We start from the raw sequence: 60,948 nt of genomic DNA, 5'->3' as shown, positions 1-60,948 counted from the left end.
GAGTTAACGTCCCAAAGTGACTCAGGCTATGAGGACGCCGTAATGGAGGGCTCCGGATAATTTCGACCAACCACCTGGGGTTCTTTAACGTTCACTGACATCGCACAGTGCACGGGTCTCTAGCATTTCGCCTCCATCGAAATGCAACCGCTGCGTCTGGAATCGCACACGCGTACCATGGCGGATCTATTTATACCTCCCTAACCCTACCCTACCCTACCTATACCCTACCTTACCTACCTAGTACCTACGATTCATTTGTCCTTCTGTTGCGCATACTCAGGGTGCTTTGAGGATCATGTTGCGGCAGTTTTCAGTGCAACTTCAGGATTTGTATAAAGAGCTTTTTTTTTCACAGGGGTGCCGTATTCAAAGCTAACGTAAGAGAAGCAAACTAGAATAAGCAAAAAGAAGAGACAGAGCACGCATGCCGCAGAAAGCTACAACCAGAAAGCATGCGCTACATAAGACAAGGTTTAAAAGCAAGAATGTCTTGTCAGATCTCCTCAAGGCATATAATTATAATTTTGGATCACAATGGTTTTCTTCGTATCACTATTACATGTGCACACATATTTTTAATAAACCTGCAGTTTTTATATAATGGGAGCCGAGTGCAGGAGAAATATAAGCTGGTTCGATCTCAGGTCAATTCCATATATATATATATATATATATATATATATATATATATATATATATATATATATATATATATATATATATATATATATATATATATATTGTCATGCGACGGGATGATTGTTGGACATATAGGAAATTTTCATCGTCAAGTCGTCCAAAAAAGTACAAACTGAGGTCATCCTCATGATGACATTTAGCACACGTACTCAAAATTTACTCAGAACGTCCTCTTCGGGATGAGGACGTTTCGACCATTTGAGGACGTCCTCAGGATATTTGGTGTCGTCTGCGTAAACGATGGGTAAACAAGGAAGATGTGTGGACTTTTCTGCTCCAAAGCCAGCTGCAAGCTGTCTCTCCGAAGGATGTTGTCAAGAAGATGTATACCTACGTCGTGTATGGCTACAACAACGTGCACAAACAGCTGTTCAAAACTGCAGCCTCTGTCAGCGGCCTTCAGCGGATCCTGATGAAAGCAGCTAGGTGGCTTAAATAACTGTGCAGATGTAAAGACATCTTGGCGAACGGGCGGCCAAGTCGCAGGCTATGTTCATCACTGACGACTGCCGCGTAGGAGATAAAAGAGCAAAGTCCTGGCACTGAAGGCAGCCCTCTCAGAAATTACAAAGTAATTCAAAGGGCACTGGTCGACCTCCTACAATTTTCAGGACATGCCGCTCATGTCATCAACATGTGGCATGACAGTGCACAGCTCAATGCTTGTGCATTGAAGCATTTTTGTCATAACATATCCGATTGACGTTAAGCGCTATAACCGCCAGAAAGAACATAGTGAAAAACTAAAATGTTTGGAAGGCACGAAACACACGTACGTAAGAAGGCGAAGCGCGCCTGGTCTAGTATCATGTTGTTTAACTGTCCCAGCCTCAGTGTGAGCAGCCTAGTGCTCTCAAAGCAGCTCGCTTTTTCACCATGTACCAACACCAGCCAGGCCACATTCTTGTTTCCCGCCCATGAAAATGGCGCATACCCGTAAGGGACGTAGGAAGGGTGAGGCGCCGCCTGTTCTTCCGGATCGTGGCAGACGACGCACGAGGCATGTAGAAAAGCGCGACTGCAGCGCCGGTAACTCCAGCGACGCCCACGGTAGCAGTGGTAGTAGCAGCGCCAGCTAGCGGGCAAGAATGGGAAGCTGCGCATTTCGGGTGTCCACCGCGATATGTGAGACAGTTATGCGTCATTTCCGTTCCTCAAAAACGCAATTTTATAATTTTTTTATTTTTAAACTTGATCTGAGAAAGTTGTCTAAAACTGTCTCTAAAACTCTCTGTGGAAATAAGCTGCTTCTAGCGAACGTGTTTAGATAACGACATCTGGAAAACCTGCTCCGGAGATGCGGCCCCAGTTCCGTCGCCGCATTAATATCAAAGGGACGCGAGCGCCATCTATATAATTGTGTCAGTGCTAAGTCCATTGTACCACGGCCGGTATCGAGGGGGGCGTGCACCACCCTCGAGAGAGAGAGAGAGAGAGAGAAACAACTTTATTGCCATATATAGAATGTCTGGATTTAGAACAGGTGGGCTTGGTGTGGCCCCGAGGTGGGGGCCACTTCTTGAGCGTACGAAACGAGTGCCAGTTGGATGGTCTCCATCCCTCCTCAGAGGAACTTGGCAGTAAGGTTCATGGGCGCGAGTAACCCGCGCAATCCCAACCGACCCCTCAAGCTCCGTCTCGTTCGCCTCGAGTGGGAGATCGAAGCTTACTCCGTCAAAATGAGTCACGAACAATGACATCAATCCTGTGACCGTCTTACCGACCAGCTAGAATGCAAAAAAAATGGCTGTGGTTTAGCTCTGGTGAAACATGGAGTGACGCGACAGCTACAGCTGGCCGAGTGGAACTCGCTCAGTCGAATTGCTGTCTTTCGCTGCTCCGTTCCGTTGGGCGTTCCTTCTTCATCTTCGTCCCTGGACGTGGATTCACTCTCTCCCCTCTCCACTGCCCCACTCGGTTTCGACGGCGCGCCGCGCCGCCGGCCGTTGCTCCGCACCACGTGACCAGCCACCCCGTGGCCACCATGGCGGCGCCGCCACGCTGAACGCTCGAAATGCTAGCGTAATGTAACTATCGCTACAAAACTCGTGGTTCTTGCTAAGACATCTACTGACCCAACTCACACCAAATCCACATCTCACAAGAACCTCACCCACGTCCTACACGCCTTTCAAGGCACAAATGAGGAACTCCTCGCCACCCTGAAAGACAAATGCATCAATACTTCCACCGAAATCCCCATCCCATCAGGATACACGGGCGTTCAGAACCCCAACGGATGAACGCCGACATCACGGCAGCAGAAGTCCGCGCCGCCCCTCTCGATACCGGCCATGATTATACCACGACCTTTGGCTGCGCTTAGACAAGTGGTCAGTTGCTGCATAACTGGTCCACGCTGGCTCGCGCCTCGCATCGTCTGCGCCGGGTGCGGCTGCTAGCTTCTAGCCGCACGTCACTATTGATGTCCACTGCTTGGATTTCGTCTACGTATTGATAAGTTCGCGTGCGCTCTACACTTGGGGTGCGAGAAGGCAGGATGCTCGGGGTTGAGCCTTTGGGAGTAGATCTCGGCCAAAACTGAAAGCCCTTCTTTCCGTGGTTCCAGATGGTGAAATCTAAGAAACACGACGTGCCGCTTGCCCCCTTGTAGTTAGGCTTGATAAAATCCTTCACGTGGGTAATATGCGGCTGCGCAAAGTAGTCTGCAGGTCCGCTTTGTCATGGCTGAAGTCGCTGCAAAAACACTAAATTTCGCGAAGTGTGGGCCCCCCAGCGCTCACCTTGCAGCACTGACAGCAGAAGAAAAACACCTTAATAGATTTTCCCTTCGCTTCATTCAACAGCTGTGTAAAGGAATAAAATATTTAGTGATTGACATTCTCAGAAGTAATTCAAACGCCTATTGAACTTCGCAGCCTCGGCCTGGGTTCAAATCCCCATTTATTTCGTAAAATCACGTACGAACTCTGACGTTTACAAGCTGCCAAAACCGGCTTTTAGGAAGCTAACGAAGCTAACTTGCCCCGACATGCATGCAGATACGGTTAAAGAAGCCCGAACAACGAGCTTTTAAGCTTTCATGACGGAACACAGCATCCCTCACTAAGTCGGCTCCCAGAAAGTTCGCACAGCTAGAAGCCACAACGAGATGAGCAGCTGTGTTCCAACGCGTCTTTAGTGTGCCCGGCTAAAGTTATTGTTTTGTATGCTACTAAATTGTCTTGTTTTTATAATACAAAAGATATCAAGGCTAAAACTATGTTTGTATTCCTTAAACACATTTGTGTACGCACGCGAGCCACCGTCCGCTGTGCTCCTCAGAATAGCAGACGACGCGCCCATTCTAAAGCGACCGCAGCGTCACCTTCTAGGCGACAATTGCATAGCTGTTTCCCAACATCCTTTATCTGAAAACGTTGACTTTAACGTATTCGATAAACTACATCGATGTTTTATTTTATTTTTGATAATGGCACAAGGTGCAACGTTCTTGAACTACCACAGGCCCTACGCACTGCGTTGGTTTCGGACAGCACCGGTGCAGAATATCGAAGACGCTCTTTGTAACTTGTGGTCTCGGAGGCCGCAAAGTGCTACGCGGCAACTCTAGCAATGCGGCACTGCGCCATGCACCAACGCACATTCGTCGAGCACCACACTGTTTGCGCCCGGGCATGCGCGTCTCCACAGGCAATATAGGTGTTAAAACCAACAAAAGGTTTAAAAAAAATTATTGAAAGCTCGCTCAAAGAAACGCTGAATAGCCGGAATGTAGCGGCGCTGATGGTGCTCACGTGCACAACTGCGCCGGCGACTAGGCGGAAACCACGTGGGCCGAAGCCTTGCCTGGCTTTGCTTATAAATAAGCGGCGTAGGTGCTGCCGGCGAATGTGTAAAAATGACTGCGGCGCTGAGGGTTATTGTTTCGTGGAGCGGTGAAGAAGAAGACACCGAGCACGGTGAGTTCTAACCTTTCATGGCGACAACGTGTCAAATGCGTGAACTGCTGCATGTTAGAACGCTTGCGTGTTCGCTGCGCTGGCTGCGCATCGTCACTGGTTCGCTTTCGTGTCCTCTCAGACCACAGATTTGAAATCCAGAACTATGAATTCAAAGAAGGGCAGAGCTGTACGTTCGTCTTCGTTTGTGAGCGGCGGTCGAGCTGATACGCAGGTGTTGTTGATATGTCTGGGTGGTAGCGGGCGTGGAGACCAAAAGCATTCGAAGGGAGGCTTACTGTTTGCTGATCTAGTTTGTACACTCTTGTCGGAGAGGAGTCTGTTCTCATCTCACAACACTTGGTTTACCCATGGTTAGGTTTCACATCCCAGCCTAATTAACCGCACTGCAGAGTGTCGCAATATCTGCGCTGTCTTTATTTTGTCAGTTGTATGCACTGCTTTAAGAACTTTGTTTGTGATCAGTCATATTGTTTATATACCTGCGATGTCAGCCGAGGAAGGCTGTAGGTAGTACACTTCCGTGTTGGTACTGGCATGCGTGCACGCTTGAGTGCGCGCCATTAGTAGTTCCGTATTGTAGTAGTACGAAATATTAACGAAAAGCGGGTTCTAGCAGCCCAGTGGCGCATTTGGAGGTGGGGGCGGACTTAATCGCACAATGCACATCACGAACGTTTTTGTACTAAAAACGGGAAGTATGGGAGAAAACTGGTTACAGCTGAAATCAAAATTTCCTGCTGTAGTGCACTGCAGAGCCAGGCCTTCGAGATTAGATTATCCATGTGAAAATCGTATCTGCGTAATGTATAATGAAACTTTTTTTCTGTTTCCAAGCAAGTTTCAAAAGTTTAAAACAAATATATTTCTTTCGCTGTTTATTTGCCAGTTGTGTGTGGCATCTAAGCAAGTAATATGCAGTAGCATCTGCAACCATTTTCCTGCTTAGTAGGAATTGCCTATTGTTTGTATAGTGCTTTTTTTACAGCAATCTTTTTATCTTTGATGTTTGTTGCAATTTGGTAGCAGCGCATCTTGCTCATATTAGCATGGTAGTTGAAGTATAACAGTCTTCTAAAAATTTCGCCAACTAAGGGCCTAATCGAGAGCAAATATTCCCCACGAGATAGCATTGAATTGTCTACATTCCGTGATATGTAATTAAACATTTGTACTTGCCTGGTTTTTTTTAATTACTTGAATACTGGGTTTTTTTTAATTACTTGAATACTGGTGCAGCCCTGGGTACAGATTTCTGAAGGGCTGGCTGAGCTGCTGAATCAAGGGGCTGCACCCCCTGCCAGTTGGAGGAAGCAGCCAATGGCTTTTCTCCGTTATCTGCTGATTTCACTGCCTGTATTTTAAACATTCCGCGTATTCCACTGTATGCCTTGTAAGGGGCACGGACCTCGTCAAGCCACCTTTGGCTTTTTGTCCGTGCCCCTAAGCATCTCAGGATGTTTGATTAAATTGATTTGATGCTTGTGGGCAAGTTGTTCGGCTCCTTGAGGGTGAATTTAGTCAAAAGGAAGAGCCATTGTTCCTCTAACTAAAACGCTACTAAAATGTAACAGTAAGCTTGAAAACAAACGTGCAACACGCCCATACACTGACCTGGGCTTTCGGTTGCTTCTTTGTCCTGCAGGCGAAGCAGCCTGTCGGATCTTGGCTCGCATCTGCTAAAACCGCAGTCGTAGCCGACAACAGTTTCTCTTTAGTTCTAGAATATGCAGGAAAGTACCGGTGTTTAATTATATTTCAAAGAGCGTAGTCCTTAATGCACTACCTTGTTAGCAATGTGTGCCCTCAATTAGTCCATTACCTTGTGCACAGGAATTAGTTCTAGTGTGGCATTAGCATGATAGCGGACATAATAGCATGCAGCGAGCAACTTATCTCCACAGAAACATTTAGTATGGCCTTCTGAAAAACGTGATGAGTCACGTGGAGGTGAAAGGTCCTTCCTGAATGGTTGCCACTGCCACTAATTTTCCAAAATGTTATATTTCAGCCATTTACAGTAATAAAGTAACGCTTATATCCACGAGCAAAATGTCCCAGCAATACCTTTGCAATTAAAATTGTATGAAATAAGAAACTCAGAGTGGCACCATCTAGTCAAGGTGTTGCTAAGTGCAAACCGCTTGGTCTAGAATACGTTCCACCACATGATGTGTTAAGCTCAGAACACTTTTGTAATATTAATATAAATTGCCTAAGTTATTTTAGTATTTAAAACACTGTGACAAAGCTCGAAGCCTATTTTTATTGCATTTCAAGCAGCGGCAGACGGTTGCAGTGCAGCTTGAGGCCCCGCTAGTGCGAGGAGCGCCAGAATCAAGAGTGCGTCTTAACAACTGGGCTGAATTACAGCTTGCGCTTTGTTGTCGAAGCAAGGTCAGTCGTAGAGAAAGGCAACAACACCAACAGTTACTGGCAAGCGTGCTGACCTGAACTGCAGTGACTGCTTATTCAGCTGAAGAGAGCGGCTCACACTTAGAAGGATGCCGCCATGTTTTCACGCTAAGTGTGCAAAGCCACAACACTTACTTCTCAAAATTGTATGCATATCTTAATGCTACTTCGCTGTTAGTGTTCTGCACATGTGAACTCTGGACTTGTTATTGGCTAAGCACGCAATCGTGCAAAGCCTGCATTGCTAAAACTCTCTTTTGTTTTATACTACAGAAGTCTCTGGGTGTAAGAGTAGTCCTTAATATTATGTAGGTGCTGTGCTAGGTACTTCAATGGATTTCTGTTTGTGAATAGAAGTCCTATTAATTTTTTTTTACCAAAATAACAAACTTTCACAAGGAATTCAACAAAATGCAGTGTAAAGTCTGCAGGCCAAAACCAGAGCCTTTTGATATTGGCAGTTGTGAAACTTCCCATAGCGTCGATGTATCAAAATACGGCAGACTGAGGTGCCCAAAATTTGAGTGTTTACAAATTTTCGTGCCACTCTCAGTCAATGATGTCAACTGTGTTCAAGTTGAAAATTTTGAGATTGTTGATAAACACACAGCCGCCTGGCTACAAAATCAGTGAACCCGATACAATAATGAAAATCAATAGATATTTCTAGTAAAAGAGATAAATTAAGAGGTAAAAAGACTTTTTTTTTTTTTTCAGGAGACAATGGTGCCGCCATTTATACTGTAATTAATGGCTGCTGTAATTAACTTCTAAGAGCTCTAGGCCAAAAAAACATTGGGGAAGCCCATTAATGCATAAAAAAAAAGATTTGCACAATGCTGCATTCTTTTAGATCCAGGTCATTTGGCAAAGTGGATGCATGTATGCACAATTTTCATGGTGTTTGCTTTCCTGTATTACAAGCAGTGTTATGATTTGTCCCTATGCAGGTGCTCTCTCCTGTGCTCCTGCTTACTGCCAGCCCGTGGTAAAGTGGTCTCACTCCCAAGTATCCATTCGAGTATTAACCATCACTATCATGCATTTTTGGCAATAAGGGCAGGGAGAAGTATCATGGACCTTTTCCTCTGTAATGTGCTCTGAATTTACCTAGCCTTCTCATCCGCCATTCTTGCTGCGGGGTGTAGCTGCCATCCCCATTGTTCAGTGAATGATGCAGTTTTTCTGTTTTTTAGAATCCTTGAGTTTGGAGTTCACCAGATTAGGTGCAGCTCTGACAGCATTGCACTCACAAATACCACGAGCACGTTTTCTTTATCTCTGCTCCTAACTTTTTCTTCGAAGTAAGCTCTTGCCACAATGGTAAAGAAACCTTGGCTGCACAAGGAGGTCGGTTTCCAGTCTTTGCAAGCTTTCCGCACTAACTTCAAGCATGGGAATCGCATAGGCGTTGCAAAAATGTCTCATGCTATGGGCAGCCACTTTACTGACCACAGTACAAACTTCCACTGCCTCATACCAGCAGAGAAGGCACAGAGGCCTTGAAGTCGCCTTGGGGCTGTTCACGGTAACCATTACTGCCATTGCAGGCCAAGAGGATTCGAAGGGCCACAGCAAGCCCAAGCCCTGCAGGCATACTGTAACTGGTGGTTGCTAGAGGGGCACGCTACTGGGAAGAAGGTCTATTTTTGGGGAACAATTTTTGTTTTCTGGAAGTAACTGTGCGACAATAACTTGAGCAATTTACAGTTTTAGCAGATTGGTTTATCCTTCTTTTCAGTGATTCTGACCAGGAAAACTAATCAGTAGCTCAGTGGTTGTGGCTCTTGCCAGAGGGCCAGTGTTCGGGTCCTGGCAGAAGTGGCTACATTTCAATAGAGGCAAAGCACAAAAGGCGCCCATAAAGCTGTGCAATGTCTGCACATGTTAACCATGGATGGTATAAATTATTCCCGAGCTATATACTGTGGCACACCTTTCTTCTTTCACTCCCACCTTCCTCCCTTTCCCCACAGCATAGTTGAGGTATCCACCAAGGAGTGAGCCAGTTACTGCGCCATGTCTTTTAATCAAACACCTGTGAGACGCCCATCCCAAAATCTAGGCGCCTTAATAATGGGAGAACTCTGCAAGAAAAGTGCAATTTCTTAATAAAAGCAACGATGAAAGAGAAGAACTGTCTCCTTCATCACAGGACCCCCCAAAAAATGAAACTTGGTTTTGGGGGAAGGAAAATGGTGCTGTATTTGTCTCTCATCTCAGTGGACACCTGCTGTGCTCATAAGTGAAGGAATAAAGGAGGGACTGAGAGAAGGAAGGGAGAGGTGCCATAGTGGAGGGCTCCGGAATAATTTCGACCACTTGGGGATCTTTAGCATGCATTGACATCGCATAGCACACAGGCACCGTTGCATTTCGCCTCCATCGAAACACAGCCGCCGAGGTCGGGTTCGAACCCGGGTACTCCGGATCAGTAGCCGAGAGCCCTAACCACTGAGCCATTGTGGCGGGTAACAGGACCCTAGCAAAAGAAAGATACTTAAGACCTGGTCAACTTAGTAGCCAAATACATTGAAAAATCAAGCTGTAGCAGTTTAATGAACAGAGGTTTATTCTATTTTGGCGCATGAAAATAAATTGTACATCAGTGTCTCCAGCTTTTTGTTTGTTTGCTGCCAGCGGCAACACACTTCTCTAAAATTGTTGAGGCTTTCTGGCTCCCGCAATTATCAGTCATGATGATTCTGTATGCGCAAAACTTCCCAAACGTCGTGTGATCACTCTCAGCGCGAAGCAGCTGTTCATAGAAAGGCAGTGGCTAGGATGAACCAAAGCTCTCTGCTCACATGTGAGCTCCCGTGCCGTTGTCGGGACAACTGCTTTAATCCAACACGGTTCTCATCAGTTGGAAACTTGGAATCGGCAAACTCACCTAAGCCACAAGGGTCTGGAAAAAATTACGTGGTGCACGCAAGTCTCCTTACGTGCGGAAATGTGAAAGCTGCGAGCTGTCTGCCACCTGCACCATCTGTTGTGCCAACGCCGTATATTGCTAGGGGGTTTTCAGTGGGGTCTGCGTGGTGGCGCTACGACTGCACGCCAAGCATGGAGGAAATTTACCGGAAACAGAGGAAATTTGGTATTCGCTTCATTGCGACATGTGTAATTAACATTCTCATGATTACTTATGTAGGCCTCAGTACATATTTCGAAGGTGCATTTTTAGAATTGTGCATTCTCTAGCCACTCCTTAACTTCAAACGTTGAAGCGTCATGGCAGAGTGTCAGCGCCAGCAGCCCTGGTTCGATTCCCACCTAGACCCCAGTTTTCCTTTTATTCTAATGTCTCGGGACTTGCATGACTCATGGCGTCATATAACCGATAACGTCGCATACCTAGTGACATCACAACGACCAACTTCCGGCGACGCATTTTGCAGACACTTCCGGCGTCAACATACCCATCTAATGCTTTCGCATTAATAAAGTGGATGAAAGAAACTAAAGCTTCGGAGCCAACCCACTTGCGCCACAACATCTCTTACAGTGCTACCTGCGCCGTGGTTTCATTTTTGCAGTGATGTGCATAAGAAGCATGAGCAGCATAATAAAAAAAAAAAAACCTCTGCTCTTGCGAACATCGCAGGCGGAGGTACGGCATTGGCATGAACGATAACGTGGCCACGCTTAAACGCTTCCCTGCATGCACCACTGCTGGCAAGGGGGCGAGTCTGCCAAGCAGGACAATTCTGTGCTTCGCATTTTCAAGTTGCGGGCTCTCTTGTGCAGCCATGACCTAATAGAGTTGTAGGCAGACGATGGGCGATTGTTGTAGACGTAAGGAGATCCCAGACTTTGGGATCGCGTTAAACATATGTCGGGTGATTGACACAAGTCAGTTGCAATTACATGCAGATATGATGGGAACAAGCCAAATCCTTAGTGTGTTATGCAGCTAAACCCATGCAGTACAGCAGCAGCATAACATTTAACGTTTCCACATAAAATTGATCTAGCCTTGCTGCATTGAGTTGAAATACAGGTGCAATGTGAATATTGAAATTAACATTTTTAAATGCAGTCGAAACGCAAGTTTTGTGCTGGTATGAGCACAAACAGCATGCTCCATTGAACTTTGCTCTGCTTAGAGAGGCAGCTTAGAAAAGACCTTGAATTAATTGGTTGGGGTGTGTAGTAGTTGTCTTTTAGCATTCCCCATTTCATTCGACATTGACAGCTCAAACTGCTGCATGTGTCATTAGTGCCTCAGAATCTTGATATGTACTGCAGCGTATTTGTTTTGTTCCCAGAAGCTGGCTAATGTGACGCTTCCTGTACGGGCCCCCCTTGAGATAAATTTCATCGGTGGAAGCTTCGTCTGTACAAGTTCACCTGGCCTCACCGTGGACCATCTGTGCAGTCATTCGAAGGATGGAGGTCAACCATCGTGCTCCATCGGTGAACTCTGCACAACAAGTTCCATCCCTGTGCTTAGGTAAGTGTGTTGTTCAGCCGGCTGTAGTGTGCGAATTTTAGAGCTCTGTGTGTACCAGTTATGCATCTTTTCCCTTCTGTTCGAGCTCTTGTTTCAGGGGCATGTATGCATGTTCTGAAAAGAGAAAAAAAAATCTAGTGACAGGATTTTGAAATTTTTTTTAAAGCCATCCCCCTGTTGATTTTATTAATCTGCTAGTGCCAGCCTATGACGATGTATTGCCAACTCACAGTGTTGACCCAACACCTGACCTGGTCTAACACCTGCATTTTTTACATATAAATTTGTTAAACCTCCTCTTACTCGAATCAGTGTTCGCAGTTTTTGCTGTTATTTTTTAACTACCTTAAATAGGCTCTTAGGTGCCTTGTGGGCCCTCGGTGCCATTGAAACTTTAACTGAATTGCTGAGAGAGAAACCAACATTGCTTTTCTCATTTCAGCAGAGGAGCGATGATGGGAAGCGATCACAGCCCAGACAGGATTGCGAAAGGTCGCAGAGACGTTCTTCCACTCAATCTGTGTGCGCTCTTCACATTCACAGACCTTCTGATCAATCTTCTCGGCTCTGCTGTAAATGCCACCACTGCGGGTTACCTCGTGAGCTCACCACCCTATCACGAGTGCTGTCAAGAACTTATTACATTCCATCGGTTCTTGTGAGCAGACCACCCTGTGTGGACTGCTTTGTGCTTATTACATTTCATCGCTTCTTGTGAGCAGACCACCCTGTGTGGACTGCTTTGTGCTTATTACATTTCATCGCTTCTTGTGAGCAGACCACCCTGTGTGGACTGCTTTGTGCTTATTACATTTCATCGCTTCTTGTGAGCAGACCACCCTGTGTGGTACTGCTTTGTCATCTGAGACTTCTTCTGTTGATATTTTGCTCTCTGATGATCAGAAGCAACTTTCTAAATGAAGTCCCATTTGGCGTAATTGTTGACTGACATGGTTTTCATACTAATAAAATCAGTGGTGTTGCAAGTGGCTTGGTGGGGACAGCACTGAAGCTGCCAAAGCCTTGAAATCTTAGGGGTTGAATTGGGGAGATAAATATATTCTCCCCCATTTAAGCGCGGCTGACACACAAAGTTCAAAACCGCCAGACCCCACCCCGTGATCGCATACGCTACCAAGCGCTCGCCAACCACGGCGGGCCTTGCTCTGACGCAACAAAGGAACGGCACATTGACTGACACAAGCAGGCGTTTATTGCTACAGCAACAATAATGACAGCTAGCAACAAGATATGCTAATGAATCGAGGTCGTCCGACTCACCAGCAAGGTTCCGAGCGAATGTTCGCCCACGCTAGGGCAAGGGATATACTCCGAGGCCAGACGGGACTAGATACGGGAGCCAGTCTTCCCGCCGCTTCCTCGCCCCGCTGGTGAAGTGCGGAGCCGCGACACGTCCGCTCGCGCCGACGATCCCAGCCGAACAGCATTCTGCCCTCTCCCGCGTGCGAGCAGGCTCTCGCACTGTGGCTTTGGCGCCCTGTCTCGTTACTTTAGGTAACAAACAAGGGAATGTGCTCCTCATCAAGGCAAGGCTGCTGCTGCACGGTGCATTGCGGGAAAGTCTACACAGGGGACTGCAGGGCATATCCCCACAAATCCTGGTGATGAACATAGTGCCTTGTTGAAATTGTTCCTCTACATGCATTTCCAGTTAAAAAAATGGAGCAATTGAAACTGGCCATAACTAATTGGAACCGATTGAAGTCCGACCAGTTTCGGTTATGTTTTGTCCCCTTTCAATTGTTTTTCTTGACTGGGTTGTCGGGAGGGGGATCGAGGTGTTTTCACACCCAAATGGTTGTTGTTCAGTTTAAATAAAATGGCTCTTTTTCAAATAGATGCAGTTTGTCATCTATCCTGTTGTGGACCATATTTTCTGTTGTACAACCTTTGTCCGTAAAGTTCAGGGACTCTGTCCATTAAAAAAAAAATGTTTAACATTAAAATCATTTGTGTACCACCTCTTTGAAATAGTATCCCTTGCAGTCTATACATAGCTTCCAACGCTTCTTGAGGTGTTGGAAACAGTTGAAAAACGCTTCTTTTGGCTGGGCTGTCAGCTCCTTTGTCGTGGCGTCTTGAATGGCCTCCACGCTCCCCATCCTTTTAGGGCTTTCTTCACACAAGGAAACGGGAAACAATCGCTTAGGGAGTAGTCGGGCAAGTATGGCAGATGGGGAAGTACAGTAATGCTGTATTTGGTGAGAAATTTTGTCACGCTGAGAGCAGTGTGCGGCCTTGCGTTATCGTGGAGAAGGCTCCATTGTCCAGATGCCCATAAGTCGGGGCGATGGCGTCTCAGTGCATCACGCATGTGTTGGAGCATGCGGATATAAAACTCCTGATTCACCGTCTGCCCTTGTGGGACGAACTCTTGGTGTATGGCTCCTCTGGCATCGAAAAAACTATCAGCATCGTCTTTGTTTTGGTCTTCTGTCGCCGCACCTTTCTCGAAGCCGGAGACCTTGTGGACTGCCATTTGGCGCTCTGCCTCTTTGTTTCAGGATGGTATTGAAAATACCATGTTTCGTCTTCATCAATAATGCTGTCTACGAATGCAGCATCCTTCTCTGCCTCGGAGAGAAAATCTGCACTCACTGATGCCAGCGTGTCCTTCTGGTCCTATGTGAGGGAGTGCGGCACAAGTCTGACATTCAGCTTTCCGTTTCCCCAAGTTCTCGCGCAAAATTTGGTGGCATGTTGTCTTACTAATGTCGAGAGCATCTGATAGCATGTGGACTGTAATGGTGCGGTCTTGCTGTACGATTTCCCTGATCCAAGCTACGCTGTTTTCGTTCCGTTAGGTTGAAGGGCGCCTTTGCCTTGTGTCGTCTTCCACCGACGTTCTCCCTGAAACGAACTTCTTGCGTTGCGCCACTCGAAAACTCGCGCCCGTGATAATGTCTCATTGCCGTAAGCGCCACAAAGGAGCTCGTACGTCTGTGTGGTTGTCTTGTGAAGCTTCACACAGAATTTTATCTTTGCACGCTGTTCGATGTGGACGTCCATCTCTCCACATTCACTCACAGTAGAATGCGCAGAATACTAGTGACAACGTATTTTTCTACATGTAGTGTAGTGCCATCTAGCAGCTGACACAGCAATGAACGTAAATAGCTCAGGTTAGCCCGAAAAGATGGCACTACACATACGCATCAACATTTGCTTTGGGAAATCATTTCTAGAGAAGAAAATAAATCAGTCTCGAAACTTTATGGACAAAGGTTGTATAAGTTGCATTTTTTTTTCTGAAAATTTTTCATCAGTGAGTCTTACGATGCACCGCCATGTGTAGGCTTTTTATGTCTAGGAACTGTGTTCCATAAGAAAGTGTGTAAAAGTGGCAAAAATTGGTTGTTTAACATGTTATCTTACGGGTAGGATCTCGTATCCTCGCCACAACTGGACTGAATGCGGCAGCGATGTGAGCAAAGCCAAAATCAGTGTTGTTCAGAACATAGCTCCCCACCCACAATCCACTCGTTTCCTTTTTACAAATAAATGTTTCTCTTTCTCACAACATAGCTAGACTACCTGGACTGATGTGTTTGCGATGTGCACTTCGTGTTGCCAACGCATTCAGTCCAGCCATATTGTGAACATTCTCAATTTCAGCGTCTCATCCGTTGGGCCTCATGCATGCTGTGTATTCTTGCTCAACATCACACAACCTGCTAGGCGAAGGAGCTGCAATACAAAATTCAAGTTGCATGCCATTGAATATATGCTGGAGAAGGGGAACGATGCAGTAGGAGGGCAGTTTTACATGAGCAAAAAAATATGGGACTTGTGCAGAGACACAAGAGCACTCCGATCGATGAATCCAGCAAAATAGTCTGTGCTGCCTGCTGCACCCGCCGTGGTGGCTCAGTGGTTAGGGCGCTCGGCTACTGATCAGGAGTTCCCGGGTTCGAACCTGACCGCGGTGGCTAAGTCTTTATGGAGGAAAAACGCTAAGGCATCCGTGTGCTGTCCGGTGTCCGTGCACGTTAAAGATCTCCAAGTGGTCGAAATTATTCCGGAGCCCTCCACTACGGCACCTCTTTCTTCTTTCACTCCCTCCTTTATCCCTTCTCTTGCAGGGAGGTTGAGGTGTCTGCTGATATGAGAGATACTGCGCCATTTCCTTTCCCCAAAAGCCAATTATTGCCTGCTGCAAGCTTGCGTTCTGTCACGCTCTGGACGAAGAGATCCTCTGTGTTTCTGTAGCGCTTACCAAATTTGCAGGTGCGTCTTCTAGACCAGTGCAACTTGTGTGGTTTTTGTCGGAAAAACTGCACAAGACTCCTACAGTACTTCAGGTCAAGCTCCAAATGTTTGTGGAGTGATCAGGGATGAGTGAATAAATATATTTTTTACTTGGACACCTTTTGGACTGCTGCTGTTCGGACTCCAATATGGGCAAAGCACTTGTGATGTGCTACCTGTGAGTATGATGTGCTACTTAAGTCTAAGGCAATTTTGCATATTTCCCATACATGTGGCAAAGCACGCGTGGTATGCAGCTGATGCAGTTAATTTCTCATTTCTCCCTGTAAGTATTGGTGTTGTGTAGAATGCGCTTGTGGTCTGACAGGATTTTTTTAAATGCTGAACATGTAACAAACCTTATGGTGTCAGTTTGTGCGAATCTCAGCTAGGTAAGTGGAGAAAGGGAAAGGTGTGCTCTTGGAAGGATTGCCTGTACTAGTAGAGGAAAGCTCCCATGTTGGCTTGGGTGCTTCACCTGACTTGCGCATTGTGAATATTCAGCTGCACTGCTAGGAGAATATTACTGGTTGAGAGCTTGAGTTAAAGCGGAAGCGCCTGCCTATTGAATTATAACGCGAGAGCATTAAAGGCCACATTTCCTAGAAAATTTGCTCCCAGGATAGTGAGCAAACTGCCCACTGTAGTAGGTGGCAGTTTAATAATTGGTTGCTCGGGAAGAGCAACCTGGGTAGCACAAGGCACACCCCAAGAAGCACCTGCCATCGCAGGGCAGGTTGGGTCAAAGATCCATTCCCAAGCATTTCGCCCTGAATGAGCCGAGCACCAGGGCAAGGGACGCCTGTACCCATTGTACAGCTGAATGAGGACTGTCACGTGTGCTTGCACTCCATGTGAGCCATGAAAAAACTGCAATATAATCGCTGCTTCCACATTCGTTGTCATTCCAGCTCTTGAGGAAGGCTGGCTTCAACACTAGTGAATTAAACCAATGAAGCACAGATTATATGGACGTTTTCTTATGGCTTGCATGACACAAAAGCACTCTGACGTCACAGCCATCGTTCACCATTGAAACAGTGTGATAGAAAAAATTCGATTGTAAATTAATAAACGGCTGTAAGCAACTATCTCGTGGTGATTCATGCGTAGTAGTGTCTTCCGCATCATTGTAGAGAAGAAAACGTGCCACCAAACTTGGGTGTCTATACTCCTTTAAGGCAGAGCTTCAGTGTCCTTTCCAATCTTTGAGTGCTGCTCATGATTTGCATTCAGAAACAGTTAAGTTGTATAATGAAGTTCCTCGGTGAAGGCATCATCTGCAACGGTACATCCACTGCAGTGCTAAGGACTTCCCCATGTGCGTCAGTCATCCCATTCCTTTGCTTGCCACAACAACCCTATGTCTGCTTATGTCCCCACTTGACATTTACCCGGGCTTATCTATCAGATGCAGGAGACCTGATCACCCTCTCAGGGGGTAGTTTCGAATTGTTCACCGGCCAGAGTTGCTGTGTAGGCTGAGAGAACAGCCAACACTTCCTCCAGTTTTTTTTTCAGCACTACCTAATGCTTAAGAGTCGCTGTGGTAAAAAGAGAGATTGCTACACTTTCCCACCAGTAGTACTGTTGGGTACCCGCTAGTTTCCAATAGGTACAAGTTTAACCCCAGCCCGGTGCTAGACTTCTCTGGGGTATGTGACATGCGTGGCACATGAGCCATCAACACAATCTTTTTGTAGACGATGCCACCTTGTGTCGTTTTGCCCTTTGACCAAACCTGCCTTTGCGCCATTAAGAATTGTAACAACTTTCCCATCAGGCTCCAGTGCTGGTTATATTTCATCTTTGCCCAACGTGAAGAATATAAAAGCATAGTGGTGCTAGTGCTGTTGCTTCGTGAGATCAGACTTGCTCCTTCTACATCTCCTTCCCAGTTGCCTAATTCAGAAAACAAGTGGATTTTAATATAAAATGGAATCTGTTACCACTGTTACTTTTCTGTTACTATTCACAAGCTTTTTGTGTGTTTCTTAAGCTAAACTATCTAGTACTGTGTGATGTCTCCAATGTAGTTGACAGCCCTGGAAGCGTGCGTTGCACATACACATAGCACAGCATAGTTTAGCAGTATGCGATAAAGTGCATTTGGCTTGCAAATTAATTCCATGACCAGGGAAAATGAAACTACTCAGAGGAAAGAGCATGACCTACGTGCATCAGCTCTTACCGGGCAAATTAATTCTGATTGTGATTAATTATCTGACAAGCAGGCCACGGCCTGTTTTTCTGAGCTGATCTGTTATCATTTTTTATCAGTCATTTTGTTCTACAGTTGTACTGGCCAGCATAGCAACGTAAGGATGATAGGAACTTTCAGGAAGCTGCGAAGATGAGCTATCGGCAAGCCAGATGACCACAAAAGCGTTCACAGGGAAATATTGTTGCTGTAAAGTCTTGGCACATGCAGTTTAATTGGCCTACAAAACTCTCTATGTGCCAGCTAGATGGAGAATGTTATTAATGCGAAAGCATTAAATGGCTATGTTGATGCTGGAAGTGTCCGCAAAATGTGTCATTGGAAGTTTGACCTCTGTGATGTCATCGGTCATGTGAAATCATGAGTCATGTAGGTCATGATGCATTATAATAAAAGTAAAAGAAAATCAGGGTCTAGGTGGGCATCGAACCCGGGCAGCCGATGTGCGAGGTGACATAACAGGATGACGCAAAATTTACAGTGATGCTGTCACACACGTGAGCTGAGTCATAATTGCTGCCGCGTGCAGAGAGGAGGAATTATGGAAAAAGACATGCGACACAAAACCACGTCCAACAATGCTGATTTGAGCAAGAAATGTCAGTTGCAGACGAAATCCCGGCGACTTCATCACTGGTTGACGTGTGCTGGCAGTATTCCCAAATACATTCACCGAAATTCTGAGCAACCGTTCGCTGCACAGCATTCCAAGTGATGTCATACATTGCTCTTTGCATATAGCTTACATGTTTTTGTCAAATTGTAGGCTAGCTTGCGACAGGGCCCAGTTTGGACCAATAATTTATGCACCTTCAGTGCATGCTTTCTGAGACTACATTTTCCCTTAAGGTCTTTGGGTACGGTTGAGGTATCTACCGAGATGTCGAGATTTGAGGACTACTGCAACCTTTCTTTTGCTCTAAACATGTTTTCACATTCTTCCACATCACACTCGCGAGCTGAGTCATAATCGCTGCCACGTGCAGAAAGAAGGAATTATGGAAAAAGACATGCGGCACAAAACTGCATCCAACAATGCTGGTTTGAGCAAGAAATGTCACAGGCGCAGACGAAATCCCGGCGGCTTCATCACTGGTTGACATGTGGTGGCAGTATTCCCAAATACATCATTTATGCAGGGCTTTTTCTTCCTTAGAACTATTATCCAAAAGAGAATAAATGCATGCATGTAGTACCCGTCGGAACAGTGTAAGCATCAGACTATGCCCGTGCTTTGCACAGCTACTGACGCACTGTTATGTCGTCAACCAATGGGTGTAAACATCTGCATCATGTGCTTATTATAATGAAAGCAGGTTGTTATGTATAATGTAATGTATATATATAGGTACTGTGGCACGTTGTTTGCGCGCTCAGTTTAAAAAAGATAGGAGTGTTGCATTCATTTTTGTGCTGATGCTTAATTGACAAGCGTACAGATTGGGATTGACGATCTTTTTCCACGGTCCTCCTTGAGGTGGATCACTTGTCTCAGGATCTTGTTTTGGGCTTCTTTGTGGCCTCCTTAATGCGAGCAGGCAAATTTCAACCACCTGGGGATTTTTAACGTGATGTCCAGTGCATGTTAAAGATCCCAAGGTGGTCGAAATTATTCCTGAGCACCTCTTTCTTCCTTCCTTTCTCTGAATCCCTTAGAGCCCCATCCGCCGAGATGCGAGACAGATACAGCGTCATTTCCTTTCCCCAACAACCAATTTTCATTTTCATTTAGCCTTTCCACCCCTGCAGCTTTTCCCGATCAAAGAACCTCCTCTGTGTTTTTTGAATGTCTCAAGTCCCGCAACCATGCAGGAAAAATATAAAGATCGCGGTGCAGATGTTTCTGGCAGTGTGGAAGACACAACCAGTTCCTGTATTTTTTAAGGGACCTGGATCTTCAATGTTCCACTCAGTGCACTTTTCCTATGTATATACATTATTTTGTTTATCTCTGCTGTTGTCTAGTGTCGTACGTCATGACGGTATGTGTGCATGGGTGAGTGCATGAGCAAGAAATTTTGTACTGAAGACCACACAGGGCCTCTGCCTTTTTTTTTTTATTTGACCGCCGCCCAATAAGAGTTCTTTTCAGAGTTTAATAATGATCATAAATTCACCCGTGGTGCATAAACCTTTGTTTATAAAGTTTGGCTCAAGGTTACGTGGCTGAAACCTGCTGTTTCTCCAAAGTTCATGCCCATGCATATGGTAGCTAGGAATTTGATCATTGGAGAGGCTATTGAAAAAATCTTGCTTGGTCCTGGTGCAAAGCTTTAATTTCCTCAAGCTCTTTTTCATCCTTGATTTGCAGCAACTTTCTAACAGCAGCATAAAAAATTATCAAGGTGAGAATTTAATGCATTGACGGAAGTTCACTATATCCTTTGTGCATGCTGGCTTCTATTGTTATGGTTCTCAATCTGGTGTCTGTTGCAATATTGGCATCAGGTGAGAAATATAAAAGTGACTGCAATTAATTAAAGAATTCATTCATCAGGGCCAAAGCAGAACCATGTACGTACTTTAGTATTTTCTTGACCTTGTTCTTTCTCTGGTACAATAACTAGATGCACATGCATGATGCTATTATTTAAGACAGTCATATTCTTTAAAAACTTTGAGGCCTTCTTGAATATACCCAAGAAAATGTGGTAGCATTTGGAGGTTTATTGGCCCACCCCCCAAATATTCCAAAGGACCCCTCAAATTTTGGTGGTGGAAGAGTTTGGCAAACATTCTTGTCCTCAAATTTTCAAATTAGGTAGAGCGGGTGGTTTTCGCAAGACAACCTAAATGTTATCACATTGAAAAGAAAAATCTGATTTGCGTTCGTGTTCGATCGGCAGCATGAACAGACAAGTTGCGCTGGCCGGGGAATCCCCTCGGACTGCGCGGGCATCTTATCTCGCTGCTTGGCAGCCTGCCAAGCACGCAGGCAACCGCCCGCTTCAATGGGCACACCACGCCGGCGCGCCAGCTGAATCATCATCATCCGCTTTTAAAACCGGCGTGGCTGGCTCAGACAGCTGATAGCGAGTCTGGTGTTGGGAGGCAGTTGCGCAGTGCTCGAACTCGAAACTTTGTCCTCGCCGAGAAAGCGCAGACAATATGGACGTAGCGCATAGTTTCAGCGCTTGTAGCAGCAGCAGCCAAGCAAGCCTCGGCATGCATCCCAGCGTTAGTTCAGTACTGCCCGATTCCTTGGTTCTGCTGGAATACGTGAAGCAGGAACCCCCATCGGACACCGAATCGACCGACCGCAGTCTGGGTATGTGACTTGAGCGAATATTTCAAGTGCGTTTTTGGTTTTAGCCTCCGGCGCTGTTGTGTTGGGGTCGATCCTTCGGTTCGCGCACCAGCTAGCGATTTTTAAACGCCGCCTATTTTAAACGCCGGCGTAAAGGATACATCCGTACGCTGCTTCCGGCGCGCATGTTTTATGCATACGTGCATGCAGTCCCCTTTTCACACCGTTTTTGTTGTGTTTGACCCTGTTCGATTCCCTGTCCGATTTCCAAATCATGAATATCACTGTAAACTCGTGAAACATGTTGTGGCATTCAGCAGCTGTGAATTAATGCCGCATGCTCACTTTAGCGCTTATATGCATGTGGTAACTACATTGCGATTCTTCCAGCTCGAGATCTCGTTTTGCACGTTTGTTTCTCCTCCTTTGAAAGTGCACAAAGCAGTTGTTTTCAATGGTGCAAATGCAGCAGCCGATTACATTTTATTTTAGAATCCATTTAATTTCTGAATTCAGTTACATCCACAAGAGAGTAGTTAAAATCTAATCAATGGCTGTTACCTTTGAAACGCATTAGCAGTTTATAAATACACACGGTTCGTCGCGTAAATATACCCAATATATATAGCGTGGCACATTTTGCCAAAACTTAGAAGCAGGATTCCTGATACCCACTCTGTCTGTAGCACTTTATTCAATAATTAAGTGGCAGATTAACTGAGGTTAAATCATTCAACTTTTAACTGTAGAAGTATGAAAAAGTTTCAGTCATAGATTAATGCTACAAGAAAGCATCATTGATGTCGTTTTTAAAATACGAATTTTGCATGGAGCAGGAGGAAAATATTTTCAAAATAATGCATGGGAAATTTGAAATATGGATGACATTAGCACCTGTTTTGAAGCACACACTTCCAGCATTGTAGCTCACCTGTTTTGTGTAGACGGTCGATACTCAAACACTACAAATTCTGGGACAGCAGAAAAGCAGTAGTTTTGTTGGAATAGGCCTGCACTATACATCTTCACCACCAAGCCCACTGTTGAACACTTTTTCGTCTTGACTGGCCGATTTGTAATCGTATAATGAATCCATGTCGGAGCAGCCAAATCCAGTACAGTGTGACCTAGTTGTGACTAACTAGCAAAAAAAACTACAGAGAATGTTTACTACATTTGAATCAGTGTGAAAGCATGGATTTGTGCTACATAGAAGACGACAATGAATGGGCAGTGCCACGGGACGGAGCACTCTCACTAGGCCAGCTGTGGACACGCAAGAGACGATTTTGCTCAGGTCGGAAGCACCGGATTAGTGCTGTGTAGAAGATGCCAATGAGCAGGCAGTGCTGCGGGATGGAGCACTCGCGTTAAGCCAGCAGCAAACAGACAATGGACGATTTTGCTTGGGGCTGGCACCCATTGGATTAGTGCTTATGCACTAAAACAAACGTGCTCTCATGGGGAGTCCAGGGGAAGTCGCCATATGTTACTACTGACTGCCAAAAAAGTTTGGACTGCGATCTGCTCACCAAATCTGCCTCAAGCAGATGGTTTTGCTGTCATTTTTGCCAGCTTCTGCTCAAAGCAGCAGCACATGATCAAGCATAATGGCAGTGTTTTTTGAACCATACGTGTTATGCACCAGCTTTTTCCGAACCTCCTGAGCAAAAACCACTGTCCTAGCCATGCCAAGTTGCACATGCACAACGTTCAGCTTTTGTCAGAAATATTCCGCTTGGGTTTGGAAGTGCCACTGTCTTGTGGCGCTTCCAAGAACCACTGGCAATCCAAAGCTACAGAAGTGTGAGGACAAAACTTCCCCTCAACTTTGAGACACTTCAGATGCTAACTATGCTAAAGGAGGTGCACTGTATGACAGAGAAACAAACCATGGGGCCTGTATATTTTTTTGTATACAGCACTCTGTGTGTACCATCCTTGCCTAAAGTAACCAGGCAATGAGGTTCACTTCTCAGCTGTATAGTGGAGCCTCTAAACACCAAATGCCTTAAAGGATAAGGATAAGGGTTCTCACTACCTTACAGATTTAGGACTTAAGGTGTGCCAAAAGTACTCCTCTATGTGGCTAAGAAACAAGCTCCTTTGCTTGGTTACATTTGGTAAGGACAGCACCAGTACTGTCATTCTGCAAAGACCAGATGATCATCTATTTTGCTGGAAAGATGATGCGCACGAGGATAGCACCTGCCTACTTTCATGTGCGTGTAACAGCTTTAGTATAAAAGGCAGAAATTTTTGTGCATCATCCTGCCCAAAAAAAAGAACATCAGTACAATACCCACATGGGTCTGCAGGCTACTGACTCGTGCAACACTAAACGCACAGTGTAAAATGCTTCTCTCGGTTGAACTGCTCAATTATTCGCGCCGAAATTTGACACAGAGATGGTGAATGACATACCTACTTTTTGTTTCAGTACCATACTTGGATGATGTACTTACCTGATTCGGTCAGAATTAATTGTAAGTCATCGTCATCTGCAGCATTGCGACCCAAAACAAGCAGCCTTCCCATACGTGATATCGGTGGCATTATCTGGTGCCTATCTGAGGAACAATTGTTTTACCATTGAAGCTGTGATGAATGAGGGAAATGAGTGAGCGGCTCATGTGACAATGCTTTCTCAAATGTCTCAACAATACCGAGCAAAAGCAGTCGATGAACCAGTCAAATGAGCTGCTCATCCTCCCCCACTCATTAGTGTTCAAACAATTGTTTCATGGATATGCACCAGATAACGCGACCGGTATCACCTGTGGGAAGGCTACTTGCTTTGGATTGCCAACGCTGCAGACAATGAGGAATTCCAATTCTGATCGAATTAGGCAAATACATCATCCAGATATGGTATTGAAATAAAATGTCTGTCATATGCCATCTCTGCGTCAAATTTCAGCATGAATAAGCGAGCAGTTTAACCCAGAGAACCATTTCGCGGTGCATATTTAGCATTGCAGCAGTCAGTAGACCTGCCACCGGTCGCCGTCACTTGCTGTGAAAGTTCTGCAGGCAATCAATCGCTTCTTTCATATTCCACGAGCATTGTTGAAGTTGGGAGACTTCAGTGTCATTTTGTGTGGCAGCCTGCCAGGATGCTTGAAGTGTGGCTCATTGGAGACAAAAAAAAAATGCACGCCGGAATGAATAGGCAAAGAAATGAACAGCAAGTGAAGTCCTTTATTGGCAAAGAGAGACTTACGTGGGCCACACAACTCATCTGCTTTGCCTCTGTACACTGTGTTGCAGAAGCAGTAGCAGGAGGGGCTGGAGGCCATGGAGACTCCTTGTGGGAAATGCGTAGGTGCACTTGAGTTGTTTCTGTTGTAACAAACTGAATAGTGGAAAAATTGCAGCGCAGCAGTAACAAATACGAGACGAGAAGGACGCAAACACAGCGCTTGTGTTTGCGTCCTTCTCGTCTCGTATTTGTTACTGCTGCGCTGCAATTTTTCCAGTATGCAGAACCAACTAGCCAGTCACTATGTTTTAAGCAAACTGAATAGGGCCCCCATATGCATGAAATGACTTATCAACTGACTCATTTACTCTGTAGTAAATTAAACCATTCTCACAGCAAGAGATTTGGAGTTTGTTACATATGATGCAGTACTAGAAGTAAAGACATTGCTAAGAAAATAGCCAGGAAAACAAAGTGTGAAGAGGTACATGGTCATGATTCTTGTAAGCCAGCGCAACGGCTCGAAGCCAAACAGAAAGGGACAAAACACAGCGCTGGTCATGAGTCACGAGAGAAATGTGCGTAGTTACAACAGAGTAGTTTCAGAGCACTCAAAATGTGCATTCATTGTCACACAGCACGGGAAGATGGGACAGACGAAAGAAAGAACACTCAACACAAGCGCTTGTGCTGCGTGTTCTTTCTTTTGTGTGTCTTGTCGTCCCATTCTGTTTAATGATGAATTAGTACCAGCTCGCCCAAATCGCAGCCTTAATCAAAATGTGCAGTTGGCAGATTGCTAGCATAGCACATTTAATTTTAGCACAGTTTTAATCTAGCAGTGGAGTGGGCGTGCCCCATAAATACATTTTGTGGCGCTCTTGGCATGCACATAAACAGGCTGAAATTAAAAGCTCAAATATGTTGCAGTTCTGCCTGTTGGGATCTGTGCTCTCCATCCATCAATGTCACGCCAGCAATAAAGAAAGCTCCTATATTTTACAGCTGGTACGTCAGCAGTGCAGCCTGAGCCCTCCCATGCTTTGATCAGAAGTGAAGGCACAAGTGGTATCCAAGGAGGACGTGGTACGTGTACATTGTGTCTTGAATCAAATTCAGTCGGCTCCTTACTGACATCTCGTACAAAGCTGGATGTTAGGAGTTGAGGCAGGAAGCCTTGGAGGCTTGGTATGGCCAGGACTCCATTTATCTGGCACCAAAATTTTGTCGACATGAAGTATCTAATACACTGAAGCATAAAATGAGAATACTGTCAACACGTAAATACATTCACATAAAAGACATGGGGATTGCATTTAAAATGGAAAATAAAATGGCCAAAAGTAAATTGTTTTCTTTGATAGACACTGATGCTAAGCGCCAACTTCCTGCAAAGAGAACATTTCTAGCACATGAAAGAGTTCAAAACATTTGGCAGTCAGTTTATATCATCTGACGACCATAATTAGTATGCATATTTAAATGGTGCCTTCCAGTTATCATGTGTTATATGGATTAGGTTCATGGTGTTATACCTGCAAGGTTAGTCAAATAGGGATCATCTCTGTTGAGATGCACTTGGTACTAAGAAATGAGAACAGTTATGTAAACCAAGGACAGACAGTAGTTTCAGATTATTGAAATTTTGTCTACGCATTATGGGGAACATATGTAACATTTGTGACTATGTGGACTACTTTTGTAGCCTAAATCCGTTAGGCCAACCTGTGTCTGTACTTGTGCCCCACACCAAAAACCAATACCTCAGAGCAGAATAAAAGACTGAGTTGTAAATTATGACTTTTGTATTTTGTGATAAAATTAGATATACTCGTGATAACATTCCAACTATAGAAAAAATGTTTGAGCAAACTTAATGAGTATGCACATTCCAAAGCATGTTTTCATGAAACACAGGACATGGGCACTTGATCCCTGGGACAAGATCAGTGGTTTCTTGAACCAAGATTTCTGAGTGGTCTGTACCTATGTGCTTGTACCTGTCTGTACCTATATGCAGGACTGCTTTTCTCTTCAAAACATTGTTTTTGAAACAAAAGCATACTTCTCAGGGTTCAGAGCTTGGTACTTTAAACATTATTCAAGCGAGTAAGAGCAGCATAAAATGCACTGGTCGAATGCCTCTGCGACTTCATTGGGTGCCATGTTTTTTAGTAATGCACGCTTTTGAAGTTCTTGTTGTGCACACTTTTCATGCACAGTGACGTGCATATTACAAGGCAGATGTTCCCAATTTTTCAGCTCCTGGATGTGAATGGTCGGGAAGGGAGACAGAGCTGCTGCTTGATTTGTATGCCACCTACTTTTCGCAAATTGGACCACTTAAAAAATTTCGAAACAAGAAAACAATGTTTGAGAAAATTGCCAGTGACCTACAAGAAAAGCTCGGAGTGACAAGAACAGGTGAACAGTGTTGTTCACGGTACAAGACCGTACGTAAAAGAAAAAGGCCAGCGAAAAATGGCAAGCCTGGAGACTCCTCACAACTTGTTCCCTGTGAAGAAGCATCTGAAACGGTCAAATGGCAGAACAGCCTTGAGATTGTAAGCGTTGCAGCTAGCATGGTCTCCAGAAAATCTTGTGCCAACTCCTCAGGATCAGAACTGCCAGAGCGAACAGATGCTGCAAGCCCAGTGCAAGAGAAGGCTCCAGATTCTGAACAAGAGAAGTTTTGTGCCGAAAAACGAAAGTACAGACAAAGTACGGCAAGGATGAGGGACATGCGTTTCTTTTTCGAGAAACTCGAAGAAATAGAAGAACGCAAGGCAAAAAGGCAAGCCAAAAGGGACGCAGAAAGAGAGAAAAGAGGGGCAATTAAATTGCAAAAGAGAGAAGAAATGCACAGGGAGAAAATGGAGCTTCTTCGTAAAGTGTTTGGCTTAAACGATGAGCAAGAGTAAGTGTGTGCAAAAGCCCGTTAAAGGTTCATGGCTTGCATGACCCTCTCTCGCTTCTGCTCTCCTTGACAGCAGAGTGCAGTCTCCCAGGCCGTCAAAGGACCAAAGCATTCACTTCGGTCAGCTGGCAGGTTATGCCACTCACTGTTGTCTGCTTCATCATTGGGTATGGGTGGCGCAGTGGTGTCTCCAGAGTCAATACACAGGTTGTGCAGCACACAGCATGCCAAGATGAACTTTTTCACTTTGTCAACAATGAAGAAGTCTACATGGCGCAGTTGGCGGAATCTTGCCTTCAGGTCAACAAAAGCGTCCTTAGTTCCCACTCTCGCTGCACAAACCTTAGTGTTGAATGCGATCTGGCTTGGAGTCAACATTATAGTATTGCGAAAAGGTGTCAGCAGAAACCTTTGGAGCGGGTAGGTCGAGTCTCCAAGAACATGGAAGTCCCCTTGGGTACAGATCCGAGGAAGCTTCCGTGCCAACCCTGTCTTGTGGAAAATTCGTGAGTCATGGATTGTGGTAGGGTTTCCAACTGCGACATCAAGGAATTTTTTTTTGTGGTCACAGACAGCTTGCACAGTCACTGATGGGAAATTGTGTCTGTTCTTATTTGTCAGTGGGACCTTGTGAGGTGGGCAGTGAGTGCTGACATAACATTCACCGATGCATCCGACCGCTCCAGGCACACCAGACACCTGCATTTAAAACAAAACCTTTCGGTGGAGCTTACCTGTATTTTCTGCATTTTCCTCAGTAGGATCAGATTCAAAGTCTCGTACAACTGTCCACGCACATTTCAGAGATTGCACAGTACCCTCTACTGAAAGCTTGCTGCTTGATCTGAGCTTGTATGGTGTGAATTAAAGTTAGTCTCTTTAATTACTGCACATTGTAGAAGCACAGTTTGTCACTTGTAGCAGACATTTTTGCAGCCAATTTTATTTTGTTCACTTGTTTTGTGCAGCTTTTGCTTTTGCTTGTAAAACTGCACAGTAGGGTACAGGAGTTGCCTATTTATTTGTGCTATTCTGAGCATATTTAATCAGTTGTGCGTTTACATGTACAGTATTTTCTTCAGTAAAAAGTTAGTGCAAGAGGACAAACACGGGAGAGGCACGTCGTCCTGTCTGACTATCTCGTGTTTGTCCTGTGTTGCGCTAACTTGCTACCAAAGAAAACGCACCAACTAGCCCAGCGACAAGTTATACTTTGAGTACCTTTCCCATAGTGTGGGTGCTTTTCTGCATGTACAGTACCTGCTTTTCCTGCTCTGCGTCCTCACGGCAGTGCATTTCTCGGCCCTACTGCCTGCTTCTCTTGTCTGTTCGCACTCTTTGCAGTTTGATACTGTTTTTTTTTTCCATTCAGAAGGGAGCACTCTTTGGCATATGTATATTTTCTTTTATTCTAGGCATGCAAAGGCATTCATTTTGCTATTTGCTATGTCCAAGCCAGATATATAAGGGACTCCCACAATGTAGTTGGTTTCTGCAAGAAAATAATTAGCACCCACCAAACCACAGCATAGAAGCTGCATAGGAATGCTGTACAGCTTTTCTTTGTAGTAATTATTGTTAGTGCAATTAAGTGGATGGTATTTTACTGGTCAAATGTTTAGGGGAATCCCCCAAGGTGGATTGAATTTGTAATAAGGGAGTAATTACTCATTGGCATCCACCCGAACACAGCCACACAGCTACAAGAACTTCGCAGTTAAAGAAAAATGTGTCCTGGTCCGGGGTTCCAACCCGAAACCACCATTTCACCGGAGCAATGACTGTGCATATGCAACGGTACTATCAAGCTCAATATGAAATGCAACACGGGAGCTCTGGCCAGAGGTCAGTTCCCGAAGCCAGCCCATGGTGCTGCTGGAAATTTGTGCACTAGTTGATGCAAATAACTGTGCACACTCATTGTTTGTGCCCTTTTGCAACTTGGGTACTCTGTATAACGGTGCATTTTTCTATAAAGCAAAATCATCAGCAGGTTCACTCTGGATGTGTTGATAGTCATATTGAGCGTGACAGTACATAGTCATTTCATTTGCAGCTGATGACAGCCTGCTGAAGTGAAACTTGCATTTTAGTTTGTGCGTTAAATGCATATCCTTAACTGTTCAGTGTGCTTTCCTTATTATATTGCATGAGAAGATTATAGCCAATCTTCTCATGCAAATGTGTGACAGAATGTGCACACAAATAAAGCATTTCAGATGACACTCCATGGTGCAGTTGTCTTACTTGCTCGAGCTCTGTTGACAGTTGTTCGAGGTCATCTGGGAATGTGATCACTGTTTTAGCCATCTTCACAAGGTAGCTCATAATGCGCTCTACAACCCTGAAAGTGGTAGCCTCTGCCATCCCAAAACGTATTGCAACGTCTCTTATGCAGGCTTTGTTCGCTGCATACCTGAAAAAATAGAAGTGTCCGGATAGCATGTTGAAAAATTAACATTGATGTTAATATGCTTACAGATGAATAACGTCTCACTGAATGCCACCATGCAGTGACGATGTCTCGGCGTGCACAAAGACTCACCAGAGGAAAGCCAGCACATGCTCCTCAGGTGTTTTTGCAGGCAATCCCCCATTGTCGCCACGAGGATACATGGGGGACGTTTCGAACCCGTTGCAGAGGTCTGCTACCAGACTCCTCGAAACGCGAAACTTCCGGCGGAACTGTGCGAACATAGAAACAAACAAACAAATGCGAGTTCAAGCGCTGCATGTTTTATACGTCACGCACGCGTAGTACACACACCTGTTCGTCAGATAACATGCGCACGACACCGTCAATGTACCCTTCGATCCTCGGGCGCTTGCGTGTGGGTTGAAGAAAGGCCGTCCTGAAGAACAGCTCGTACAGTTTCTTTCTTTCTTCGTCACTACTGCTGCTGTCCGAACTCGTACTGCTGTCTGAAGAACTGTCGTCGATCAGAGCGAATGCTAACGCCGCGGAAGACAACGCCATAGCAGGCTGAGAAAAATCCACGATGTCTGTATACCTTCCAAAGTGACTGCACCGCACCATCGGAGTGCAAGCAAAGTTACCCGGCGAGATCCGATTCTGCCCGACGGGTCAAGGAAGCTCCGCGGAACGTGGGCCTCCGAGGGAGGAGGAGCGGGACACGCCAATCCGATCCGGATCGACCAGCGAAACCATCAGCGACACGCATTCTCCAGGGCCGGGCCGCGCCTTGGAGCGGGAAATGCTGTTCCATATCGATTGACGGAAATCGCCATTCCGTTCTCAGTTCGTGGGCTGGCGCGGCGCATCCCGCGCAAGAAGCGCGCGCCGCCGCCCCAGTCCGGCCGTCGACCGTGCAACTCGACAAGTTTGCGTGTAGTTAACGGATGCCGACCTCGCCAAGCTGGAGGAGGGCCGGGATGAAAAGGGTAACCGTGGTAACCGCACACTGGCAGCGCAGTAGTCGATTTCAATCGCAGACTCGGAGCGGTTCGCCCTATCCCCCTCCAATCTGCGTTTGGAACACTCGTGCTCTGGCCGGAGCAAACTGGGGGCGCTCGCGCGCTGCTGACGGTGCGAGTACCCGGCATTCCTCGCACTTTCCCGCGCGCGTCGTCTGCTACGGAAAGGCGAACGGGAGCGCACTGCGAAGTTGCGCTTGAAGTTGTGTAACTTGCTTTCTTGACAAAGTAACTGAAGTGACCTGATGAAAATAATTTCACTGACCAATGCAAAATAGAGGCACTGTTATTGCTACTACTCGAAATGTGGTGAAATCATTGCACGGGTTTGAAAAATAGAATTTATGAAAACAGTTGTTTTGTAATGTGTGATGTACTAGTCTTCCCGTAAAGCTGCCGTGCATGCATATGGTGTAAAGGGATGTGACCAAATTGGCAGAATCATTTTCAAAATGCGAAGACTTCAAATTTTAAGAGAACAGTTTGGTCATCACTGTCAGCAAAACTCTGGTTCCGACAGTCCTGCTATTTGTCATTGCAGGTTGCCACCAAACATCCAGTGGGAGTCATATGCAGACGAGTGTACACAATGGATACTCGGTCTTTGAACATGCATCGGGAAAGCATAGGAAGAACAGAGGTAATTGCTTGCAATATCTTGGGTGTCGGTGTGCATATTTGGCACTTTTGTTACGGCTGCGGCTAAATATTGCGTATCCCATAAAAAACTAATTCTAAAATTGGAATCTACACTAGGCAAAGGGTCTATCATTAGCTGGATTAAAAGCTACTTAGCTAATCGGTCACAGTTTGTAGAATTTTAACCATTAAAGGTCCAACATAACTGAAGTTACGTCCAGTGTGCCTCAGGGCAGTGTTCTCTCGCCTATTTTATTCATAACCTTCATCAATGATTTACCTGATAGCATTCCTATTAAAATTAGGCTTTTTGCTGACAATTGCATAACGTACCATGAATTTAATTCTCCAGGTGACCATGTAACTTTTAACAATGCATTACAGTCGGTATCTAATTGGTGCGCTAAATGGCAAATGAGTATTAATATAGAAAAATGAGCCATCTTGCGAACTAGTAGGAAACATAACGTATCGGACTTTTCATACACACTAAACAACATCCTGCTTCCCGCAGTTACACAGAATAAATACCTTGGTTTAATTTTATCATCTGATCTTAAATGGGACTCGCACTTGAACTTCACTACGTCATCTGCACTGAAACGACTTTTCTTAAGAGGCGCCTCCGAGACGCGCCGTCCGACATTAAACTACTTCCCTATAATACTTTTGTGAGACCTGTACTTGAATATGCGAATATAGCCTGGTTTCCGTTTACAGATAAACTAATAAAGAAACTAGAGGGAGTTCAAAGGAAAGCTGTAATATTTATCTACAACAAATACAGACAAAGCTGATAAACAATGCTGGAATACTCGCATTACAAAATTGTGCCAGGCTTGCACAACAGAAACTACTTTATCAACTTATTCACAACATGGTGAACATAGATAGTACAAGGTATATTTGAAAATCAGAAACAAAAACGAGACGTAACCACTCACAAACACTGGAAGAATATCGATTCAACACAGACTGTTTTAGACATTCATTTTTTCCGTTAGCCATTAGAGAATGGAATAACCTACCATCAAGTGTAACCAGCTCATCTTTAAAAAAATCTTTAGAACCTACTAGCTCTACAATGTGCATTATGAACACCATTTCGTCGGCTCCAGCGCTCCATCTTAAGTAATGAAAATTGTTCTTTCTAGTGTAATGCGTCATGCTGTTCTTATTTCTTTTTCCTTTATTGTTGCTGCCATGTTATCTCTCACCGATTATTATTATTATTGCTATTAACCTAACAGCCTCTGTTCACATATAGTTGCGACGCTGTTTTATGTAATTGCTTTGTTGAATTCTGTTTTTGCCCTTCCTGCGATGATCTCGATTGGGATTGGCAGTATTTCTAAATAAATAAATAAATAAATATGGACCTACACTTCTTACGTGCCTAAAATGACATTCACGCGTGTGTGCAGACAACCACTTGTTGAAATACTCGCCATAAATTCGCCATAGGAGGCAGAAATTGTGTTGCTTACATCATAATTCTTGACATTCGTTGTACCAGCTGTTTAAAACTAATCAAGAGAAGCTTTACTAACATGTTTAAGGCATCTTCGATTTAAGACAGCATCGATTCAAGGCGAGAGAATCCAGGAAAAGGGAATGAAGAAAGGAACAAAACATGTAGAGAAATAGAAGTTTGTTGTACTTGGGGATCTGTCTAGAAGATGGGGCAAGTCCATGCGGCCGGAGTGTGGATGAGTTTGAACAATGCATCTGGCGTTAAAACACAACCAGCATTTGCACACTACAGGCCTTCTCAATTTGGCTGCACTTTCTGCAGCGCCAGTTCTTGCGGCACAAGTGTAGCCTGGTGCTGCACAGTGTGTGCTTTCGGAGCAGCATCCAAATAGAGTGCAAAAGTGCAGGAATGTGTTTCGGCCGCGAGTTGGTTGGTTGCGTGTTGTGTGTGCTAGTTGTATTGAACGCGGTGCATTTGTTCTAAGTGTCACTTGAGATGGCCTTTGACAGTTTGTAAGCGTGAATCAGACTGCTACTGTTCTATATGAAAAATGTCAGCAGCTGTCCACCAATTACAGCAGAAAAGAGTTGCCTGACAACTTGGACTTATTTGAACTCCACTACTTGCATTTACTGCTGGCAGACATTGGCGGCAGAGTGACTGTCAAGAGACTGATTGGCAGGCGAAGGCAAGGGCTGACTGGCGACCTCAAAGCCAGTCACTACCGTATGTGGCAATGCTGACGACGCCGCAGCAAGTCATCACAAACATTTTGATCACCCACGTATTGAAAAACATTTCGCCTTCTGTCTTTTATACAGACGCTCCATCATGCTGCGTGTAATAGAATATTTTCACATAAACAAGAAATGCTGTAAAGCAGCGTGCGAGGCTGGACAGAAAAGTGAGAACCCATACATAGTCCGCCTGCCAGCCAGTAGCTTACACACACATACTCGACACACACACATGCAATGTCATTTCAGCTGGTTGACAATGGCACGGTGCAGATGCTGCGTCTAGCACGGGTATGCTGCTGTCTCAACGCCGGTCTCTGAAACAAACACGGCCATGGAGCCATTTCCTACTTGTCTGCTATGAAGCGCAAAGCGCTACTTGCAAGAAAAAGGAACTCGCCGGGGGACTAGTGCAGAACTCGTGCAGCATGAAGTCTGATCAAGTGCCAAAGTCCAATCAAATGCAAGAAGGCTGCACTGGCTGAACTCTTGCAGAAAGTGCAGCTAATTCGAGAAGACCTTATAGATGCCTGTATGAGCTCAATAATTTTGTACTTGTCCATTGCTGAATTTGAAGAAAAGCAGCATGATGGCTGTGAGAGTGAACACAGATTCACCTATGTTTCTCTTTGTTGCCCCCCAAACTATGAAATAAAAAGCTAAGTTCTCGTTTTGTTGAGCGGTAGAAGAAAGTTCTTGCTTTTTTGTTCAGTTGCCAGGAGGCCCTGCTGTTCTGAACCTGACACTGCCAGAAGTTGGTCTCACTCCCAGACATCCAGTCAGGTATCCACTATTGCCATTGCAATCACTATATGCCAGGAAACTGTGAAACAGGCATTGCTAGTGTATTGGCATTCTTTCCCTTCCCGAAGAGCTAAAAAAATGTGAAGGGAAGGGACAAAGCAAAATTCCAAGTGCTGGGAAAGCTTCTTCGGTGACCTTAGTAGGTTGATTGCCATGTGTAATCTGTTGGTGATGAGTGGTCCTTCATATAACTAGCTGCAAAATAAACACTTCTCTAGCATTAGAAGCCTTTGCTTGCTGTGATTTCAGAGGCTCCTGTGTTGGGAGTTGTATTGGAAGCATAGCTATTCATTTTTCAAACAACATCCTGTGAGCAAACTGTGAGAGCTGCACTTTGCCTCTGTTGAACGCCATCCTCTTCCCCTCAATGCTGACCCTAACCCTACTGTATTTGGCACCTCGGCTCTCAGCTTTGCTGTGCAACCACAGTCACACAAATGTCTCACCATTTGGAGGAACAAATCTGATGGCGTTATTCATTATCTTGCCAATGATTTATGCCTTTGGCCTGCTAGGTGCCTGATGTCTTCCAATCTTTTGTGTCAGTTTTTTTATTTCTGTGCAAATTTTGAACTTTCGATCCTTTTTCATGGCCTAAGTCGGGCAATTTCTACAATCAACCTAGCGTGTGCGATATCACAAGTTGCACGTCTGTCAATATTTGTTTTGCATTCGTTGGAGGAAAAAAAATTCTAAGCTTGTTTCTGGTCATTTGACAAATAGTGATCAATGCTATCAGTTACAGTTACCACTTGTTCCATTCAATGCACACGAGAGGTTTTGTGAAAGTACCTGCAATGTCATTTGTTGAGCTGTCATTTCGGTTTCCTTTGTTTTGCTGTTTTGTAGTCACTTTTTGTCATAATTATTTCTAAACACTATTCATCGAAACTAAGCAGTGGCAGTCCAAGAAATATCATGCAGTATTCCGCCTAAATTCTTAGAAAATCCTGCAGAGCTGCCCGTTAAGGAATGGAGCCAAAGGTAGTGTAGCAGAAAGTCTGAATTGGCACGACTATAAGCAGACAACCAGATAATGTCATATTGGAGTTCTCGTGGACGGGCATGCAGTGGTGGGTGGCATTTGTGCCATGGTATGCAAGCTGCGTGCTGCACTTTTCAATTGTAGTGTAATCAAAACAGACTACTGTACATGATTACAAAAGACAAGACAAATACACCAAGACTAACCTTCGGAACCGAAAGTTGCTGTCAGCATTTAGATATCAAATCACTTCAAGCCTCCATGATGCTGTCTCACTGTGCTAGAAATCAGTTTCCAATCCTATGTGGTCATCTTTTGTATGCAAATGTTACTGATCAGCTGACATGTTTGGGTGACATGTTTGGGAAACACTTCCACCAGAGAAAGACTGGGCACTGATATGAACAAACATGAGCACGTTTTTCAGTTGTTAATGAAGAGCTTTAGGCCCAGCGATATCTTTTTGTAGAGCCCTCTGTCTCAATATTTTCAGTGCACACAAGCTAGGGGCAGCATTCCAAAGTAATCAACGGTGCATGCAGTAACCTGGACATGTTCAATATAAGCCGTTCATTTGCTTTCAACATACAGCTTTAACAAAGCCCCAGGGGTGGCATTAGCACTAAAGTGCTTACAAGGCCACTAAGCCTTGCCAGAGGCATAGGCTTTGCTGCAGAATAAAACTTCTCCGTTAGGACACCAGAAACCAGGCATTTATGTTTAATGCAGATGGGGGTGAGAGAAATACATATCTTCCTTCTTTTTGCAGCGCATTGGTAATTCAGGATGAAGTCTGCAAGTTGAGTGCCTTGCTTAAGAATGCAGTCCTGGCTGGCAATGACTTGATTGCGGCACTAAGCTTTCGCTTTTTCATCCACAGAGACAAGTGCCCTCAGCCACATGCTTTGTGCTGCCGTGTATTAACATCAACATCACCAATGGGAACTTCATTGTTAACGTGAATTCTCCTCGGTTCAATGTGCCAACACACAACCACAGTGGACGTAACAACAGTCCCACTGATGAGCAAGATGCGAGAACTTCCAAGTCTTGTGACGAGGTGAGTTTTTGCTCAAAAGTGAGGTGGCCAGGTTTTGAATTGTAAACATTTGTGAAGGAGGGAGTCGTTTTGTAATGCCTATCAAACTTGCATACATCTAAACACTGCCACTTTGTGTTGTGTGCTGCAATGGCAATATACATGTGTACCAGGTGCAAGGGTAATTGTGTTATCTAAATTCTGAAAACCGACATGGCTGTTACTAACCAACCAGCTACAAATCTCTAATTGCAACTACACTCCTAATTCTAATAGTTGAAAAGTTGTCAGACATTAGTTAACCAGCTTACTACTTAAAGGGACACTGAGGAGAACTCTATCATTTTTTTTTTTGTGAGCAAAATCTGATAGTTCGGCATTTCATGGCTTTGTTGCCGCTTGCCCGGGCGCGAAAGATGCATTTATTTCAAAGAAATTTGGATTCGAAGATGAAAAAGTTTTTCCCGCCGCTCTGATTCAAACTCGGGGAACTTTTATGACGCCACGGCAACTCTTATGACGTCTCAGAACGGAGTGACGCGATACGCGACGTAAACGCAGACTCAGTGATTTCTGACGGCTAGCGGTGCGGTGCGCAACCTTCCTTTGCCAGCCTCAGATTCGTGGCTTCCATGAAGTAAGGAAAATTCCTCCAAGGTGGCGCCTCTTGTCCTAGGAAGTCATCACTCTTGTACTTGCAAGATTGGCCTGTGGCGGTGACACCTGTATTTTGGTTCTTGCTATTTTCTACATTACAAGAGCTTTGTTTTCAGTAAGAGTGGCGTTTTTGTGATCAGGAGCTGGTATTCTATCGATACAAGCCAACTTAAAATGTGTCCCTTTAAAGCGATTCACCAGTTTTCTGGTGTCTGCCAACACTTGTAATACTATGCTAAAAAAGCCATATTGTTTCTTTTAAATCCCTGAAACACCTTGAATGTTCAACCCTTGCCTGCTGTTGCATCACTTTTCTGAGGCAATGCTTGGAATAAAGCTCTTCAGGTCACGTGTAGGCCTTTGGTCTCCATGCCAATGATTACAGTGCCATGGGACCAATACTGACCATGAGCGTAGCAAAGAGCTCCATCGACCGCAGTGTTCGAAAAATATCCTCCTATGGAGAAAGGCGAATCTGGCCACTTTTTCCGTTATTTTTTAATGATGTGGCTGTACAGCCTCAGCACCGAGGGTGTAGCTATAGATGCGGAATTGATAATAGATGCTAGTGGACAGCCTTCCAAGCACACTGCAAGCAGCAGACATCAACATTTCTATCTGTTCATCTTTTTCAGTGTTGTCCAACAGCAAGGGATTACGCTGAGCGTGCACAGTCACCTAGCCATACTTCCCAGCAGTCAAGTTATGGTTGCCGTGATCGCAGGTTCTCGCACTGCCACAGTCCGTGCAACTGCGTGCGACACCGATAAAGAGTGCTCACGAGCAGGCGAAGTAGTTGTGGTTCTGAATTTGGAGACTGTTCCATGTTTCCTTCGACACATCGCTGTACAAGGACCTCATCCACAGTAAACGGTGTCATCGTAGCAGAAAATTCCTGCTCTTCCCGAGCAGGACAATGAGAAATCGACCTAAGTGGGCTTCAAAAAGAGGTCAAAGTTATTTTATATCCGTCACATGGGCAACGCAAAGGCCTTTGAGAATCAGGTACTTAAGTTCAGAGGTGCAAGGATTGCAGCTCATGGCACAAATGTTATGCCTTTGCCAATAAGGGCGTTGGAGGCCCAAAATGTATGGCCTTCAGAGAACCAGAGATCTTGGTGCCATGCAACTGCAACATCAAAAAGTAAACGCAAATAAAAGAAATATATGGAGTTAGTGTTTGTAAACATCTTTAAAAAACATGAACGGTTTGTTTGGTTTTGCTTTTTAGACGCATGTATATCTTATGCCCAGTTTTCTAGACAGTAAAACCGGGATAAAACCTGCTGGCCCGAAAGATGCGGGTTCGATCCCGGCCGTGGCGGTCGAATTTCGATGGAGGCGAAACGCTAGAGGCCAGTGTATTGTGCGATGTCAGTGCACGTTAAAGAACCGCAGGTGGTAGAAATTCCCGGAGCCCTTCACTACGGTGTCTCTCATAGCACGAGTTGCTCTCGGACGTTAAACGCCCATAAACCAAGACAGTAAAATTGTTCCAGCAACACAAGAGTGCCCGTGGTGGCCAAGGGTACACAAAACCTGCTGCTGCTGATGACAGTAGCGGTTGCAGTTCCTTGAATAAAAATTTTCTGAGCTGAACGGATGGATAGGATACCCCAATTTAATTTTAAAACTCTCACTTCAGCCACGTCATGCACAGCAGCTGGTGCTAAGCCTAGACTGTTTCACCTTTGGGCTGCACTGTGTAGCTGTCACTGCTCCCTTGGTGAAAAGAGGTGCCTTTGCTGGAAAGGCCTCGGAGGAATGCGATGCGACAGGGGTATTGCACCTCTTTGAGCTGTAGAGATCTAGCATGACACCTTTGGTGTGGTACAATGAGACATTTACACAAGTTGTAGGAGGGTGTTAACAGAGATTTTAAGTCCAGGGTCCTTCTATTACTGTATGAATGTTTCTTGCAGTCAACCACACATCTAAACGCAGGATATAAAATTTTACTTTTGAAAACTTCTGGTAGCCAACCACACTGCACACACACATCAGAAACAAAAGCTTTGTGGGCAAAAGGGCTCTCAATTTGTTTGGCATTTCAATTCAGTAAATGCCAAATGTTTTACTGTGCTGGATCACAGTTTACACCTAATTTCCTAGGGCAGCAGGTCCAGATAACGCAAATCTTAATTTTGCACCATTCTGGCCTCAATTCCCCATTAGACCAAGCAGTAAAGTACACATCCACCTAGGTTTGCCACAATACATTTGACTGCAATCAGATTCGGTTTTGTCAAATGTATGGAAGAAACAGCACGAAATTTCTGCAATTTAGTAGCACCATTTCTGTGCAGTCCAAGTGATGTCATTTTCCTAGATATGAATCGAATGCTTCAGCCTCGTGAGCTACCTTCCTTACTGCACATTCCAAAATGCTTAGCACACCAGTGACTGCTGCCCATGTACAGTTTGTTCAGAGAATCTACCACCACCACCAACAAGCAAATTAGAACTGGGGTCATCAACCCGATCAGAAAGCATACACTCTAGATACTGAGAGTAGGTTGATTAATGTAGATCACATTTACGCACCACTCGAACTCGGGGAAAAAAAAGTTGGCATGCTATCTTTTTTTAAACACACATCAGAATTTGTAGTTATTCAGACAAATCCTACTTTGGTCAGCACAAAGATAACTGGAATCTTGCTGCATCTGCCAACACTTCCTACCACAATTAAATGTCAGCTCTTTGAAATGCAGAAAAGCCAAACTGCACAAGAAATGTAGTTGTGCAAAATGGTACTAGAATTTGTGACAAAGTGGTGCAGCCAAATGTGCTTGCATTGATCAGTAGAAACTTTGCAAGGCTGCAGTTCAGTGAACCAACCGGAAAAATTCAAGCACCTTTATTGAAGAACCAAATGTGGTATTAACAGAACTAGGGAACTGGGCCCTGCCATAAATTCATATGGCAGATCTCTGAATATTATGAACATACTTCGAGAGGGTGTGTTGGTTTCTCATGGTAATGCCCTATGCCGATCACACTGTGCCGTAGCGAGAGCGACCGTCGGAAGCCATTGCTGTTGGTCCGCCTTTGACCACAGCTCCAGTAAGCTTGGAAGCCATGGTTTCGATTGCGACCGAAATTCACGATGCTCCTCAAGCCAACACATTACGTGTGGTGCCACAAGGGGGGCTGCCCAAAAGTTGGGTGAAACTGACTATTCTGTAAACTGGCTGGAACACTTTCATGTGGCATCAACAAAACTCCAGTGCATTATAGCCAAACAGTACAACCGAACCCATACACGAAGCACCATCTAATTAACAGAGTGCAGAGGTTAATCAGTGTCATCATTGTAAACCACTACCAAGTGCCAAGTATAAAAAAATAGGCATACAGCTCCATTGTACAGAAAGGTAAGGATGGTTGCCAGAATGGCCATTTATTTTGCTCAGTGCTGGGCCTTGAGCTGCAGACGGCGGTCACGCTCCTCAGCCACGGTCAGCTTGATGCCCTTGCCACGAGGCAGCGAGATGTAGGGCTTCGTGCTCTTGCCAATCACAAAGATGTAGTTCAATCTGCAGGGGAGAGACCAAGGTCAAAGGTTAATGGCCCCGCATGTCCATACTAGAGTTGGTCCATGCACAATCACTAAAGCTGTGTGCCCAACCATGCTCAGTAAGACCAATCATGTGATCAGAGTAAGTCACAGGACATGACAATGTTCTCCTCATAGCGTGGCATAAGGGCACAGTCAAGTGTTCTCTCACACCCCCTACCAGTTTCTAAATGGCATATAACCACTACAGTTTGTTGCAGCAATACCAGGCATGACCAGAATGCTGCAACTACCATAAAAACCGGACTATAGGTCGGACCAGAATATAGGTCGACCCCCTAACTAACCAATTCTAAAAATGAAAAAGATCTTTTTCAATGGGAAAAGTACCGAAAGACATCCTTACTTTGAAACAAATGCGACTCGAGAGGTTGCACAATGGTGACAGTATTTAATTTCATTTAAATGCTGCTTGTATGTACACCCGGCAAATTTTTTAACAATATCGCGCACCAATCGGCCCGCGTGTTCGTTTCTGGCACAGGCAAGTACGGCGCCGTAGAGCAAAGCCCTCCTTTGAATTGCGCCCTCGTGAGACTAGAGGCACGCGCGATCTCTGCCGCTTTCACGCGGATGCATTCGGCAGTCACAGGCAGCGATCTTGCTCGCAGCGCAACGTTTCCTTCCTATTCTCGATACACTACGGCCTGCCCACGAAATGTTTTCTTCTGGTTGCTGCAAGTTGTAATACGCAGCTTCTGCCTCCGCCAGTATTGAATGCTCTTTTCGGATACTCCAAATTCGCGCTGTGCCGCCAGGTTCCCGTGAGCTTCCTCGTACTTAATCGTGTTTTTCTTGAAGGCGACGGTAAATTGCCGTTAGCTTCCGCTTTGCATCTACTGAAACGCAAAATGGCGGCACTGCTGCTGATGGCAATGGTGGCTGCTGACTTCAGCCACCCATTGTTGCAAGACTTCCGTATTTTTTCCGCCAATGACCGGTATATAAGACGGGGGTCGACTTTTCACCATGGTTTTTTGAAAAAAAAATTCGACCTATATTCCGGTTTTTACGGTAATTCAACGCATCACCAGCCTCCCCACAAGAGTAAGAGCAAGAGTAGCATCTCAGCCCACCTGGTGGCAAATGAGTGTCCCTGGGAATCCTTGACGTGGACGATGTCAAACGATCCTGGGTGTCGCTCCCGGGAGGTGATGATGCCCACACGGCCCAAGTTGTGGCCACCAGTCACCATGCACATGTTGCCTGCAAACAGGTCGTCTCTCCTCCATCAAGTGCCCAGAGAGAACAGGGTCTTTGTAGCTGACGCATTTGCACAGGCTGCTGGATTACCGGAATGCGGTCAAGCTGACATTCGAGCACAAAGAGCACTTTCAAGTAGCCACATGAAACCCAAACACTTCAGGAATAAATAACTAGTAGATGGAATTCAGCACTGCTAAGAATAAAGCAAAGTGAGGGTCAAGCCAGATGCCATCTAGGCTTTCCAGCAGAGAATGTTGGCTTCCCATGGTAATGCCCTACACCGATCACGTAAGTGCCGTAGTGAGAGCGACCGTCGGAAGTCGTAAATATTGGTCTGCATGTTGACCACAGCTCTCAGTCAGTATGATAGCCATGGCTTCGATTGCGACCAAGTTGCTTCCCACACTGAAATCACATGTACAGGCTTAAGCTAAAGCACAGGAGGCAATTTTAGGAACAGTTAAATTTTCACTTTACAGCTAAGTAGCACAAAGATTTGCTGCGCTTGACGATAAGAAACGTATTGCAAAAAAAAGAGAAAACTGTTCCCCAATATTCGTTCGACAGTGCTCATTTACATGACATTAATATACATTTACTGATAAGGGAAAAAAAGAATGCCTGCAGCATGACATGCACTCATGCCAGAAGGAGAAATGAGCTCGCCAAGTCTTGCACCTGTTTTTGTGTTCCGGTAAAGCAAGAAAAACAAGAACAAAAGATGTGTGCCAAAGCTGTGAGGACTTTCAACTAGTTCAAACTGGGAACGACATTGCATCCTTCCAATCATTAATCTTAATTCAGCTAGTTTGACCACTTGTGTTAGAGACACTAATACTCAGCATTTCCTCGCCAAATCCATTTTTTTTTTCTGGGACAGCTTGCCAGAGTACTTCAAGCTACTCTACCTCTTATTCAATTGCACATTCTACGACTATAAAAGTAGGGTTGCAATTCATCGTATCAATGCTGAGCTGAGCGCGTCAGTCAAGTTATTGCTCAGGAACCAAAAAATTGAATATAGCATAAATAAGAGCTTTACTAATAATTTCTACACGGTATGCTGTTTCGTTACTATGTTCGGTGCTTAGAAGATGCTACCCAGCTGGACGACCACTTCAAGCTATGCAACAATCAATGCTCCTGATGCCAAACAGCCGTTGCGATCAAACCATGAAGTCGTGGCTGTCCACGTTCCCCTGCCTACTCTGCAAAACTTGTCATACCCCTGCAGAATGTCCGACAGTTGCCGCGTCTTACTAACCACCCTATGGCTAGCCAACTGTAGGCCTACCCACCAGAGTCAAACTTGATGTAGTCGTCGATCTTGCCGGTGGCCAGGTCCACCTTTACGGTGTCGTTGACCTTGATGAGAGGGTCTGGGTAGCGGATAGTGCGCGCATCGTGGGTGGTGAGGAAGGGCACGCCCTTGGGCCCCACTTGGACCCGCTTGACGCGGCACAGCTTGTACTTCGCCTCCTCAGGCGTGATGCGGTGCAGCGTGAAGCGTCCCTTCACGTCATACAAGAGCCGGAAGAACTCGCCAGTCTTCTCGATCGTCACAACATCTGCGCAAAGGGTCCCGTCCCAGTGTTCAGGCTGGCAGTCATCATAGCAGAGTCACATCAATGCTAACAGAATAAATGCCACAACAACCAGGCGATTCCCCTAAACATACTTCGCAGTTTTACCACCTCACATCCCATCTTGGAAGAGGAATCAACAAAGAAACGTACTTTGGAACAATTCTAGTAGGACACCCCACCTGAACAGGATTTAGCACATAAACCCACCAGGTCTGCACAAGTAAAAAAAAACGAGAACTAGTCAACACAGTTGGTTTTTGAAACCCCTTGAAAAAACTTCCAGGCACAAGTTGCTTTTAAAGCCTTTTTTGGCCAGACCTAAATACCTCTGTGCTGCTACAAAGACTGGGTGGACAATAGGCATCGCCAAGGCAAACAAGGCAACATAGGTTCACATTTTTATACTCCATAGTTGAGTGTCATGTTCACTGTGGTGTTTAAGATTGAATTCATACAATTTATTGTTCGTTTGAGCAAGCACCCGAAAAGTGTGCTACAGTTTACATCGCCAGTAAACCTGCTACAGCTAATGCTAGCACAAATGTGAAGAATAAAAATAGAGACTGGAATCTGGATGCTTTTGCCGTTAGCAGCCACTTGAAAAAAGTTCAACAAACTTATCCAAATGAAGACAAAGTACTGCTTTTCTCTAGAAATTGAAGTTAGCGACTCAGAACTGGTGTTTTTACTCCAGTACAGCCCCTTTCTTTAAAAATATGCCAAGTAGTAAAATTTCTAAAGCAAAGCCAGGAAGATAATTTATTCAAGCATTTTTCGAGGACTGGCGCAGACTGTGCCCTCAAAGGGGCTCTAATAAGGTTGCAGTATGGATGGGATGTTAAAGCACGCCTCTTCACGAATACTATCCAGCGAGAAATTTTCTAATGCACTTTGTAGAAGCAGAGTTATCTGCAGTCAAAACTTGAATTTCAGCATCTTCGCGCTTTTCCCTCTCATCTCGTCACAATTTTGCATGATGGAAGGTCTGCACTCCTCCGCCGGCCCCACCTCCGGGGGAGATCTTCCTGACCTGCCGGAGCTATGCTGGCTTATTGGCCACGGCCTTGGTAGCTGCCTGATGTCTGAAAGAATCTAACCAGTAGCCACCTGTCAATATGTATACATAGATGAGAGCGACGGAGGAGTGTGCGAGCATGAAAAAGTCGCCGGGAAGGGCTCGTCAACTTTCCCGCGTGATTGTGGTCCCTCTGCTGCGTGTAGAAGTGTATTATTTGGCTCAGGTGTTCGTAACAGAATGCAGTGATTGAGCGAGTTGATGCGCTTTCCTCAGAAGGTGTTTCAGAGCCCCTTTAATCCACTGAACTAAAACGCTCAAGCTTAGCGGCAATTTTAACAGTGTGCTATGCAGCACCACATTGCATCAAGCCGAAATGTAGTTCGGGCCAGATCTTCAAAAATCCACCCAAACTAAAAGCAAAGCTGTTAACCTGTTCAGTGCATACTTCCAAAACCTTAGCAGACAACCATTTGCAAAAGCTAGAGCATTGGCAAACACTTCAATGAAAATGGTATGCTCATCACAATGCGTGGTAAGTTATGCAGTCAACACTGCGAATTCACAACCCTTGGCACGAATACAGGGCATGACTGGGTGCACTTTGAGGTGACCGAACATGCCAACTCAGGGAGTTAATGTAGTACTTTCTGGGGGTTCCCCGAGCACGTAAATCCATGCATGCCTCAACACCAATTTTGCCTTTACGCCATAACTAATCACACTGTAATTGTTCACTGCGCACCAAGTAATTCTTTGAATTTAGGCATTTCTTGGGCCGCCATGTATCTGCATGCTCTTCTTTACATGCATGGCCGGAAGGAAGGGATAGAGGCCAAGACATGTAAGGTTCCTCAGTAGCCTTTGTAAGCCATTTGATGTCCCCCGAAACTGCAGACAAAACACTATGAGTCTTGTTCCATTAAGGTTTCAGGGACACTGAGGAGAAATTGAAGTTGCCTTGCATCAATACAACACCAGCTCGTAAACACAAAAAGGCGACTTTTACTGAAAAAAGAAAAAAAAGCACTTGTAAGGTAGAAATGAGCAAGTCCTAAAATACAGGAAGTGCTGCCACAGCCCAATCTCACAAGCACAAGCGCGGGGAAAAAAAAAAAAAAAAACACGGATCTCCGAGACGTGAAGGTTGTGTGTTTGGATATCGAAGTTTTGTTTTGGACCTGCTAGTGCACTTCTGAAACACAAGGAAGACTGAAGAAAGACTACATGAATGCTGGAAGTTCAAGGAAACCTACACTTGGCAGCGCAACAGGCGGCCAGCAGTTTCTGCGTTTTGGTACTTCGCAGCTATGCGCGGTTTCGTTTTTGACGCGCCTCAATTTACAAGTGCAGAGCAGCAAAGAAACGAAGTGCACATTTAAGTGCTCCTTGGATGAAGTTCATGCCTCGGCACACATCTGAGATGAGAAAAACACCTGTGGCTAGCTAATGTTGCAGATGCCTCCACATCAGAAAACGCACAGCTCTAAGTGCTCGCTTCATCAATGTACCAAGACGCTAGGCTGCACAACCAGACCCAGTGCTAAGAAAACTATTACAAAATTTAAATATGACATCCATGCGTGCCAGTCTACTTAGTCGTGGCGGTAACTCAGCAGTGACAGCTGCCACACTGGCGGCTTGGCTTGCTGCAGACTCCTTGGCAGCTTGGACTATCCTGCCAGACCAGTCGCCACAACCCTCAAAAGCACTGCATGCTCTGTGGGGTTGAGGTAACAGTAGCTTGGTTTGGGCTAGTTGGTAACAGTTCTTAGAAAACATAGCGCAAAAAGGACACGGACGACACAGAAGTGGACAGGACAGGCGCTATTCCTGTCCTGTCCACTTCTGTGTCGTCCGTGTCCTTTTTGCGCTATGTTTTCTAAGGGGTTGAGGTAGCTGAAGTGCAAACTGGAGTTGAGATCTTTGTTATCGGGATCGTGATACATCATAACACTTGTGCAAATGTGACAGCAGCGCCGGCTGATAAATACTTTGAATGCCCAGCCGGCGGTAGTTTTCATTCCAGTTCCTGCTAAACCGCACCGCTCGCCGTCAGCAATCACAGTCTATGCTTAAGTCACTTTTCAGGCATTAATTCATCAGACAGTCCCGTTTCTTTGAATCGAAGCGACAGAATTATCCTTTTCAACTTCGAATCCAGACCTCCTAACAAAAAATTAATCTTTTGCTACGGGACAAGTGACACCAAAGCGTCGAAACAAAGGACTGTCGGATTTTTCTAGCAAAATTTGATGTCCTCAGTGTGCCTTTAATATCCAGAAGCTACAGGTGGGCTATGAGACGTGCACAGTGGGAGGCTCCTGCAACCTTGGAATCTGTAACGAAACACCAAGGCACTGAGCCTATGCAGTGGGTTCCACAAGCCAGAAGGTCTGCATTAGTGAAAGGCTAGTCCCCCCCCCCCCCCCCCCCCCCTAAATTCTGAGGGGATAGCATGGCACCTTATTTAGCAACAAATTAATCTGAAATGCAGACTGACGTATGCGAGCAATTATGCCCACTAACTCCCCAATGTTCCCACTAGAGCCAGCACCCGAGGCAACTGGCACAGCCTCTGGCAACGGACAATCTGCGGGCATACGTGCACTTTAGGCACACTTGTTGGACCCCAGAATAGCAGCATCATCCCTATCTGGGGCTTTGGATGGTGCCATAGCATGCGGTGTATCGCCTATTGCAAAAGAAATGGCAGCAAGACTTACGAGCACTCACAATAATTTGGTTATCAAAATGGCTGAATGCTATACAGCACCTCGAGAACAATACCAAGAAACCTCATGTCCCTATGAACTCTTTCCCTAACCATGCTTTCACACACAAACTTCCTGCCATTCCTGTGCTCAATATTTTGGTATAAAGTCCGCCTGAACGCAATTACCTCAAGCAAATTTTCTAACAGAGGCAGCCGGTTTACTCCAAATCCCATTTCTTGAAGGTGACAAGACATTGTGAGCAAACCAGAGGTCGTGCCCTCTGATGCATTTCAACCATGTTGTGGCCAATAATTACATTGACCCAAGCAGCATGATATACCTATTAAGCTGGCCCACAGCCATTAACAGTAAGTGAATTGTTCCTGCCACGTAGCCTACATTAGCCAGAGCTACTAGAAATAAAGGACAGGATTAATTGGAGAGACATGGGAGAGGCCTTTGCCCTGCAGTGGGTGTAGTAAGGCTGATGGTGATGATGACTAGAAATAAAAATACCACTGACATGTTCATGGGTGTGCAATTTCATTAAAATCACAGACAGAGCGTATGTTAACCTCAGAGGCCAGCGGGCAATTCCTTATTAAGCCCTGGATTATTGCACAAGTGTAAGCTTCCAAACGTTGAAAAACTTTACAATGTCTAAAGGTGCTGCAGCACATTGACATTAGTTTCCAGTGTTGATAAAATAAAACTGGGGACAATTTTCGGGCCAAATCCTGAAGGCTGCTGGAAATTCAGACGGGTGTCAGGCATGCAACAGGTGCCACTTCTATGTGCTCACCCATGAATCCAGCTGGGTAGTTGGTGTCAGTGCGGACCTTGCCGTCCACCTTGATGAGGCGCTGCTTGACAATCTTCTTCACCTCGGCGCCAGTGAGGGCGTACTTGAGCCGGTTCCTCAGCATGATGATGAGCGGCAAGGACTCCCGCAGCTTGTGGGGTCCAGTGCTGGGCCGGGGAGCCTAACACCAGGGAAATGCAAACAACCGTTTCGAAGGTGGCCCCAAAACACCTTTTGCCCATCATTATGAAGCCCACCCAATGCCACGTCATGAATGCATGAATAACTGGGCCATAAACATCGATTGTGCACACTACAGTCATTCTACCACAAGCCGCCGCGGTGGCTCGGTGGTTATGGCGCTCGGCTGCTGACCCAAAAGACACGGGTTCGATCGCGGCCGCGGCAGTCAAATTTCGATGGAGGCGAAATTCTAGAGGCCTGTGTACTGTGCGATGTCAGTGCACGTTAAAAACACCCCGGGTGGTCGAAATTTCCAGAGCCCTTCACAACGGCGTCCCCAGAGCCTGATCACTTTGGGACGTTAAACACCCATAAACCAAACCAAATCAAACCATTCTACCACCTTATACCCGTGCCACACGTGCACAAAAAAATGGCAATAAGTGCATAAGGCCTTGAGTTTGTTAGTCATTATTTTCAGAGCTGGTGCTACTCGTCCACATTAAATGTCACTAAACGAAAGTAACAATGACTACACTCCTGCAAGGCATTCAAAATTTCACCTGAATGTAAGCAGTGCTAACGAGCACAATATTCGGCAAAGTCGTTCAAATGCAATATCAAAATTTTGCAAAAATTCCTGCTGTTCTTGCTTGACAAGTAAAAAAAGTAGCCATAATCTTGTGTGTCAGCACAAAAGCAGAGAGCAATCTGTTAGAAGCGCTGGTAAAAATGGTGCCTTTCGCATTTATGATGCAGTGAAGATGCCTGATCTCACTGAAAGTTATGAATAAACCATTTGCTACTGGAAAGGAAGTTCTTATTAACAAAGTTGCATGCTTTTTCTGCATGTGGAATTGGGACGAGAGTACCCATTGCTCGGACGAATGAGTTGCGGAAAACTCAGTAGGTCGCGAACGGCAGTAAGGCTAATGCCACAAAATCTATGCGTTGCACCGCGCGAATGCCATTAAAACTTAAGGCGGTAAGCACTTAATGGCATTAAGCTTGTCCATGTGACAGGTATTACTCATGAGCACTATTATACGGTGGCTTCCATCGGCCAGATTCCATTGTCATCAATGGCAGTTGCCTTAAAGAGGCAAAGCAGCAGAGCGCGTCAGTAAAGAAAACACGGGGAATTACGCAACTAAACTGGCAATAACAAACTGAAGCGTGTCACTTGCCACCACGGAATGCATCACAGCCAACTCGCGGTAACACGGGCTAGTGTGATACGAATGACCAGGAAATGAATTGGAGGCACTCTGGTACAACTTCTGCTTGCTTTTAAACTCATGCCACATGCTGTATCAAAAAGAACTATCGCAGTTGGAAAAATCAGCAACCCCGTCCACACAGCATGTCAGGCCATGTGTTCACTGCTCGAAGAATCGCCTAAGCAGTAATTTTGCTCGCGATGCTACGAATTCATGATGAAAGAGGTGCACAAAACGTTCTTTGAAAATGGCTAGGTTGTACTGTGTTCGCAAAAAGTTGAAGGCACACTGAATACCCGGCAGACGTCGTCTGTCCGTCGTAGTGCACTGTAAGGGGGCACAGCTTACAAAAACACGGCATCACGAAAACTCCGTGCCCAACTTCCTTAGCATATGTTTTGACTAGGCTTTTAGAACGACCTAGTCGCTTACAGGTTGCTAGCGGCAAACAGACTTACGAAAACTCCACCGAGCTTGTCCAGCATCCATGACTTCGGAGCGTTTAAACGCTTGAGGTGCTTCTTAGGTCCCCGCGCCTGTAAGAGATCAAACCATCATAAGGCAACGCAGGTAATACAGAAATGAGAGAAACACCCATGTATTAAAGAACCGGCATCAGCGCATGAAGCGGACGTGATCGCGGTCAACCACCATGGGAGATCCAACTGACAGTGAGCCGAATTTACAAGAAAATTAAACAAGCTAGACCAAATGAACAACGTGAAAAGGAAGATTAATCTCCCTTCTTACTCAAGAATTCTAAAATCCGACGTTAATGCAGATTCGGACTTTGATTATCCGAGATTGAAAACGAGCACCACTCACCATTCTAGAAGGCAGCCATGAAAGAGAGCCGCCCCAGCAGGCCTTGAAACAACCAGCTCGTGCTTCGACAAAAGTGATCCCTTATTGGCTGAAAAGATGCAACAATAAGTTAAAAGCAAAATAAGCGCCCAGTTATGCAATTGTTGCGTGTCAAAAAATTTATTTTATTAAAGTAAAACAAAACGTTCCGTTGGTCGCATTTTACTAAAAAGGAATTTGTTATTTCTGCGAAGCTGTACTGTTTTCTGCGCCACCTGCTGCCCGTTCTGGCTAGGCTTATCCTTTCTGTATTTTACACGTGTGGGGCGCAGTCCGTAGGCACGCGTGTCCGTTAAAAAAACATGCCACCCAAGGGTAAGAAACCGCCAGCAGCCGCGGCAAAGGCTGAAAAGCCCGAGGAGAAGAAGAAGCCCGCCGCCGCAGCCGCTCCAGCCAAGAAACCCGCAGCACCGGCGGCCGCGAAACCTGCCAGCAAGCCCGCAAAGCCTGCTGACAAAAAGCCGGGCGACAAGAAGCAGCCGGCAAAGAAGAAGGATGCCGCAGGTCAGGCCAAGGCGCGCGTCAAGGCGATGGCAGCGCGCAAGAAGGTCGTAAAGGGAGCTCACGGCACGCGCACGAAGAAGATCCGCACGTCGGTCAAGTTCCGCCGGCCCAAGACGCTGTCGCTGCCCCGCAACCCGAAGTACCCGCGCCGAAGTGTGCCCACGAGGACAAGGCTCGACCAGTTCTCCATCATCAAGCACCCGCTCACGACCGAGTCGGCGATGAAGAAGATCGAAGACAACAACACACTCGTGTTCATCGTCCACCTGCGTGCCAACAAGCACCAGATCAAGACCGCCGTCAAGAAGTTGTACGACATCGACGTCGCCAACGTGAACACGCTCATCCGGCCCGACGGACAGAAGAAGGCGTACGTCAGGCTGGCGCCCGACTATGACGCGCTCGATGTGGCCAACAAGATCGGCATCATATAAACTGTGGGTCACACTGGAATAAAGCGGCTGTTGGCGGTAAACTTGTGTCCCGTGTGAGCTCGTCATGTAAGTGCAACGCCAGCTCCCCACGAGCTTGGCAGCTCAGCATTCCTGTGGCTTCGTATTGTTTCTGTGGAAACCGTACTTTACGTGAATATTCGCTTTTTTTTCACGTGCGTCAGTCGACTCCTTTCCGCACGCCTACCCCCTTTTCTAGTCGAAGCCAGAAAGCCGTATCACTTGCAGCCACCGTAGAGTCTAGCTATCTCCCCGTGCTATTCTGTTTTATTTTCATACACCACTGTTACTAACAGTTCCCATCGTGGGAGAGCGGTTCTGCAGACGCGGCCATTGCGATGTCATGCGTCGAATGCCTTCTTCCACTTGGAACAGTAAAATCAGATAGTTTTTATTACCTGCATTCAACCTCTGGCACACAGCAGTTGGAGCAGACTTCTAAAAAAGCGTTAGTTGTCAGGTTGAGCTGTGATACTGATTGACGCATCTGTTGCAGTTGTCTGCGTTTTGTGGACACATGCCGGCGACACCTTCTCAATGTGCTTGTTCTGCTTGCTTTTACCGACTCGTGTATGCGCTTAGCACTATGGGCAAAGTGTAGAGGCTTGCTTGATTTCTTTGGAAGTGATTTAGCCAAAGGATTACATTCATTTGCAGGTGGGAAAACTTGCATGCACTTGTTATGCACAAAAGCCTGCTTGTTCCTGACTGCACAGCCATCACTCATTACCTGCAGATATAGGTGCAGCCAAAATAATATGGAGTGCGCTTTGCCATTCAAACTTTTTTTTTGCGCATGCCAGCAAGAAGATATTAAGGTTTATGGGCGAGCGCGCCAGTGTCATTTCTTGAAATACGTACTAATTACCTCTTAATTTTTGCCAGGTAAGGCAGGAGAGCAGTCATGACTGTATGGGGTCTGTCCAAATAGTATCTGGACAGCATTCATAATAAAAAAAATTACTGCAGGTATATGCAAAAAACAGTTGCCAGCACTTATACACACGTTACACCCCTTGGAAGTGTACAATGGTATTTGTCTTCAGGCACTGCTTCCAAGCTGCTCACACTCTTTCCACCATCCCGTAATGACATCCTTTCAGGCATTGTTTCATCCAATAAAAGTCGGACAGGGCCAGGTCTGTGCTGTTGCTAGTGATGCCTTTTGTAACGAGCCGCCACTGCGCCTTGGTGTGGCAGAGCCAAAAAAGGCAGAAAAAAAGTATACACAGAAAACTGCTAGTTAGTCATTTTCCGTGCACATCCAGCTCCATGTATAAACCACAGAGTTTGCCTGGTCCTTGCATCCATTTCGCAAGCAGTGTTGCAAAGTTTTTCTTCACCAGTAATTCCCATAAGCTTAGTGATGTGCAACTGGGTAAATTGCCGTGATAGAGGAGCCAGGTATTGATGATCTCCCTGTGGATGTGATGGACTCTTAACCTCAACCACTCGAGCACTTCCACATAAAATTGACTGTTCACTGTTTGTCCAGTGGGTGCAAACTCGCTGTGCAAGACTCCCTTTAATTCAAAGAAGACGAACACCGGTCTCACTTTTGACTTGCTCGCATGGACTTTTTTGCGGGGAGGAGAGGCACTGGTGCGCCACTGTGTGCTTTTTTTTTTTCTCTGAATCATATTCGCAGACCCATGTTTCTTCAAAGGTTATGACACTGTTAAAAAAATTAGGCTCTAGCTCCACTTGTTCCAGCAGTACCCGACAGATCGACTCGTGGATTTCCTGCCAGTGTCCGGACAAAACATTTGGAACCAGTCTTGCATACACTTCCTCTGCTGCAAATGAGTGCACACTCATTTTTGTGAATTCAACTGAGGAGTTCTTTCAAAGTGAGCCAGTACAGCTTGACAGAAACTGAGAAAAGCGTAAAAGCTCGTTATCCGCAGCTATTGTAGCGCATTACAAGTTTTTGCGGTATATGCGTTAAAATTCTAGAGATCTATGGGCTAACTTATCATTACAGCTTAATTTCACTTAGTTTGTGTTTCTGCATTTGGCTCATTTTGGAAAAGAAAAGAATCAGCTTCTCTGTAATCATTCTCGCACTTGCCATCAATCAGTCTAAAAGGTCTTTTAAGTTTTGCCACATTTTGCTAATTTTAGATTGTTGACAGGTGTCATGCACATGTCCCTTACTGTCCTCCCTTCAGTCTTAACTTCTGGTGCCACTCAAAACATGTTTTTGATGTGGCATTTTCCCTGTAGGTTTCACAGATCATGGCAAGAGTCTCGGCACCGGACTTGTTCAGTTTCACGCATAACTTGATCGCATACCTCTGTTCAGTCGTGCACTGCATCGCAAATATGATGACACAACTGCTCACTACAGATGTGATCCGCACTCTGCAAAGGTTCAGAGGCAATCGGTCACACTGCATCTCGTCCCCTTTGCTAACAAAAGTCAGCCCCCACCACAGCGGTGGCCTAGTGGTTTGAGCATCCGCCTCGCATGCGGGAGGTGCGGGTTTCACTTCCCAGTGCCGCCGGGTACCGCTTTCCCCTGTCTGGTGCTCAGCTTCTTTAGGGTGAAATGCTTGGGAAATGTGTCTTTGGGCCCACCTTGTGCCATGGCACTCTTTGGTCAAAGCTGCCCTTGCACCTTAAAAATTCGTCATCAAAAGTCAGTCCCAGTACTTTTTGAACAGACCCTATACACCATTCGCCCACAACATGCTTAAATTTTCTCATTTAAGTGCTTTTCATAGCCTTCCACCTGCACAGGGTGCAGTTCTCATGATTCATCAGGCTTAGTAATGTGTTGTCACAGCATTTTTACATACGCTCACCGAGAACTGTGCATACAGCACCAACCAGCACTGCTCTTAGAAGTTGCAGTGGCGTGGAATTTTTTCACCAAAGCAGCACCAGGCTACGAGGCACACATTTCGTGGTCACGGGGTTGTGCAACATACTCCAAAATTTCGGTACTATTGCTTTTGCATTTCATCCCACCATGGAATGCAAGGGCTGACGCTGTCATCATACCCAGTTGTGCTGAGCACCTGAATATCATAGCTGGTAAGCCACCGTAGGAGGTAGCAGCATGCATTCAATCCTCGTGTTGCACTTTATACGGATTAATATGCCATCACCTGCCCTTTAGTGAGTTCAGATTCCAACAGACGTACTCTTGAGCGCACAAATTTTGCCTCACGCATGTGCAACTGAGTGGAAGCGAGTGTAAGTGGATCTTAGTATGTGCGATTGGAATTGCACCTTTGCATGTGGGCGCACGCCCTGGTGAGTACAAATACCAAGTGTCGTGTGAAACTTCAGCAGAGGATAATGAGATTTCCGCTTAAGGCACAGCGAAGCCTTGGAAAGCTGTAAAATGGGACATGCTTTTATCTCCCAGAAATTGCAGCCAAGTTGACGTCGAAAGCAGTGCTGCAGTTTTGATCAGGAATGTGTTCATATGCAGTGAGAACCCCCCAACGTTCCAGGCTGGATTTGAACCAGCGCCAATGCAGAGCAAACAGCTCCAATGGTTTGACAAAGAACCAGTCTGTACGATATTTCACATAAGGGGCTTGTTGAAATTTTCGTCGCAGGACATCGTAAGTGAAGTAACCTTGACTTCTATGTTTAACCAACAGACTATTCAGACATCAGTTTTACAGAAGTTTTAAAAGTATTTGAAATGTTTTGAGTCGTCCCAGGATTCCTTGTGACAATTGACATCGTGAGTAATGTAACCAAACGATTCCTGCATTGTCTCTTGGAGCATTCAGACTTGTTCACTTTGGTACCTAATACAGTTTTAATATACAGTCAAGCCCACTTTTAATGGCCGCAGTTTTAATGAGCGCCCATTTATTATGAATAAGAGTGGTGCATCCATCAAAATATGCATCAGGGCACTGGGACTGCGTCTCGGATACAACATACAACTGTAGCAGCGTAACTCGGTTGGAGCGAACGAAGAGGCCCCCTAAACTTGGTCTCCTGGTTTGAAAACTTGGGCTTCCTCCAAGTGCGGAGAATGAAGAGCTTCTCCTATCGTACATGACACTTGTCTTTGGAAAGAACACAGAGACCCAGACGTGCAATACACAAGGCGAGGCATTGCTGACAAAACGGCAGTTTTACCAAATGGTGCCATCAAAAACGCATGCCTTGGAAGGTGACACCTGCAGTGGTGGAAGGCACGGCAAGTTTTCAGCATGTTTCTGTGCACAAGGATGGGCGGCAGGGACCGGCGTTGAGCTCAACCATAGCATAGCGAAAATAAATGCCAGCTCCAGCTCGTGCTTGAAAACTGCGATGCACCACATGTTGCCTTCTCTGATAGTGGCGACAATGCTCATCTCACCACCGGCTGCCAGACACAAGTATCGTTCATGTGCTCAACGTGTCGTGATTGGCACATCAACCAGTGCATGCTCATAGCTGTTGACAGACCAGGTGGCGATGATCTAGTTCAAATGTCTTTGTTCACTGCTGTAGATATGATTGAGGCAGTGTGGATGGGGCCGACTGCAGATTGCATCGGGAATTGCTTCCGTAAAACGTGGTTTATGGGACAAGGTAGCCACCCCGGTGGCTTAGTGGTTAAGGCGCTCGTCTACTGAGACGGAGTACCTGCAAAACATGGTTTATGGGACAAAAGTACCTGCCATGGTGGCTCAGTGGTTAAGGCGTTGGTCTACTGAGCTGCAGTACCCGGTTTCGAACCCGACCACGGTGGGTGCATTTCGATGAAGGCGAAATGCAAAAGATGCCTGTATGCTGTGCAATGTCAGTGCAGGTTAAAGATCCCTAGGTGGTCGAAATTATTCCTGAGACCTCCACTACAGCACCTCCTTCTTCAACTCCCTCCTTTATCCTTTCCCTTATGGTGCAGTGCGCACGGGCACCCCAACAGCCAGGGCTGTTCGGGTGTCCATCCAGATATGCACAACAGTTACTGCGTCACTTCCTTTCCTCAAAACCAATTTTCAATGGGACAAGGAACATTTGAGGACGCTGTTGAACACCTGAGTGATTAGACACATGGACTTGCAGCAACATGTTGATGCACGGATGGCCGGTCACAATTTCGCCTGGGATGACTGTTGGCGCAGATTATGATGCTGGCATCGCAAAGCCATTGTACAGGGAGTATTCCTGGTAACAGTAACGAGAAGGGCGATCTGCCATTAGTTCCGATGAACGCTTTAAATGCGATTAGCGTTCTTAAAGGCGCGTTTATACTCCGACTTCTTCGGCGCGCGGGCGAGCGCCAGCGGTGGTCAGTCGCGACAGGTTGGCGACACCACGCCAGGCGCGAATTCGGCCCTCCTACAGTCCGGCTGCTCCGACACGGCTCAGCGGCTGCGCCAGGAGTAGCGCATGCGCAGACTGCGCAGAACGTTCGACGCGCCATCTCTCGTAGGTTTGGGAAGCAGCGCCGCCCCGAGGAGCACGCGGAACCGGTCTGGCCAGGCCGGCGGCGGCTGGTGCACTCGGCACGAAATAGACATGCTCCAAGTCTCCGCCAGCGCGGTCAGATTGCGCTGAAGCAGCCGAACGCGTCGGCGGTCAAGCGCAGTTGGAGTATAGAGGGTCCCGCTTTGGCCGACATGACGTCGCCGTGTCGCGTGTGCGTTACGTCGGAGTATAAACGCGCCTTAAAGCAGCTTGTTGGCACCTAGGGCCTCGGGAAAGAACATGCGTATGAGCACTCTGCAGAGCTTGGAAAGCACGTTTAAATGGCTTCTTTTGAAGAAGCCTACATGCATTACGAGCTTTTCCAAGAAATGAAGGCCAACTTCATTGGACTTCTGGCAGTAAATAGGAAGTCCACTTACTACGAATCTCGGATTCTACGAACGCAATCTGCCTGACCGTCAGGTTTGTTTTAAGCGGGCTTGACTGTATTCGGGTTGATAGAGGCTGTATTTTTCATTGTCACATCATCAGTGATGCAGTCCTGTCGCTCTGGCTTCTTGAGACTCTCATTCCCATGCTGCGACCATCCAATAGTGCATCCCCCCCCCCAAAAAAAAAATATGCTCTGCAATTGCAGTCCTGTAACAACATCACTGATATCCTGGGGCTCTGCTATGACCTCCACTGTGCCTAAATTACACAGGATTTACATTGGCTGGGGACTCACAAGTGCATTCCCTTGGCATTCCAGTGTGCGCGTGAATCGGTGAACGCGAAAAATATGCACGAGTGAGCTACTCCCCATGGTCCTGAGGTATGTTGGCGAGAGACCTACTGTTCATGCCATGTGTGTGTGCAAGCCTTTGTTATTAACTGTAGAGAGGGTCGGACTGAGGAGGGGAAGCCTTCCGGTTGAACTTGCCAGCATCTGCTTGGCTACAAATTTTCAAGTATCCGTTTCTTAGGAGCAAAAGAGGCATGATTAGTTCACAGCCAGTGGGAGAAAACTCTCCCATGCAGCACACTACTAACAGCATTGCACAAAAGAGTACTCTCTGTCACTAAACAAACGTGGCACAACATTTCTCAAACAGAGAATAGTGCCACATTTTCCCTGGATGCCTGCATCGTGGCAGGTGGGCATTTATTTTTCCCGCAATCTTTGTGCACTGGCCAAGCACTTGTTGCTGTGAAATACTTAATTAAATAATGTGGATGGCAAAGACTACGGTGTGTGTGTCTTTGTTCCCTGAATGCAGCGCCTTGAGTCTTGCCCTTGCTCAACAACTAAAATGTAATGGAAAAAGAAAACACAGTAAGGCGCCTGTGAGCTTTGTACTTCTAAAGCTTCCCGACTAACTGCTTCTCAATCTTCTGCCACTTCGTTCGTGGTGGCTGTGGTGGCCTCGGTTTCTTCTGAAAAGAGACACAAACAGACAAACAAAAAGTTAAGGCCCACTACTGCGAGGAAACATGAGGCACTGCCATGCTGCACCATCCAAGTTCCGCTCCACTCTTAGCATGCAAGTTTACTCGTGCTGCATGCCACTCCCATACCTCTCAAGGTTCCAGCGACAGGGATATAAAATGGAACACTAGACACTGCAGATCACAAAGCTTGCACAGTCTCTGACAAAATTGAGTGCTCAGTGGGAACGAATTTATGTACAGCAAAGAAAGAGAGGCTGACTTGAGTTGGTGTGCTTCAATGTGGTCTGCATCACTGAGAGAAGGGATAAAAGCACACGCACTTGCAACAGCACCATGTTCAGCATAAACTGCCCAACGTAGTCAGGCATTAACATCAAGGCCCAAGTTAGAAACAAAGCCAGCCCATAACTGCTAATGACAAAGGAATAAGATCGTTCAGATATTTTCACTGCCCCATAAAAAATGGGAAATATTTTCCCCTAGAAAATGTGCAAGCTCCTGTGATGGTTGTAGCACACGAACTCACCGCAGAGCAACGAGAAAGGCTTTTCTCATGCTCTGCAGTTTGGAATCACCGCTGCACAGTTGTGTCTCAACTCTGGCCATGTTCAAAATGCCTGCATGCTTTAATGAGAAAAGCGTGCATCCCTAGTAAGGAAATGGAAAAGATTCAGGCTTCCGTGTGCCTTGTAAAGTCGGATCTAACGGACTGCAGCGCATTAGAGCCAGTTAAAACAGGTACCTAAGCACTGGTTACCGAATGATGGCATGATAACGCGCTGCTTGACAAGCAAGCCTTCAAGGACAAGAGAAGCAAAAAATGAAATTCGCTGTTTCACAGCATCATGCACCACAAATGGGTTTTTGTGCCGTTCTGCAAGCTACATTTTTGACGTGTGTTGTGAGAAACCTTCATTTCCAGATGTATCACATGTGCAAGCTTGTGACAGTTGAACAGGATTCTCAGATGCCCTCATTGTTTCTATTCGTTACTTCTGCTTCTTCAAAGCAATTGCAGGTATGAAGCATAATAATTTAATTGCCTCTAGAGCCGATTGAAGCTGAGGAGGGTGCATATAGTTTGCTGAGGCTAACCGCTGCACCATACAGTAGCCCCAGACAGGCTAGGCAATGAATTCCTGTCGAGGTGAACTGCATCATGTTTTTTTTAAACCCTCTAATGCCTGGCGTATCATCTGGGATGGTATAAAAACATGATTAATTTTCACTTCTGCTTGCGCAACTCCACTGAATTACAGACACACTCGAAGAAACGATAATGTCAAACAATAAGGTCAAAGTATAAGGAGCCAGGAATGCAGGACGCCTGCTGAAAGACGATGCAAAAAGCTAACCTTAACAGCTAAATAGCCTAAAATTTCTATGATCATAATGCTGTACTGACAGGGCATGAAGCAGTTTTGAATACCTCTCTGAGTTTAATGCGCCTGCGTATTTGTGGCCAGTTTTGTCGTCTTTATACAATCGGAAATCAAAATCAGCCAAATTTAATCATGGTGTAATCATTTTTTTTTGTACTTTATCTCTCAGCTTTTTACATTTTTGCAGTGAAGAAACCATTAATGATGAAATCTTAGGATATCAACTGTCATTCGATGTTTTCTATGCCAAGCATTACAGAGTTAACTGTAGCTGCACAACATACAACGGCATCGTGCAAGCCAAGCAACAAGTTTACAAACAGCATACCCAAACCATAACCAGCACAATTTTTCTTTTTACTAGAGGCAATTCCGTGGAAGAAGCAGAGCAATGTATTTCAGCTCTCCTTATTAATGCTTCTCACAACCAAGTATTCCAAGGATGCAACAAATGATTGCAGTGCAGAGCCATATTCACGCAGGCGACACAGCCAGTGCTGTTGGAAGTAAACTGGTTGCAGTTAAGTTGGAATTTGGCAGATGATGCTGTTACAAACAGCAAGAGTAACCATGAAATGTTTCATAATGGCAAGCATCTCACATTACGAAAAGGTGCATAACATTATGGACATAACGTCCTTGCTGCAGTTCCCAGTACATGCGCTTAGGCGCTGTGCTTGTTACACAAACAGTGGTAGTTTTTACTCCGCAGGTCAAGCCGGTGGTTTGGAACACCCTTAACTTTGATCTGCAGCAGCCCAAGTTATGAGTCTAATACAGTCGAACCGAAATTCGTTAAACTGCTAATTTCTTTAAATCGAGATCATCATGTTTCAGCAGTCCAAGCAAAGTTCTCATTCATGAACACTCCTTTGACAAGTCCTCCTGTCGAAATATTCGTTAAACAAACTGTGGCTTCCCCCTCAACCCTTGTTCACTTTTTTTTTGTAGTGTCAAGAACCCCATCTTCCAGCTGTCTTTCTACCATAGAGCTGCCTTCCGAAGACAGACACCTTTCACATGTTTTCAGCCAAAAGACCACAGACCTGTGGCAGTGGTGGGGCCGAGCTCCTTGACCTTCTGGCTCAGCTCGTTCCTCTCCAGCTGTAAAGCCCTGCACAGCTTCTCCAGCTTGCCTACCCGCTGCTGGGCTGCTTCGAGCTCCTTGTCACGACTCTGCTTCTGTTCACGAAAACCAGCGTGGGGCGAGAGACAGCAGTCAAAGCCTGAACGCAACAAAGCAGAGACTGCTATGACACAAGTGGCTTTCATAAATCCAGTCTCCAATTATTTCTCCTTGACACTGCTAACACCATGCAAGGCACACTGCCATGCCTGATGGAGCCTTTACAATTACACAGCACAATGCCTTGGCATTTTTTTTTTTTTTGCTAACATGAGCGTGCACTCCTGTCTTTTTGCGCAAGCAAGATTTTAGGCGACAGTGTTTTGTTTGCAGGATGCAATGAACAGGAGGCTGCTGCTACAAAGGA

General features: G+C 45.6%; 5 protein-coding genes and 1 long non-coding RNA gene across 15 annotated transcripts in view; 4 read left to right on the top strand and 2 right to left on the bottom strand.

Annotated features, from left to right (window-relative positions):
- Window positions 1-4,494: 4,494 nt before the first annotated feature.
- LOC144099161 (uncharacterized) lies at window positions 4,495-15,039 on the top strand. 7 transcript variants are annotated; one of them, XM_077632289.1, is made up of 4 exons: window positions 4,495-4,625; window positions 7,991-8,028; window positions 11,315-11,496; window positions 11,942-15,039. In XM_077632289.1, exons 1-4 carry the CDS (start codon window positions 4,565-4,567, stop codon window positions 12,156-12,158), a joined length of 498 nt encoding a protein of 165 aa, XP_077488415.1. In that variant the 5' UTR covers window positions 4,495-4,564; the 3' UTR covers window positions 12,159-15,039. The 7 variants fall into 7 exon arrangements, with proteins under 7 accessions (XP_077488415.1, XP_077488414.1, XP_077488413.1 ...); XM_077632288.1 differs by having other exon boundaries at window positions 4,515-4,625; window positions 11,939-15,039; XM_077632287.1 differs by having other exon boundaries at window positions 4,515-4,625; window positions 11,312-11,496; window positions 11,939-15,039.
- A 5,858-nt stretch (window positions 15,040-20,897) lies between these two features.
- On the top strand, window positions 20,898-37,917 carry LOC144099156 (uncharacterized). 4 transcript variants are annotated; one of them, XM_077632278.1, is made up of 7 exons: window positions 20,936-21,254; window positions 24,504-24,554; window positions 25,441-25,521; window positions 31,329-31,427; window positions 34,350-34,420; window positions 36,307-36,486; window positions 37,758-37,917. In XM_077632278.1, exons 1-7 carry the CDS (start codon window positions 21,095-21,097, stop codon window positions 37,890-37,892), a joined length of 777 nt encoding a protein of 258 aa, XP_077488404.1. In that variant the 5' UTR covers window positions 20,936-21,094; the 3' UTR covers window positions 37,893-37,917. The 4 variants fall into 4 exon arrangements, with proteins under 4 accessions (XP_077488402.1, XP_077488404.1, XP_077488403.1 ...); XM_077632277.1 differs by lacking the exon at window positions 24,504-24,554 and having other exon boundaries at window positions 20,938-21,254; XM_077632279.1 differs by lacking the exons at window positions 24,504-24,554; window positions 25,441-25,521 and having other exon boundaries at window positions 20,966-21,254.
- Window positions 37,918-40,487: 2,570 nt separating this feature from the next.
- On the bottom strand, window positions 40,488-50,387 carry RpS4 (ribosomal protein S4). The gene is made up of 6 exons (XM_077632280.1): window positions 50,257-50,387; window positions 49,890-49,967; window positions 48,029-48,209; window positions 43,207-43,476; window positions 41,779-41,908; window positions 40,488-40,661 (listed from the first exon to the last, which is right to left on the bottom strand). Exons 1-6 carry the CDS (start codon window positions 50,257-50,259, stop codon window positions 40,535-40,537), a joined length of 789 nt encoding a protein of 262 aa, XP_077488406.1. The 5' UTR covers window positions 50,260-50,387; the 3' UTR covers window positions 40,488-40,534.
- LOC144099160 (uncharacterized) lies at window positions 43,488-46,937 on the top strand. The gene is made up of 2 exons (XR_013307322.1): window positions 43,488-46,242; window positions 46,405-46,937. It is a non-coding gene; the product is annotated as an uncharacterized LOC144099160 (long non-coding RNA).
- Window positions 50,388-50,533: 146 nt separating the features above from the next.
- Window positions 50,534-51,274, top strand: RpL23A (ribosomal protein L23A). Its single transcript, XM_077632281.1, has one exon. The coding sequence runs from the start codon at window positions 50,598-50,600 to the stop codon at window positions 51,231-51,233; it is 636 nt and encodes a 211-aa protein (XP_077488407.1). The 5' UTR covers window positions 50,534-50,597; the 3' UTR covers window positions 51,234-51,274.
- A 6,476-nt stretch (window positions 51,275-57,750) lies between these two features.
- The window catches only part of LOC144099155 (alpha-taxilin-like), a 24,627-nt gene continuing 21,429 nt past the window's right edge, over window positions 57,751-60,948 (bottom strand). Inside the window, exons 11-12 of the mRNA XM_077632275.1 lie at window positions 60,502-60,637; window positions 57,751-58,058 (exon numbers count right to left, since the gene is read on the bottom strand). Coding sequence (XP_077488401.1) covers window positions 58,009-58,058; window positions 60,502-60,637 — 186 coding nt within the window. The 3' untranslated portion in view covers window positions 57,751-58,008. The remainder of the gene's footprint in view (window positions 58,059-60,501; window positions 60,638-60,948) is intronic.

Source organism: Amblyomma americanum, chromosome 7, assembly GCF_052857255.1.
Source record: "Amblyomma americanum isolate KBUSLIRL-KWMA chromosome 7, ASM5285725v1, whole genome shotgun sequence".
Classification (NCBI taxonomy): Eukaryota; Metazoa; Arthropoda; class Arachnida; order Ixodida; family Ixodidae; genus Amblyomma; species Amblyomma americanum.
Note: the sequence above shows the minus strand (reverse complement) of the source record. Positions and strands in the feature narration are given on the sequence as shown.

Coding starts and splice junctions, on each gene's coding strand:
- LOC144099161 (XM_077632283.1), top strand. CDS start 4,565: ATGACTGCGGCGCTGAGGGTTATTGTTTCGTGGAGCGGTGAAGAAGAA. Junction 4,626..7,990: donor AGAAGAAGACACCGAGCACG/GTGAGTTCTAAC, acceptor GTCCCTATGCAG/GTGCTCTCTCCTGTGCTCCT. Junction 11,497..11,938: donor AGTTCCATCCCTGTGCTTAG/GTAAGTGTGTTG, acceptor TTCTCATTTCAG/CAGAGGAGCGATGATGGGAA.
- LOC144099156 (XM_077632276.1), top strand. CDS start 21,095: ATGGACGTAGCGCATAGTTTCAGCGCTTGTAGCAGCAGCAGCCAAGCA. Junction 21,255..24,503: donor ATCGACCGACCGCAGTCTGG/GTATGTGACTTG, acceptor ACTGTGTTGCAG/AAGCAGTAGCAGGAGGGGCT. Junction 25,522..26,697: donor TGGTATCCAAGGAGGACGTG/GTACGTGTACAT, acceptor CCAATTTTTCAG/CTCCTGGATGTGAATGGTCG.
- RpS4 (XM_077632280.1), bottom strand. Junction 41,909..43,206: donor CTACATCAAGTTTGACTCTG/GTGGGTAGGCCT, acceptor ACCTGTTTGCAG/GCAACATGTGCATGGTGACT. Junction 40,662..41,778: donor GGACACTCATTTGCCACCAG/GTGGGCTGAGAT, acceptor TCTCCCCTGCAG/ATTGAACTACATCTTTGTGA.
- RpL23A (XM_077632281.1), top strand. CDS start 50,598: ATGCCACCCAAGGGTAAGAAACCGCCAGCAGCCGCGGCAAAGGCTGAA.